General features: G+C 47.1%; 1 protein-coding gene across 1 annotated transcript; it reads right to left on the minus strand.

The window, feature by feature from the left end:
- Nucleotides 1-8471: 8471 nt before the first annotated feature.
- Nucleotides 8472-60134, minus strand: LOC147916917 (serine protease HTRA1-like). The gene is given in 10 exon segments (XM_087432922.1): nucleotides 8472-9191; nucleotides 10527-10622; nucleotides 12327-12427; nucleotides 13937-13969; nucleotides 14908-15102; nucleotides 29261-29465; nucleotides 29893-30001; nucleotides 31590-31779; nucleotides 56988-57148; nucleotides 60059-60134. Coding segments are annotated over 10 exon segments (1335 nt in total). The 3' UTR covers nucleotides 8472-9022.
- Nucleotides 60135-72089: the final 11955 nt, after the last annotated feature.

Below are 72089 nucleotides of genomic sequence, written 5' to 3' on the forward strand. Positions count from 1 at the left end.
TTTTATTTCAGTGTTGACTCTGCAGGCTTGAACCTGCTGGGAGAGTCCCATCCTTTGGCAAGTTCTTCTCAAAAGAACTCTCTCCTCTCGCCTTTGCCTAAAACATCTGTCTTAGATCTGCATCCTGGACCAGGGGAAGCAGAATGGGGCTGCTGCTGGAAGCATTAGGAGTGAGTGGAACCTGATGTATTTTTCTGGGTCAGACAGATGCTTCCTTTGGCCCTAGGCTTGATTGTGAGCCTCCTATTGTTCAGAAGTTTGTTTTTTAATTTTAGTTAATAGACTTTATGTTTTAGAGCAGTTTTAGGTTCACAGCCAAACTGAGCAGAAAGTACAGAGTTCCCATATGCCTCTGCCCCCTACCCATACCCTCCTCCGGTTATCAACATCGCCACCAGAGTGGTACGTTTGTTACAACTGATGAACCGACATCGACACATCATTGTCACCAGAATCCATCGTTTACACTAGAATTCACTCCTGGTGTTGTACATTCTGTGGGTTTGGACAAATGTATGTATCCATCATGTAGTACCACATAGAATAGTTTCATTGCCCTAAAAATCCTCTGTGCTCCACCTCTTCATCCCTCTCTCCCCCTAACTCCAGGCAGCCACTGATTTTTTTTTACTGTCTCCATAGTTTTGCTTTTTCCAGAATGTCATGTAGTTGGAATCACACATCATGTAGCCTTTACAAATTCCCTTCTTTCACTTAGTAACATGCATTGAAAGTTCCTCCATGTCTTTCTGTGGCTTGGTCGCTCATTTCTTATTAGCACTAGATAATATTTCATTGTCTGGGTATACCACAGTTTATTTATCCATTGAACTACTGCAGGACATCTCAGTTGCTTCCAAGTTTTAGCAGTTATGAAGAAAGCTGCTATAAACATCTGTAGGTTTTATGTGTGGACATAAGTTTTCTTTCCAGATAATTTTAAGTGTTTTCACTCTTTGTGGATTTTCAGCTAAACACACTTCAAGTAATTTTTACTGATGAGAAAACTGTGGCTGACAATTGTTTACCCCTTTCGCCACCCAAATCTAAGATAGGGACTAGGCTTGGGGCTCCAGACCACCTAGCCAGCCAGGACAAGCCTTTGCTGATGCCACTGGAAGGATGCACTGTGGCCGCTGCAGTGGGAACCAGCACAAGGGCTTCAGGAGGCGGGCAGCCCAGTTTCGACCATCTGTTCTGACTTTAGTCACCGTGTGTCACTGAACAAGGAAAGCTGCCCCTCTGAGCTTCAGTTTCTTCCTCTAAAAGGAGGGGTGGCAACAGTGACTAAGGCACCGTCCGAATTCCCTGGGATGGTGCTGTGAAGCTTTAGCCCAGCGCCGGGCACAGAACCAGTGCTGGCTGCACAGGGACAGGTATGTGACCAAGACTAAAAGTAGAAACTAATGTGACAAGCCTTGAATTCAGCAGCCGTATGTTGAGAGGATTTTCTTCAAACCTCCGTCCACTTTGATCTTAGTATAAGAGAGTGTTACTGCACCAGGTCCGTTTTTGCCCCCCAGCACTGAAAGCCAAACACCGAGACAACTAGATTGCAGCAGAGAGAGAGGGTTTATTAATCACAAGCAGCCAAGTGAGGAAACGGGAGAATGAATCTCAAATGGACTTCCCCGAAAATAGGGACTCAGGGATATTTATGGGGTAGGGGGCAAGGTGGTCTGAAATGATTGGAGGTGAGGGGAGATGAGGTAACTGATGATCTGCACAAGTGTAGTCAGGCTTCATGCCTCTTCGTAGGAGGCATGTTCACAGAATGACAGCATTAGCATGCCCTGAGGGTGCAGTTTTCACTTCTTAATGTCAAAAGGTCGCTTATGGGACATATGTCTGCATGGGCCCAGTTGATAGGTTGGTGGTCTCAACTGGCCTGAAGTGGACAAGTGGTTCTGTTGGGAGAGAGGGAGAATCTCCCTCTGCCCTTTTCCTTAAGGTTCTTCTGGCTGGCCAAATAATCAACAAGACAGATTAGCAGGAGAAAATAATACCAAGTTTAATAACATGTATACATGGGAGAAACTCAGAAATGAGCAACTCGTCCCTCTGTCTAAGCTGCTTGCTTAAGTATTGCAGCTAAAGGTGAGGAGCGTGTTGGGGGTGGGTAGTGGTCTGGGACTTCAGAGGGCAGGAAGACAATTCTTTTCAGGGTCATCTATAGATAATGTGGTCAGGGAGAGACAGAGTTTTTGATAAAAGGGGCTTGGTGCCTTTCCTATTGTAACCTCTATTCTACGTTATCTTTATAGCCATCATGATAGAAGATCTGTTCCAGGAAGGAGCCACCATGTCAAATTCTTTAGGCAGTTAGTGGGGGAGGTCAAATGTCCCTCAGAGAAAACAACCAAGGTAAAGAGATATATTTTAGGACGGCCAAATCTTGATATCCCACAGTTCCAATTCCTGAAAAAAATAGCTCAAACACCCATTACCATTGTGACCCAGGCTCCAGGGAGATGTTATTTATAGGAACCTCGTGGGAGTCAGCTAGCTATTGCCTAAACGGAGTAGTTAACAATGGGTAAGTTTATCATGCAGAGTAAGTCCTTGCCTTCCATTCTGATATGTTTCTAGATAAGGCCTCCCCCCATCTTCTTCCTGACAGGGAAGAAGATACCTTTACAAATGGAGATTTCCTTTACAAATGTAAATGTCTTGTACAAAGGGTACCCAGAACCAAGAATGGGCTTAGCAAGGACCCTCCCAGATGCCCGGAGATGTCTGTGGTAATGGCCTGTTCTGCGGGCAGGTGGCGCATCCCAAACACTTTTGGTTAGTTAGGGGGGTGGGGGTCAAAGTGTCTTTGGCAGAGACATATTTTGCAGTGGCCAATTCTGATCCCTCATAGTTACTAGCTGCTTAATCATCAATGGCTAATTGTTTTCCGGTTTCATGAGCAGCTCATAGTCTTTCATATCGACCCCACCTTTCTCAATTTCCGTCATTAAATGTCAGTGCAATTAATTTATGAGGGAAAGGACAAGGATAATAAGCCTGAAAGTAGCTTAAAAAGTTGAAGATTCTTGATTGTCGGGATTTCTGAGGAAATTTGTGTCCTACGTATATGATTTATTAACCTCCTCTTCCTTGGAGTTTCTAGAACTCATTCTTTATGCTCAGTGTCAGTGCAAGGGCCTCGATGATGCAGCACATTTTTAACCCTGGGTGTCGTTTCAGACTTTGTGTCCCAGATCTAACGACTCGTCAGAAGACAGCGTGATAGAAAAGGCACAAGACAGACAGGCCAGCCGGTTGTTCACAGAGCCGGGGCAGCCTGTGAACGGGTGGGTGACAGGCATCCCACAGGCTCTCTCGTACTTCCCACGGCACCTATGACCTCTCCTGGTGGGGATGCTCATATAACAGAGTGTGAGCTTTCCAGCCTTGCAAAGTCACTCTCACAACCAGCCACGGAGCCTGTGTCAAGCCAACTTTTCTTTACTGCTTCAGAGATGGGCCAATGGAAAGTTATACCACGGTGGAAACGTGGGTCTTCAGTTACAAATGTCACTGGGCATCATCAGTGAAGGGGGATAATGGCCCAGCAGATAAGAGGGAGAGCTCTGAAGCCAGACACCTGAGTTCCAATGCATCAGCTCTACCTTCTTCCTTGCTGTGTGACTTCAGGCTGGTTACTCAACTGCTCTGTGCCTTGATGGCCTCATCTGTAAAATGGGGATTCTACAATGCTGGTGGATGAGTGAGGTGAAAGGGGATCAGGCAGTTCACGTGCAAAAGCTTACCTGACCCAGTGAGACACATTTAACAGAAAACTACTTCCATAAAGAATCTGAACCACTTTTTATTTTACTATTTTTTTAACTAAAAAGCATTTGTTAGTGTTTATTTCATTTGGTCTTTGCTGATTCTTGGCAGGCACCACACTGAGGCAATTGCTTTTAAAAGTTCTAAACAGGGCTGGCCCCGTGGCTTAGCAGTTAAGTGCGTGCGCTCCGCTGCTGGCGGCCCGGGTTCCGATCCTGGGTGCGCACCGACGCCCCGTTTCTCCGGCCATGCTGAGGCCGCGTCCCACATACAGCAACTAGAAGGATGTGCAACTATGACATACAACTATCTACTGGGGCTTTGAGGAATAAAAGGAGAAGGATTGGCAATAGTTGTTAGCTCAGAGCCAGTCTTCCTCGGCAAAAAGATGAGGATTAGCATGGATGTCAGCTCAGGGCTGATCTTCCTCACAATAAGTAAATAAATAAATAAATAAATAAATAAATAAATAAATAAATAAATAAATAAAAGTTCTAAACAAAACTGCCTAATGGCAGGAAGGCCTCTGCTCTGTGTGTGCTCCACCCACATTTTGATGGACGCCCCCGAGGGCCTGGGGCCCCGGGTGGGAGCGGGCATGGACAGCAGTGAGTGAGCCCCAGACACAGGACCCAGATGGGGTTGGTGGCCCAGGTGGCTCCATAGGACCAGGCCCCGTGCCCTGCAGAGGCTGGGGCCCTTCTGATATGTGCTTCCAATATGTGGGCATTATTTGTTTCCAAGAACTGGCCTCGTGCTTGGCAGTCAGATTCCTTTCTGTGAGCTGTGGCTGAGTGCATCCTGGTGGGTGGGGGGGCAGGGAGGTACTCTGAAATGTAACCAACAGCACGTGTTTCAAAACAGGGATGGCTCTCCAAGCGAGCATCCTGATGCTCCTCTCAGAGCCAGGTGGCAAACAGTCACATCTCATGAGTCAATTCTAGTGACAGTTCTTCAGAACTGCATGGGGTCCCTGCGAGAGAGCTGGGGAGTGACATATGGTGAGAAGAGATAGCTGCAGGAGCATTGTGCAGTGGGTGAGAGCCGGCACACGGGCCCGGCAGTCCGTGGGGAAAGGAGGAGCTGACCCGGAGGGGAGGGCCAGTACAGCTGAGAGGGCAGCAGTGAGAGCAGGCCCACCTGTTCCGGCCTGCCTGTCCACTACATCATCAGAAGGGCTGAGAGTCAGGCCGGACATCAGTTCTCTTTTAAACGCCTTTGCACTGAGTCTTACAACCTGCTCAGCCCAGTGCTCCAGGCGGCCCCTACCAACTGATCGGCATCGGCAGGACACAGAAGAGACCTACTTGCCATCCTGGCACAAAGCCACTCTGACCCCACCTATAACCACCTTCAGAGGAGAAGGCAGCTGCATAGTAACCTGGAACCTGGACTGGCCCAGTCCCCCAGACATACACCCCGCTCCGCACAACCTCAGCGAGGCTGGCCCTGACTCCAGCTGCACTTGCCGAAATGGGCCTAGCACCCTTGCCGGCCAATCAAAACGCCACCGCCCCAGGCCCGGGCCTGTCTAAAGTGCTAACCGGGCGGAGTCAAGCACCACGCAAGTTCTAATAACAACATGCCGCTCTTCACCACACCCACACGCACAGACACGCACGTTCTTCCAAATGTTCAGATGGAGAAATGGAGCCAGAACAGAGTAGGACCCTGTACAGAGCTGCCCGGCACGGCACCCACTCAGCTGGGCCCGGAAGGTGGTGACGAGGCCTCTGCACGTGGGGCCTCTCTCTGGCCAGTGCCTCTAGAGAAGCATCTGGCAGGCTGGATGAGGACGGGGGAGCGATGCAAACATGCTGGCGAAACCCAGCCCCGCGACTGGCGTCACTTGAAGCTGTGCAAACGCGGGAAGCAGAGGCCGGGAGCCAGGGAGCCGAGACTGTAGCGGCCTGGGGAGCAGGAGGCAGCACTGCAGGAGGCAGCAGACAGGGGCGGCCGCTGACCCACCGGCCAGCGGGGCTGTTAAGGGACCTGAAAGGGCCAGGAAGAGCCATGCACCAAGCAGGGGGCTGAGTCAGCAAGACCCATGACCACCTTCTAGAAGTGGAGATGGACCCAGGCTGGCGCAGAGATGGAGGGACAGGAGTCTTGGTCCTGAGAAGGTAGAGATGGGCTGGTGGCCCCGTGCAGAGGCCGTGGGCTCGGAGCTCCCGGGCTGAAGCCGAATCTCCCCACTTACTAGCTCTGTGACTTGAACAAGAGGCTTATTTTCTGAACACCCATTTCTTCACCTGTCAAAGGGGATAAATATAGTGTCCTCCTCGGGGCTGATCTGAGAACTGAACTAGTAATAAATGTAAAATGCTCACACACAGCAAGCACCCACAGATGTTAGCCACTGTGATTGTCCTTACAGACCAGACAATGGCAGGCCAATGACAGAAATTACAGCGGCTGTATTCTTCTAGCGGCGCCATCACGGTTAACCCGCACAACTCCAGAGCAAGGCGACATTGTTAGTGGTCCCCATTTCACACAGGGGGAAACTGAGGCTCAAGGACATCCGTTAACATATATGTTGCTAGTATTTACTGAGTGCCTACCACGTGTCGTGTATTAATTCATTCAATCCCCACAACAGCCAGAGGAATACCATGATTATCCCCATTTTGAGGGATGGGAAACAGGCACAAAGAGGTTAAGTAACTTGCTCAAAGGTCACAGCCAGTAAGATGCAGACAGTAGAGCTGAACCCAAGTCCACCCAGCTCCAAGAGCCATGCTTCTTCAACTCAGCTCTGCCTTCCAGGTTTTAAGGCTAATTTATGTCGCAAAAACCTCCCTCACAGCCCAAAGTAAGAAGAAATTCTGTCCTGTGAGGTCCTGTGGAAGCCTGCAAGGATGGGTCTGGGGTGCTGGGATGAGCAGCCCCCACAGGGTCCCACAGCTCAATGCAGCCATGTAACCAAACACAAAATGTGCCAACAGTGAGCCAAACTGCCATTTCCGTGGCCTTGTATGTCACCGCATATGCAGGCAAAACTCCAACCCCACCCAGAGTCTTGTGGACCTTCAGGGGGTGTGGCTGAGTGTTTACAAAGGACTCAAGCCTGTCGGTCGCCAGGCTGATTCCTTCCAGCAGAACCATCTGTGATCTCCGGAAAGTGGATGACAGGCTGAAGACAGATGGGCTTGGGCCGGGGCTGGCTCTGACCTCAACACCACCAGGCACTTCCTCTCCACCTGTGGTAGCACCTCAGCCCCGGGGACCACCCAGGGGAGCAGACACACAGGCAAAAGCTCTGAGGATGAACCCCTGAAGCCACAGATCATTCTCTGAGTCATCACCTTTTTTTTTCTTTTTTCCTTTCTTTTTTCTTCTTTTTTTTTTTTGCTGAGGAAGATCGGCTCTGAGCTAACATCTATTGCCAATCCTCCTCCTTTTTTTTCTTTTTCCCCAAAACCCCAGTAGATAGTTGTATGTCATAGTTGCACATGCTTTTAGTTGCTCTTTGTGGGACACGGCCTCAGCATGGCCGGAGAAGCGGTGCGTCGGTGCGCGCCCGGGATCCGAACCCAGGCCGTCAGTAGCGGAGCGCGCACACTTAACGGCTAAGCCACGGGGCCGGCCCTGAGTCATCACCTTTGACGGAGAGGGAGGGAAGGCAAAACCCACGCCAGGAGTGAAAGGATTTACTGGCTCCTTGCTGACACGAGGTCATCTCAGCAGAGAGCCAGGGACGCACCAGAGTTGCAAGGGCCACAGGCCGCTCAGCTGCCTAGTGTCACTCTTGATGAGGTCTCTGCTTACCTGGGCTGCTCCTACACTTCACTCGGGCCTGTGGCCCCCACGGCCTCTCCAGTGAGGAACTGATCTTAGAGACCCTAGAGAGCTCGGTCGAGGGAGGATTAAGCGCTCAGTCTAGAGAACTGAGCCTCCATGCTGTCCAGGGCCCCCTTCTGACTGCTGACACTTAGAAAGCCTTTCACCCTTTGCTCTTGGCGTAAACAGGCTCCTCTCTGGTGTGCCCCACAGGGACTCGGCCTGTGCTAATTCCAAGCTAGTTTTCAACAGTCTTCCTGGGTCCAGCTTCCCAGACTCCTGGAAGCTTTCACGGAGATAGAGGGGCCTAGAGCTGCTAAAGGCTGCCCCTGTTCGAGGACCCATCCCATCGAGGGGAGCCCTGCTCTAGACCCCGCAAGACTTGAGGTCTAGTTCTCACCAGGACTGTTGGAATCAGCTTCAGCCTGTGCTTTCTGGGCACTTAGGACAGGACAGTTCTTGAGTCACGTCCTGCTCTCCTAAACTGGCTCCCTTTCACAAAGACACCTGGCTTCTCGACTGAAGCTCTGGAGAGGGAGGGGCTGGGTCTGCCCTGCCCTGCATCCCCCCTCCTACACTTAGCACCGTGCCCGGCCCAGAACAAGGCCCAGAAAATCTTTGCTGACTGATTGCATGATGCATGGGGTCGACGGACCCTCTGCAGTGTGAAAAGCTCCAGATGCGTGTGCAACTCTCCCGCAAGCCTATGTTATGCAGCCGGGGTGGCCAAGCACAGTTGTTAACAACACCAGTAAGTCCCACAAGACGGTTCTGAAGTAACCGTCAAGATGTCAGGCTCAACCCTGAGTGGACGACGTGGTTTAAGGAGGAGCCCATTGACGTGATACTCATGTCAGAGAGACTGCAACCAGCTGTTCCTGGGAAAGGAGAAGCAGCACGCCAGAAAGCAGAGTAGGAAGAAGTATTTTAATAGCTCAAACTCAAAGTCACTGTGCTCCCAGTTCTGAAGAGATTCCTAAAAGAGGGAACGTGGGCCGTTTTGGAACCCAACGTTCCCCCTCCCGTGGTCTCTGGCATCTACCTCCTCTGGGTGCTGACTCGAAGGAAACCATAAACACACCCAGTACCCTTCTGGCTCCCATGGGACCTTCCTTTTATCTATGTGTTGTATCAACTGCCTTAGTTGGACTAAGAGGATGACTCGGTTAAAGGAAGAGACAAATGTTGACTGTCTAAGCAGGAACAGACCAAGCTGGCAAGAAAAAGCACGCTGCATACATAGGATACAGAAGGATGAGCTTCTGCCTGCGGATCTATAACATTACATTTGCTTTGCCTGCAAACTATCAAGAAGGATTCTGTTGGCCAGGGCGTTTCTGCTGAACAAGCAACATGGCAGTCAAAAGTCTTGGGTGTCCTGTGCCACCGGCCCAGAGTCATCACGCATCGTCCATGGAGAGTCTTTGAGGGAAACATGAAGTCCAGCTCATGCCTCTGCCTAGGGGTCAATTTCTTCGGGAATCACCGTAATCATAATGTCTTCATTGCCCCTGCGGACAACCATGTTGAGGGTGCTTTCCTTTTTAATGACGTCACTGACGTCATTGGCGGAGACCACCGACTGTCCATTGATGCTGATTATGACATCATTTTCCTTGAGTCCACCACTGCAACACAAAAGGAAACAGAATTGTCATGTTTCCATTCTTTCTGGCCTAACTGCCATGAAAGGTGATCCACTTTACATTGACAGAGGCACAATTTAGAACCTAAAAGCCCAGAGCAAACAGGGTGGGGTGGTGATGAACTTGTGAGAGAATGGCTTGAGTCACCAATGGGTTGCATTATTTTCTTTTGAAATTTTTAGGCCAAATGATCAATTATGTCCATTGCAGAAATGCCTACCAGCACCTGGACGATCTTGGGACAGACTGAGCCCAATGGAGGCAAGGATGTACCATACACCACCTACCATATACCATGACCATGGCCAACTTGCTTGTAATGGGTGTCTCAACTCAGAGAGCAGTTCCTACAGGTGGGCAGAATGGTTCTATCACGAGACGCTTTCTTTGTGTTATTGTTTCTGTAACTTAGCTCTGATGTATGACAGCATCAAACAAGATGGCCTATTGTCCAAGCAAAGAGATCAGCCAACTTTTCCCCTAAAGGGCCCAATAGGAAACATTTTAGGCTTTGCAGGCCACACTGTCTCTGTCACAATTACTCAACTCTGCCATTGTAGCCCAAAAGCCACCGTAGACAGACAATATGTCATCTAATATTTACTGGCTGTGCTCCAGTAAAACTTCATTTATGGACACTGAAGTTTGAATTTCATATAATTTTCATGTGTCATAATATACTATTCTTATTTTAAATTTTTTCAAACATTTACAAGTGCAAAATCTATTCTTAGCCCACAGGTTGTACAAAAGCAGGCAGCAAGCCAGAGCTGGCCACCGGGGAACAGTGTGCTGGCTCCTGGTCTCACACTTTCCCTGGGTATCATGTCAATACAGGTAACAAACCCTGATTGTTGGTTGAGCTGCTTCTTTTCATGTTCCTTTGATGTTACCTGGGTTATTTTTCCAGAGGTGTGGATGGGTGTGGCCTGACTGATAGATATAATTAGAGAAGGCTTCGGGAGGAGATACGTCCTGACACCTAGGATGGGACCGCTGCCTGAGGGCTCAGAGACGCTGCCCTCCTTACACCCTCTTTCCCCAGCCAGGCCTGTCCCAGAGACTCATAATAAGTCCAATATTGTTCCTTCCATCCGGATGACCCCTCATGACTTTTGAAGATGGGAAGCACCCTTTGGTTGATGCGTCCTGGGCTATACCAGGTTGGAAAGCCTGACCAGCGGGAGTGACCAAGAATGTCTGACCAGTTTACAAGGATTGTCACAAATACCTGAGCCAATGTAAAAACACCGCCCCTCCCTGCCGCCCTCAGGAACCACAAGAATATTAGGAGAAGGGAAAATGATTCCAACTCATGCTTCTGCTGGGCTATCAGGAATTACTTCAATGATATACGCCCCTGACAGCACGTCTGGGAAGTCTTGGTGGCGATCCTTCAGCTCTTTGGCTTTGCTGAGTGAGAGGAAAAGCACCCGAGTTAGCATGAGGTCTCAACGGGCCTCCTCTGCTGAGACTCGGCTCTCACCCAGCTTCTCCTCCTGTCCCTGATGCTAATGTCACTTCCTCCAGGAGTTTTGATTCTGCTTTAAATTGCCTGTCTGCTAGGGTCAAAGATTTACTGAGTAGCAGCAAGGGAAGTGCTTTATCATTATTATTATTAATTTTATTAATTAACTGATAGTAGCTACTACTTAAGGGGTCAATACAGTACAGTCATATGTCGCTTAATGACGGGGATACGTTCTAAGAAAGGCGTCGTTAGGCTATTTGGTCACTGTGTGAACATCATAGAGCGTCCTTACACACACCTAGATGGTACAGCCTAGTACACACCTGGGCTAAATGGTACTAATCTCATGGGACCACCATCATGTACACGGTTCCTCATTGACCAAAACATCGTTACGCGGTGCATGACTGTATAGTGGATGGCCTGTTTGGAGCACAAGCTCTGCCATTGTCTAATTGTATGATCTTTGGCAGTTGCTCAACTTCTCTGTGCCTTAGTTTTCTCACCCGCAAAATAGGGATAATGACAGGACTCTATGACGGGGGTTGATGTGAGGATTACATGAGATCCTCCAGGTACGGCACCTGGGCCAGTGCCTGGCACAGAGGAAGCAGGTGAGAAATAGCAGCTAGCGTCACTGTGGCTGGTGACCATTGCCACCACCCACTGAGCCAAGCCTTGACACATGTTAACTCATTCGGTCCTCACCACACACCAATATGCCTGCACTCTTATCCTCATCCTAGGGAGGAGGAAACTGAGGCACCAGAGGTAAAGTCACTCCCAAGGTCACAAGCCAGGAAGTAGCGGAGCTGGGACGAGAACCCAGGAAGCCAGACCCCAGGGCCCGTATTCCCTCCCTGCACCTCCATCTCCCGTAGTTCCCAGACAAGGAGCCGACGCACATTTTAGTCTTGGCAAATCAGTCCACATTCTGGAGTGCTAAGAAAGGAACCACCATTCTTTATATGTATCTAAACTATGGTAATGTGTTCACAATTAATTAGTAGTTAATTAAGTATGATAATTAATATATGAATATCTATATTAATAGGTTCTGCCCTTTGCCGACCTTACCTACAACAGTTTCAACCATGCCCGTGGTTACCAGGACTCATGCGATTACACCACATTTTTTCATCAAGGTTAAAACACAAGTGTGTTAGGAGCCTGGCAGGCACAACTTCCATCAGCTCGGGGAAAACAAGCCCATCAGTCATGCTGGGCCTGAGCCGATTCCTGGAGCCACAGCCCACACGCGGCAGAGCTAATGAAGGGCAGGGCGCTCTGGGGCCGAGGGAGGTGCTTGGGGCACTCCTGGACTGTGGGTTTCAACAGAACAAGTGGTGAAAGGAAGGCATGAGGGAGAGTGACCAACACCCCCTGTTGCTCAGGCCTGCCTTAAAGAGGAGGGCAGAAACTTCTAGAAGGAAGGACTTGCTCAGAACACAAAAACAAAAGTGAAAGATAAAACAAGAGGCCAAGGCTAATGGCCCCTCCTCTCTTTCCTAATGTTACTTAATTTTAACCAGAAACTGAGATATCTTAAGGCAACGTAAGTTTTCTCTTTCAGGGGAGCCAGTGAGAGCCTCCTGAAGTTCAGGTGTATTTAAATCTAAGACAGACACAGACATCCTGGTACCCACCTGGATGTGAGCGACATCATTCGGATGACAATATACTTCTTCCTGGTGATGGCTTTGCCTGGTGGGACAACAAAATGACAACAGATCAGCCCAATTGGCAGCTGTGCCAGGGACACAAGGATCCACGAGGTCCAGTCCCCAGTTTGCAGTGTACAGTCAGGGCCATGGGGGACGCACTAAGGTGGTCCAAATCCTGGCTTGGGCCTCTACCTGCCGTGGGACCTTGGGAGACTCCTGTTATTTCAGTCAGTGGCCAGAAACCTGGGAGTGGGCCTGGATTCCTCTTTGCCTCACCTTGAACTCTGATGAGGGTTCCATCCCTTACACAAATCTGGAATGTCACCCCTTTGCTCCAACCTGGTCTGGATTACCAAGAGAGACTCTTAACTGGCTCCCAACTTCCACCCACCCTCCTCCCAGCCACGAGAATGATGTTTCGAAGTCATCAACCAGGTCATGGGCTTCCTGTTCTCAATGTCGTTAAAATGCGACCCAAGTCCCTCACCACAGCCTCCTGTGATCCTGGCTGACTTCTCTCCACATCTGTCTGCAACTCCACACGTTCACAGCAATCCAGCTGCATGATACCAGGGAGAAACCAGCTTAGTGCCTAGGGCCCCCATGCTTCATTACCAGGAAAATGCAGTCTTGTCTCAGACAGCAGCGTGGGGGCGCTGCGGGGGGCTGGGAGAGGCGGAGGGCGCACCACCATGCCTCATTTCCTCTGCTTGTTGCAGACTAGCTTTCAATCATGGAGGAAGCCAGTCCACAGGGTGTGCATCGATGCAAGATAAACTCACAGTTTAGGGAATGCTGCACCATAGGAAACAATCCCTGAACAACAGGCTCCCCTCACGCCCTCCCACCATCATTCTGGAGGCTATTGTTATATGGTGTGTTCCACTTGGGCTTAGAAGGGAAAACTGCCAGGTGAGTAGACATCACTCCTCACACACTCCCGCAGCACTGAGAATTCAGTCCTGATTCCCAGGGACCATCCTGGAGGCGCTGCCATCCTGGGCCTTGCTAGAGATGGCCTGATTTCATCTGTAAATAAGAGTCGAGCTGGGTGACCCCCGAGCTGCGCCCTCGCTCTGACAGTCTGACTCTAAGGCTTCCCTTTTCATGCTTATGTATTTAAACAGACTGAAGTGACATCTTTGTGAGAGGGATAACGCCTCATTCCAGGCAGGTCTTAAGGGAGGGCTCCTGGCAGAGAAAAAGACTGTAGACGAGCCAAGCCAGCTCCTTCAGCAGCCTGGAGACGTCATTTGAAGGAGGTGCCGCTCTGTGACAGGCCAGAACTGCTGACACCTTCAGAATAAAGGCCTGCTCCTTTAACTCCTCCTGGGTTGGACCTGAATTCCACTGTGTTTACTAGTAACTTTGAAACACAAGCGTCTCTGCTGGCATTACACTTCCAGTGCTCAACTCCAGATGCCTCGCTCTTTCCAGAAAAGACAAGAAGGGTAATTTGCAAGGATGCAGTACATTCACGGATTTCACTTTAAAGGAATTAAATAATGTGCTTTGGAAAGTTCATGTGTGAAAAGAAAGCAAAAAAAAAAAAAAAAAAAAGCATGTACATAGATTTTTTAAAAAGACCTTACCAGGTTTACTAATGGGCCTCCGGAGTTTCCATACTGAAACGAAGCAAAAATTACAAAGTTAGGAGTTTGTCGTTACGTGGTCGGATCTACTTCCCTGCCTGGCAGGTTCCCGAGTGTAGGTTCTCTCCTGAGATTTGTTCCTGTCAACCTAATATTTTGCTAGAAAAAAAGGACCTTAACAATTTTGAGAAAGTTTTAGATGTGCCATAAATGGGAATGTTTTTCTGCTCCAGAGGCCACCTTTGAATCCCTAAAACACCCAGCACAACCTCCTTCTCTTGGCAACAGGCTGGCTGCCCGCTTGCTCCAGCATCACGGTATTTCAAATCTGCACAGCCCCCCATCCGTGTGACCCCGACTTTGCTGCCAGGGCTGGAAACCCACAGTTTGTTCTATTTCCATTACTTCTTGCAGATCACAAGAAAGTTTGGGAATAAAACCTGTTAGGGCAGTGAGTGAACAAAACATGTTGTGCTTGTTATTTACTAGACAGATGTAGGGAGAAAAAAACATTGCTTTTTAGAAACGTCAATCCTATAGGGAGACAGCTGCAGTGGAAAAATGTGATTTAAAAAAGATCCCATGTATGAGATTGCGTGGCACAATCCCTGGCCTCGTTAGACCTTGAACAGCGTAGGGGTGACGCTCAGACTGCGGCCCAAGGCGGAGCAGACCCCTCCTGGGGCCACAGAGCCTGTACCAGGGTGAGCGTCCCTCCTGCAGGAAGCAGCTCCACTGAGGGGCCGCTGACCCTCGGGGGCGGGGGCTCCTCCCTGCGGCAGACCTGGGCGAAGCTACAGGCCCTTCACAGGAGCCCCTGTAGACGGCTACGGGCGAGGACCAGCCCTCCGCCTCAGCTGCTCTAGGGGTGCAAAGGGAACCCCTTGGACAGCACCTTGAGGAGCCTGCCTCACCCCTGGTTCCTAAGCCCGGCTTTCCTAAACCCGCCCGGCCCAGCAGGCGGGGCTCACGTTGATGATGGCGTCTGTCTGGATGTAGTCCATGTCCAAGTTCCGGAGCCCCAGCTCTTTGCCGCCGCGCTGGGTGGTGCTGACGATCCCGGTAGTGACCGTGTTCTGAAGGGAAAACGGGCTTCCAATGGCGACCACGAACTCTCCCGGCCGCAGCTCCGAGGAGCGGCCAAGCAGCAGGACGGGCAGGTTTCCCTGGAAACACAAGGTTGGCATGGCTGCGTTTGGTTGAGTTCACAGGATGGATAAACGCACAGGTGTCACCGAACGCCCAGCAGTGCTCACCGGGCCTTGGGGGAAACTGAGGTCAGGCCTGTCATCCCTTCCCGGGCCGAGGGCCACACTTCCCTCCCACCCACAACAATCAACACGTCCTGAGCTGTCACAGGGCAAGGCCAAGACAACGTGGGGAAGTTACTGGAGTCTCAGCACACCTTGAAGCTGTCGGCACAGACTCGCTCTGAAACCTTGAGGCCAGGAGACAGAGGGAGACGAATTTAGGATTTGGGGCAAGACTACCTGGGGGTTCTTAGGGAGTGAAGCCCCAAAGAAGGATCCTGAGCCCACACACCCCTGTGGTGGAAGGGAAAGAGGGGATCTGCCCCCCTTATCATAGACACATTCACCTGAGTCCCAGAGAACCGGGAGCACTGAACACCAGGAACAGCACTGACTCAGTTCGGTGCGTCTCTGTGCTAAGGCCCCAGCAATTCTGGGGAGGGGCCGGGATGGGCTTGGTGCTCAAGGCATCCAGGCCCCCAGATGCCAAGGCCCAAGAGGTGTGCTCTCTCCTCGTCTGAAAAGGTCTTCCGTCAACCAACACCTCTGCTCCCTGACCGGGTGGGCAGGTTAACCCAACAAGCCCTATTCCTATGCCTGTGAAGGTTGGGCGGAGCCAGGAGCCCCAAACCACTCCCCAAGCTCCTAAGCCTCCAGCGGAACTCCAGGAAGCTCAGCATGGCCTGTTTACCCTGGGCCCACGCCAGCTGGCCCTGTGGGGAATGATGTCTTTCAACAGTAGCGAGGTGGGGCGTGGGCGGGCAGCTTTCAGGGCCCGTGGTGTGCACTCTGCCACTCTGGGGGAGGCACTCTGGGAAGGTACCTTTCCTTCAGGGCCTAGGAATGGCCCTCAGGGCTGGGTTTAGGGCTGGGCAAGGGAACACAGCGGCAAAGGCTCCTGGGGCTGAGGCTGCCTGGCTGCCCAAGATAACAGTTGTTTTTCACCAACTTCAAGGCAAGAAATCAACTTCAAACAGAGAAAGGCGGGCCCAGCCCCATCAGCTCAGCCACCAACTGGGAACCACATCAGGAAGTGACGTGGCAGGACTCACTGGGAGGTCTTCATCTGCATCTGCACACCACATCCCTGCCACTCCACCTTCCCCCCCCCGGGAAGGGGCCTGACCCAGACGCCCTGGTCTCAGGGGGCTTAGAAGGCAGAGGGGCCTGAAGACAGTGCTCCCTCAAACTCTCCTCTTCCAGGTCTGAGCTCAGGCAAAGAGGATGAGGGAAGGAGGCAAATGCTTTTGGGGGAGCAGACGCTGTGAGGACAGAGAGGAGAGACCCTCCTGAGGGGAAGAGAAACCAAGGGCTTGCGAGCTGCTCAGCCTGCCCACTGGGTAGCGCCAGGCCCCCAGGGGACACTGCCCGCTGCCGACAACGGGCCCGGAGAGCCCAGGTCAGCCTGGCTCCAGCGCAGTGAAGTTGTCCACTCTCAGCTGACCACATGGGCTCAGACAAGTGGACAGCAGCCATACGAGCCTGGAATCTCTCTGAGAACCAGTCCTCACTTGAGCACAAGAGGAGGAAACGCAGGTCACAAGAGCCATGTAGTCAAACCTGCACCAATGGGCGACACCAATTACCACATTAAGTTTTTATTCCCTCAAACATTTCATAGATTACGAAGGATAATCATACGACAGAAAAAAGCAAGTAGATTACATATTGGGGGGGCTATAATATGAAGCCTGAATTGATGTGATGACAATCAATCCAGATGACAAAGCACTTTCACGACCACCGTCAGAGTTAGGGCATATTTCACTCCATTTTACAGAAGTGGAAACTGAGGCTCAGAGATGGAGTGACTTCTCACAGTTGATGAGCAGCCTAACAGGAAAACAGGCATCCCAACTCTCAGACCTTCCCCTGTTAACCCAGAATTCTAACTGCAGGCAGAAATCTTTGCCTGCAGGAGTGACATGGGACAGAGATGTGGGCCAGGCCAGATTTACGGTTCTCGTGTAGTCAAAATGCCTTTTGGGAGCCATTTTGGAGGCCGGCTGGCCCCAGGAACATCAGGCTCTCCGGTCAGTTCCAGATCCAAATAAAGCTCATTCTCAGCCTTGTTCCTTACCTCGGGGCTGTCTGCTTGGCCCAGCTGTACCTCCGCTGGCCAAATTCCTGCTCAGTAATTGAGCATCTCATTCCAAAGCTGTCTAGACACACGCTCCATGGGGGGTCTGGGGGAGATGAAATGCAGATATGGCTGGAAGCAAAAAGCCATGCCTCAGCCTTGACCTGCAGATGTGGAACATGGGGGGAGCCCATTCCTGGTGTAACCCTGTGATGCTGTCCGCAGGCTGGTTCCCGCGCCACCCACATCAAAGCCATCTCGGGGCTCCTGGCTGCAGACACTCTGTCCGGTCTCCCTCTGAAGTGGCCCCGGTCACAGGGGCCACTTAGAGATGCCAGCCCCTCTCCTAACAGCCACTTCCCACATCTCACCATCTCGCTGGACCTCGAGGCACGCCTACGATGTCAAAGCAGAGGCATCCCCCCCACTTGGCAGAGCAGGAGGAGAGGAGGAAGGACGGGGAATGCAGCTCCCGTCCTCACGTCAGGTTCTCCAGCCACGGGGGGATGAAAATGCAAGTGGGGCGTGCGCACAAAAGCAGCGAGGTGGCAGAGCTCGCAAGTGGCAAAAGCAAAACTCCGAGGCTCCGAGGCTCCGTATCAGAGCCGAGAAGGAGCCCTGGGCCCCACCTGGAGAGCCTGTAGCTCACGTGTGGCCCAAGTCTCTCAAGGACGAGGGACATTCCAAAGTGAGTCCATCGCACTGCCGGTTCTCAAGGTCACGCTTCTGCTCATAAGAGGGAGGAGCCTGGGAGGTGTCTAGATTGAAAAGAGGGGGAGTCCAGGTTGACATGCACCGCCGCCGGCAGTCCACAAGTGACTCACTGATGCTGAAGGATGTCCTCACAGCAGAACCAACAAGAGGGAACTTAAGAAAATCCCCCTAACACCCGACTTGTCAGCCCACGCCACCCAGGTTGATGGAGAGACAGCCCAGATGAGGCTGTGAGGAGTCCCGGGTGTGGACTCCAGACTTATCTTGTCTGTGTGAAATCACTGAACCCTAGCCGCAGGCGGGATACTAAGTGTGTGGCGGATTTAATCCTGAAACTTGGAAGATGCTGGTGCATCACACGATTAAAGAAGGCTCTACCGTTCATTTAGATTACAGCAAGCAAACAACCACCAGCAGGCCTGGCAGCACTGGGTCCAGGAAACAGCCGACACAAAAGAGAACTTTCTCAACAAGATTCACAGAGCGTCTCCTATGTGCCCAGCACAGTGAACACAGAAGATCAATGAAATCCACCATGCCCCACAATGACATCCACCACCTGACGGGTGGACATACACACCAGGACACACAGCCATAGAAAGAGAAAGTCCATCTCCTTCCCCATAGTCAGCTCAGCCTAGAATCTTCCATAAGGGCTAAATATAGATAACACTAAAAATGATTTGGGTGCGTCAGTTAGGGTTTTTTCAGCTACAAGTAATAGAAAATCCAACCTGAAATGGAATAAATATCCACCTGTTCATGGGCAGGGTGGTGCCAGGGCCGATCACCTCAAATTCTCAAAGGACAACATCGAGAAGGGCTCCTTCCTTCTTTCTGTCTGATCAACTTCAGCCTGTTCTCACGGTCACCAAATGGCCACGGCCCTTCCAGACATGACATAAAGTTGTGATGTGCCCAGGGGAAGTAAGAGGGTCTTTTCTCCCTGGTGTCTCTTCAGAATAGCTGAGAATCCAGAAGGGCCCAGCGCATGGGTCATCGGCGAGCATCCGGTCGTCAGGTGACCCTCAACCACCCTTTGGGGAGGGGAGCGTGGCCCCATGACTGCCTTAGCCCCTCAGGATTTGCCTGAATTAGGAATGGGGTGGGTTGGGGGGACCTAAGACAAGACCATGGTTCCGCCAGCAGGGAGAGGAGGCTGAGGGGCGGGCGGCCATCAGAGTCCATGAAGCTCAGAGGAAAATGGTTCATTTTAGAGTAGTGATCCTAACACCCACAGTGTTTGCAAAGCGCTCTAATAACTATACGCTCCTTCATGCCGGGTTTTTGGGGGGTGGGCGTAGGGGCAAGAGGAGAAGTCGGCTTCAAAGGAAAGTGATGGTCAGTGCAAGATTAGTGGTCCAAACAGAGCCTGGCCAGTGCCTTGTGATCTGTCATTCCCTCGGCCTTTACAGCCAGCCGTCCCTGGGACAGAGGGGACAGGCCTTGTGTCCTTTCTGCTCACAAGGGGACTGACGGTCCCACAGCAAGGGTGGTGGTACAGGACTGGAATCCCCACCTCCTTCATTCCAGGTCTTCTCACCAGCCCACTCGTGGGGCGTGGAGGCAGGCCTGTGCGGCACTGCCTGCTTCGCCGGCTCTGCGTGTGGCCTGGGCTCCTGCTGAAGGTGCGTCACAACGGCCGGCCTCCCCAGGAAGAAAAGCTGGGTCTGTGCTGAGAAATGCCCCGGCTGAGGGCTGCTTCAGGCTTACTCTCCAGCACCAACCAACGGTGGTGCAGAAGCGAAGACTCAGACAAAATGCACACATGCACACACATGCATACGCGCGCACACATGCACACACGCACACACATGCACACATGCACACACACATATGCAGACGCACGCACAATGCCACACCCTGGGAGCACCCTGTCCCAGGCAGCAGGACATCCGAGTTTAGTCTTGGTCCTGAACTAACTCCACCACCTTGGGTCTCTGGGTCTCCGTTTTACCGCTTCTAAAATAAAGGGATTGAGCTGGTGACATCCAAGGCCATCCCAGCTCTGATAATTAGGGTTCTTTCCAGAAGACCTGGTTGACTTCCAAAAAAGCTATTGGCAGATAATGGCTAAATTGGTAGGATCAAAACAGGTATCAAGGTCCTTAATAAATCTCTTTTCACACACCTCCCCTAAGGGGTCATAATCCCTGCGAACTCCTACAGCTGCAAGGGGAGGGGTATTCACGGAATTCTCCGGATGCTGGCTCAGCCAGTGACCTTCTAGAGAGGTCCTAAAAGAAATAACCCATCAGCACTTCAGCTTCCGGCTGCACTGGGCTTTGCCGAATGGCCCCTTTGTGCTCATTTCATTGCAACCTCATTCCCTGAAGCTTGGAGAAAAGAGCAAGAAAATGAATCAATTAAACTAAAGGAAAATTGACAGCTTCTTTTTAAGCTAATGAGGCAAGTCAACTACTTCTTTCTCTTCCTGGAAAAGTATAAAGTGCTCCTGTTACAAAAATGTTTGTTTTGCAGAATCTGCAGAAGCCACTGCATCCACCAGCTGCCCAGCTCCCCCGCTTTCCAGGGGCCAGGCTTCCAGGCTGGTCCTGTGTGTTGGCTGAAGGTTCCTTAAAGGCTAGTGTTGCAGCAACTGGCTGCTACTCAACTGAGTGATTCAACGTGGCTTCTGGAAACAGTTATGCTAGCCTCTCATTTTCTTTAAAAAATATGCAACGGGGAGAATAGCACACCCCCCATACCCAGCAAGAGCCAGTGCTAGAGAGCTCGCAGGCCCCCTAAGAAAAAAACCAGGCCCCAGAGGAGTTCAGGGGGTGTTAGCATCTAAGACGTGCCTGAGAGACGGTGACCCAGCCTGAGTCAGGAGGGAAGTGAGCCCACGAGGGGGTGAGGGACAGTGGAAGGTGAGCGGATCAGTGGACTGTAGACCCAGATGAACCAAGGATTTGCTGGAGCTGAGGTACTAGGGGGAGGACCAACTACATAATTTGTGGGGCCCAGGGAGAATTAAAAATGCAAACCTCTCGTTCAGAAAGTGCACAAAACGTGTCATTCAAGATACTAAAATATAACCCTTTTTCTTTTCTTCCACATTCTCTCTCTTGACCTGTCATGATGTTTCCTATTTGCTCCCTGGGACACAAAGATACTCACCAGGTGAGTGTGGACACGCAGGGCCTCAGGTCTCAGCGCTCTGCCCACCAGCTACCAAATGGACCCACACACTGTGCCTGGCTGGGGGCAGGGAACTCGAGCCAGGCATCTCCCCTCCCCAAGGGCCCATCGCCCAATCCACAGAAGATGAACAACCCCCAAGGGCATTGCAACATCCTTCCAAGCAGGATGTACTAGGTACCTGGATGGGATGGAAGGGGCCTGGCTCTGCCTAGTCACTGGAGGAATGCCCCAGGGGGTCATCTGCCCAAGCCCTGCCACCACTCGCTGCCCCAAGATGCCACAGGGGATGCTCACCTAAACCCAACTCTCCCCACGCCCATACCCCCTGGGGGACAGAGGGTGGTAGTGATCGCTGCATGGGGCCAGGAGTCCCAGGTGACAGGGGAGCAGGGAGGCTGAGAACCCATCCTTGGAAGGTAGGAAGGTGACAGGAGGAGGAACAGTGGTGAGTCAAGGCTCCAAGCCCCCAGCACACACCCCGCTGACTCATTGGACTTCACTTACAAAACACCAATTGCAAGGCAAAATGAAGACAGTGACCTCAGAGCATTAACCCCCAAGCAGGGGCCCTTCTGAGCACAGGGCCTGTGAGTGCACACGTCACACACCCATAAAGCGGCCGTGCCAGGGCAGGAAGCGGTGGACGAGAGTGAGGTGCTTGGGATTCAGATTAGAGAGGGTGGAGGTTATCGGTGATGACAAGGTCAAGGGTACAGCCAAGGGAGGGTGCTGCAGGGGTGAGACCATGGGGTTGAGAGGCCAGGGCAGACAGGATCTGCTACATGGCACTGAGGTCACCCACACACACAGAACTCAGAAGAACAGGGTTCTTCCATCCGTTTCCCCACTTGACATGTCGTTGTTGCTGAATAGGGATGGCAGAAGTGGGAGAGGTGGGATGAATGGGAGGGTGGCAGGGTGGGAGAAGGTCAGATGGGAGAGATAAGAGGAGTGGAGAGATGGAGGGAGAGAGAAAAAGGAGAGAAGATGGCTGTGCAGAAACAAAAAGAGAGCAAACGAAAAACGAAACAGCCTTGCTCCTCGCTGTTTATGAACACCACCGTAGTATTAGTCTCCTGTAAGTATATCAAGAAACGTTGGCATTTCAAATATTCCCTTACGCTTCTCGTTTAAACCACAAAATGTCAACAGTTGTATATGGGAGTCCAGCAGCCAGTGATTGTAAATGTCCTGCAGCATCCAGACGACGAAAAACATCGTCTCCATCAAGCGTAACTCTTGCGTTGTCCGTACATCAGTCCCTCTGATCCCTCCACTTTCATCCACTGACTTCAGCTTGGCCAATGTCGCTATCCCAGTGTGGCCAACAGTGTTCGGCCAATAAGTATTTACGAAAATCAATGAATGTGGAAGTGAATAAATGAAAGAATCAACAAACCAGATCTTAAACGATCCATCAGGATCTTAAAATTGGGGTTAGCTCAATAATTGGGGTTAGCCAAGGCCTGGCATTGCAGTCCAGGTAACTGACTCTGGATGCAGCCTGGTTTTCAGCCGTCTATCAGCCTACACTGTGTACAGAGGTCTCCCCAGCCCCCAGTGCCTCTACCTCTCCTCCTATTTGTTCCTTCTTTGTACTTATCACCAGATTCATTCCAGTTTAGCTGTTTCCCACACTAGACCACAAGCTCCATGGCTTTCACCCATTACTGATACATCCTCAGTGCTGAACATGCGTCTGGCCAAGACAGATGCTCAATAAATATTTACAATCAATGAATAAGGAAGAATTGAAAGAGTGAACAAACCAGACCTTAAAAGATGATTAAGATTTAAAACTGGATAATAATTTAAAACACCTTGGATTTCATATAAATTCCTCTCTACTGATATTACAAGAAATGGGCAAAAATAAGGCCTCTCTCTGCTTAATCCAGCAAGACCGAAGCATCGTTGTCAGCAAAGAAGCACAATTCCCTCCAAGAGAAAGAGCAAATGAAATCAGCATCTCTGTCCTTTCCCTTTTGGTGACCTAGTGTGTCACTTCACTTGGCTTTTATGCGCATAGTTAGCTCCCAGCACATTCAACTCCTCTAAGACGAGGTGTTAATCATCTCACACTGGGGTTGGCAAACTTTTCTGTGAAAGGCCAAAAGGTAAATGCTTTTGGCTTCACAGGCCATACAGTCTCCATCCCAATTACTCAACTCTGCTGTTGCATGGCAAAAGCAGCCATAGACTCTACATAAAGGAATGGGCATGGCTGTGTTTCAATAAAACTGTATTTACAAAAACAGATGGAGGGCTGGATTTGGACTGCAGGCCGCAGTTGGTCAACATGGACTCTAACACACTGTTACACACTCACTAAACTGTCAAATGGAATCAGTGAAGGGCACAGGAGACATTCCCGATGGGGCACCTACAAATTCAGCCCCAACAACCTGGGAACTACTTTGTCAGAACCATAAATAATAGTCTTAATCCAGTTCCCTGAAGAGAGAGCGCCAAAATGAAAAAAGGCATTACCATATTCAGAGAAAAACATAGCCAAAGAATTTCCTTAACAATCAACTAAAGTTCTTGAAACTGGGCCAGAGAACACACAAGGGCTCCGATTTTGATGGTCTGGGGAACTGAAACGTTTTCACATTCCAGAAGGAGCTGCAACCAGAACAATAAAGAGCCACGTCCCCATCAGCCTCTGGACAAAGGCTGGCACAGGGGAATAACAGCCGGCTTCCACTCTGCTGTCTGGATGTACATGACCTAATGATAAATATTGATTCCCACCCCCTAAAAATGGTAAAAATCGATACGCTAATAGAAGCCTTGCAACATCAGCAGGGTCTGTGGCATCTTTAGCAAATGCGATGGCAGCCCTCAAGTTCAGGGAGAGAAAGAAGAGAGACCACAAGAAGGCCAGTACAGAGGGAGTGGGGAGAAAGAATCCAGAATGGAAAAACACAGAGACAAATGAAGAGGGTAACTATGGTGGCACAGTCCACATTCCAGGCTCCCCGAGCTTTATGAGCTTGAGTGACAGACTCCAGAAGACGGGAAGCTGCTCCAGAACGGGCTCCGTGTTATCTGATTCACTTTTGGACAAGCTTAGTCAGCCCTTCTGACAATCGGGTTGCCTGAGGAGAACCGGCTGCCGGCGGTGGGCATGAGTCACACTCAGCGCCTGGCCACTCCCCGCCCCCGCCACCGTCCCAGGGGGCCGCCTGGAGCCTCCTCACCCAGGGATCTCGGGGCAGATTCACCACACACTGGGCAGATTCAGGCTGGAGAAGACAGGCCTCCTGGGACGGTGCGTGGAGGGCCCCAGGCTCCTAACCCCCCTTCCTGGAGTGACCCCAGTTCTGAACGTCACTGAGATCAGTGGTGTCAGCTCTTCTGGCCTCGGCAGCCAGCTCAGCAGTAAAGGGACCCTCTGAAAACAAAGCAGCCCCGAGCCCAGAGGTCTCCCTCTCCAGCCACTTCAAACAGGCCTGAAGGTGGCATCTGGCGCAAAGGTGGCCAGGGACGGGTGCAGGCCCGGCGGGGCAAGGAAAGAAAACCACCTCACAAGCCTCCACAAGGCGGCTTCCAGATATTTCCCTGGCTGCTGGCGTCACAGCAAAGCGCCCACAGGAATCGCCACCAGCGCTTTGATGTCCCCAAGACCACAGAGCTACTGCAGCCCCTGCAGAGCCACAGGCCCATCCAACTCCAGGCAGCCCTTGGGATCAGATGAGCACTGGCCGCGGAGCCTGCAGGGGAAGAGGAGGGTTCTGCAACCAGCCTGCTGCAGGATCATCTCCTCATCTGAAATGAGAGAGAAGCTCACAGCGTGAGCCCCTGTTGCCACCCCGCTCCAGCATTCCACAGAGCAGAGGGCCCTGAAATTCATCCTCAGGCGTGTTGTCAAGCATCTACTACCTGAGAAGTGACCAAGACAAGTGTGTCCCTCACACTCCAGCAGCAAAGATAAACTTAAATCTACAAATAAATAAGACAACAGTCAATTATGTAAAGAGAGGGGGAGGGAAAAACGATCAGCACAACGTGATCATCTCTCGGTTATGTGTCCCCTGAGTGATGGGGGGAGGGGGCATTGGGACATGGGGAGCTACCTTTGGTAGGGGGTCAGGGAAAGGCTGTCTAAGGCAGAATTTAATCCGAGACCTGAAGGATGGGAAGGTCAGCTGTGGAGAAGCTGGAGGGAGACACCCGAGGGGAGGGGATGGCCAAGACCCTCAGGACAACAGCCCTGGTTTGTGGCAGGCAATAGAGGAGGCAGATGGCTAAGCAGAGTGAGTGAGGGGTAGAGGGAGGGAGGGGGAAACCCCATCAGGCTGGACTTCAAGGCCCTGGCAAGCAGTTAAGATCTCTTTGTAAGAACAGTGGGAAATGGGTAAACGGTTTTTATACAGGGTAGACAGGACATGATCTGAAAGTTGCAGTCATCGAGGGGGGCATATGCTTTTCTCCAGCATGTTTCCTAATCAACACAGCTGGAAAAACAGCTGGAGCAAAAGGGATTTTCCCCTCTTACCTTCTTCATACATCCCCAGTATTTCTGCCCTGTACTCTGGCCTAAAGAAACCAAATCTCTCTCTTTTTACACCGCCCCCCCCCCCAACCCCCGCGCTGTCTCTCTCTCTCTCTCTGTCTTTCTACACTACTCAGGGAAAAACTATACGGATAAAATGCTTCCTTTGGATAAAAAAATTTAAATGCTCTGCAAACACGGCCAGTGTCATGTTACACGCGTTTGGAAAGAGTTTGTCTCTGAAGCTGCACTAGTTTGCCCTCAAAGCTGCTTTCTATTAAAATGTTCACATGCACACTGTCTGTCCTTGCTTCCTGCAGCTGGCATTCCCTCTCCAGGCGAGTGCGGGCCCCAGTAGCAGCCAAGGAAAGGGGAGTTGCAAATCCTGGGAGAGAAGCACAGAAAGGGATGCCTGGCCACCGTTGAAGGGGATGGGCCTGCAGGGGGAGACCCTCCACCTCCAGCTTGGTGGGGGGCAGCAGACCAGGCAGAGACAGCTGCTCTGCTGTGTACTTTCTTCCAAAAGTTCTCCCTGTCTCAAAACTCAGCAGGGAAAGTGAGTGCATTTGTCTACTCAGCAGTGAGAAGCAAAAAAGACAAAAAAAAGAGTTTTGGTTGCAAGACCAGAAACGTCTCTGGCAACTTCAAGCCAAGGAGGGTTTACTGGAGATGTGAGGGGAGCTCCAAGAAGGGAAGGAAAAGTAGACAAATTAGGCTCAGAAAGGGCAGGAACTCAGACAGGGGGGTCTCAGCAGCAGCGGCTACACCAGCTTCAGCCACGTAGCTTTTCTGGGGGTGACATCCAGCTACAGCTCCAGAGGGAGGATCTGCTTGGTCTAACGGGTCGTGTCCACCCCTTGGCCCCAGGGAGTGGGGCGCCGTGACTGGTGGTCCCACCAAGACTGTCCAGTGGGGGAGAGGTAGACCTGAAGGAAATGCTGGCTGCTGCTCCCAGAAGAAGGGTGGCTGCATGACAAGTGCACAGCGACGACCGATGTCCTCATTAAAGTTGTGGTAATTTTCATTCATTAGAAGTGGCTCGAATACCACGCTCAGGAAGGACAGCAGCTGCTGAAGTCACGGAGAACCCTTCAAGCCAAATCATGACGCTGGGGGGAGGAAATGGGCCCAGATTATGAGCCACCAACTTAGCCATTGGGCCCGTGTGGGTGGCAGACAGTCACACCAGTTTCACTGGGTTATGTGACAATGGCCCTGGGGAGACTGGGCCATGGCCTCACATGGCAAGCACCGTTTGGAAGAGTTTTCGATCCTCAAGCTCAATTTTGTTGGTCTTGTTCTGCCTCCTCTGAGTTTTCCTGCTATTGCTTTTCTGTTGTTTCTGAGAGCGACACAATGTGAGGCCAGCTCACACCCCACCACTGCCCGCACGTGTATTAAATCGTGTGCTGGGCTGAACTGCACTCGCCGGGGTCAGACGCTCCTTCCAAACCAAGCCTCATTACAAGCCAGTCTCGGCCCTGCTCCAAATCATCATCAAACTGCAGGAATGAGAGGGAATGAGCGGGAAGCGACACATTTACTCTCCCCACTTCCAACTACTATCAGCAAAAAAAGCAGTTTAGTCAGTGGAAACCAGTCTTTGTGTGGGTGTCTGCAATTTAATATCCCTTCATTTCCGATTCCATTTTCAAAAGCCACATGAGTTCAACTTTAAATTTTGAAGCCCCTTTTTCTTGGGCTAGAAACACATCTCAAATAGCGTGCTGGGGGCAGAAGGCTGGGCTCCCGGGCGCAGGTCAGAAACACTCTGCAAAGCTGGTCTGCTGAGATCTTTCACATCCTGCCTGGACATGCCAGGGGTGCCACCAGGACATACCCTCCACCTTGACTCCAAATCTGAAAAGAATACCCCCGGGGCCAGGAGCAGTTGCACGGTATGCGCCCACGCGTTCCAAACACAGAATTATTCAGCAGGGGCAGCTCACGCAGTGTCCGGATCAGCACCCTGATCAGCGCCCCGCCTGCAGAGCCCCCACTGCTGGCCGCCTTCCAAGGGCTCGGTGGAGCTGAGCAGTCTGCATGTGGCCACAGGATGTGCTATTCTGGCCGGCCTCCTTCCAGTGAGACTACCACATCCTGGACACTTTTCTAGCAGCATGTTCCTAAATGGGGATGCACTAGCCTTCCCGTGGGCTATTTCAAGTTGAGCCCTCCCTTCACACCAAAAGGTCAGGCTCCACCCTTGGGCACTTGGGGAGCAGCAGCCTGGTTGTCTTAGGAGCCTATAATTTCACCGCAGCGTAGCTGTGTGGCTTGGGCAGGTTCATTAAGCTCTCTTAGCCCTTGTTTCCTCCTCTATAGAATGGGGATAACATAGCTATCTTACAGATTATGTGAAAGTTACAAATGAAGGCGGAACCTGGCCCAACATTGGAGCTTATCAAATAGAAGTTATTATGATTATACTGTGACCAATAAACACATTTGGAAATATTAGTTGTTGCTCAGAAATTCCACAGTAACCTAATAGAAAGAATATGCAATTTCGACCTCGCCAAACGGCAGTTACCTACACCGGGCACAGAGCCTGTTTCTGCCCCGCTGAGCAGCACAGACAAAAATAGCCTGCACAACACCACACTGTCTGACCTCAGAGCCCACATCCAGGTAAAGTCAGGCAGGGAGCTGGAAGAGAAGATCCCTCCTGGCTCTCAGTCTACGATCTTTTCCCAGGCCAGCAACGAGATTCCAACCTACCCTGATTCTTCCTTCCATATGAAGCCTGGAAAATTACAAGGGTGTGAAGAAACCAGAAAATGCAATCTCAGTGCACTTGCCACACAGCCAACCAAACCTCCGAAATCAACACACCAATGAGTGGGAATTTTTGATGGTCTAGTAAGAACTGGATTTATTTCAGGTATGAAGACTTTGCTAAAGAAATCAACAGAGCAAAAATGGCTGCAAGGAGAATATTTAAATAGAAAGCAAACCATTTTCAAACACAGTATTTCCCAAATTGAGCTCACTATGTCTCAGTTTTGAAAAATCAAGAAAAAAGTTCTATACTCAGATCATTATAATTTGGTGTATACACCTGTTTGCAGGAAAGTCATGTGCACATTAGCATATTAAAAGCTCTGAGAAGTTTTGTAAGGAAGAAATCCATTAGCTTTGTCTTAAGTCAAGGTTTCCAAAACTTTTTGAGTATGGAGTACTGTTTTAAAGCACATTTAGTAACCCTGCAATAAAACAATAACAATTTGGGAGACCAGGCTTGGTTTCAAACCTGGTTAATGCACAAATGAATAAAATTCTCTAACAACAGTTGACTCAGGGTCGGGAATGGAAAGGAGACTGAATTTTCACTGCTTACCTACTAATTTCTTTATAAACCTGTTGTTTTCCTTTATAAAAAAGTAAAATACTGTTTTTACAACTCTCTGATCTTATAGCCTGCTTATTAAAGAAGCTTCCATGAGCCCACTCCCCACCCCAGGCCACACTCAGCATCTCCTAAATGCTCAGACTTGACAGGTTCAGTCTAGCTTCAGCTCTCTCCCTGAGAATCTCTTGGAATCAAGGAGCTCTGGTGCCTTGTGACCTCTCCAGGTTTTGCCACATTTAGCCAGGGCCTCTGAGAACTCGGTTCTGCTGGTGGGGAACACACTTACCTCATGGTCAATTTTGATAAGCGCAATGTCCACCTTCTCATCCACATCCTTGATTTTGGCTTCGTAGGTGGCGCCACTCTTCAGCTCCACTTTGACCTGGTGCTTGTTGGTCACCACGTGGGCGTTTGTCACAATGAGTCCATCTTCGGACACCATAAAGCCAGACCCACTGGCCACGGGCACCTCCCTCTTAGAAAAACGAAGCCTACAACAGAACCCAAAGGAGCACCTCGTTCAGCCTGAAACACCTTAAAATCACCTCCTCAACACATCAATGGTTGGTTTTGCAAGAGCAACACACATCTTGCAATTATTTCTTTACACACTGGGTTTATTTAACATTAAAAAATGGAACATCAGGCTGACTTTTACATGTACTAAAAAATTCCACTTTGAAAATGTTCTTAGGGAATCTCTTCAGAGCCAGAGGCTCTTAAAACATCTAGAGGGGTCAAGAATGTAAATTTAAATAGTCAAAAGGGAAAACATCGTTAGGGAGAAATGATATCTTCCTGTAAGAATATATTCAGTGACACTTTGACACTTTCAAGTGTCTCAAAAATAGCTCGGATGTCATGCTAACGGCAGCATTTATTGATGGAAGCTTCAGAGTTTCTAAAAAAACAGAAGGCCCTCTTTATTTGCGAAACAATTCAATGTGAACCACGGCAGGCGCGATCTTCTCTATCATGTCGGCAATAAAGTTGTATTTATGGCCCAAACTGTTGGGATCTTCCTGCCCTGAGAACAAAACCAAAGACAAGACATGTAATGATACTGTGCTTTGTGCTGTGGCCACCTAGAGAGGGACAAAGGTGAGAAGGAGCCAAGGTACGCACTCAGAGGTCTTTGGAAACCGGGAGAGGGGCGAGGACAAGACCACAGACCTGCAAAGACCCTTCCCACTCTCAAGGAAATACTCACTCAGATAAGAGAGCAAAAACTATCAAACATGACCCCTTTACTCAGCGTCTTTCCTCTCAATAGTTTCTCCGTGAAAATGTTGAGCCAGAGACACTCACAAATACCTGGACGACCTACCAGCTATTCTAAAAAGTTGGTCGCCCAAGGGTCACCTTGACATGGCATCATCCTCCACCAGTGTCCCTTCCCCGAATCCCACGCACCACAAAGAAGCAACCCTTCTCAGCAAACCACCATCAAGGGGGGCTGAGGTTGTTTTTGACGAGATGCTCATCAGACATTATATATTTAAAAGACTATTATGAAAAAGCATTAAGGCAAAGATGCAGATCCTCTTTCCCGCTGATACCACAGAGCTGGCAGAGGCCACTGTCTGTCCCCAGAGCAGTTTTCCACCACACCTTAACCATTCATTCCAGCCCCCGGGACGTCGCAGGCCAAAAGCACAGGAGGTACCTTGATACATTGGAAAAAAGAGAGAAGAAAGTCCAAGGTGACTGCTTGCCCAGGGAACTGAGCCATGACGATGGCCCCTGAGTCTGGAACACGCCTCGGGCCTGGGACCTCAGGAGAGACACGGAGGAGGTGTTCTTGTGCTCCCCCTAGGGACCGAACCGAGTTTGGCCCTGCGGCTGGTGAACGGAGGTGACCGGTGTCAGGGCCGGGTGGAGGTCCTTACCGAGGCTCGTGGGGCACCGTGTGTGACGACGCCTGGGGCACCAACGATGCCGACGTGGTGTGCAGGCAGCTGGGCTGTGGCCGGGCCACGTCGGCCCCAGGAAGTGCCCGCTTCGGTCAGGGCTCAGGGCCGATTCTCCTGGACAACGTGGGCTGCTCAGGACACGAGTCCGACCTGTGGAGCTGCAGCCACAACGGCTGGAACAGCCACAACTGTGGTCACCACGAGGATGCCGGTGTCGTCTGCTCAGGTGGGCCTCCGAGATCCCCGGACCCCCTCCCGGGCGGGGGGGATCTTTGCTGAGAACAGACACACTCTTCCGGCGCGCTCGGGGCCCCCACCTGAGCCCCTCCCAGAGATCCTGTGCCTCCCAAGGTGGCCCGGGGGCAGCTGGTCACAAAAGCGAAAGCGCTAGGTTAGGGTGTGGGGGGTGGGGGGCGGCAGGGTTAGCTCCCCTCTCCTCTTAGGCCAACAGCAAGGAAGCAGAACTGCTTTGGAGCCGTGAGGGCACAGTGGGCCGCAGAGAGCGCCCACCGTTCTGCGGCCAGACAGAAGGGGCCTCCTCCTTCTCAGCAGGGTCGAGGGCTCAGTCCACACCCGCGTTTTCTCTGGGGCTTCCTTCTCGGCGCACCGCTTTTGGGGGTGCCGTTGGAAAATGGGCCACTCTCACCCCTCGACGGGTGTCTTCATTTGGGTCTTCCCAGCAGCCGACTCAGAGAACAGGACTCCAGGCTCCGGCGTGAACTGGGGAGGGCGAGAAGAGCAGTGGGGAAGGGGGCCGCCGGGCTGTGGGCAGTGGCGGGTCACTGAAGCCAGGCATGCTGATGAGCCAGCGAGGCCGCTGGGGCTGGAGCTGGATCCCCAGCAGGGTCTCGGGGGTGGCCCGATTAGTCTCGGACTCCCTGCCCCTGGGCCGCTGGAATTGTTTGGAGGGTAAATTTCACACCTCCCTGAGATAGGAAAAACAGCGTTTGTTCCCAGGTACAGTTCGAATATGTTTCAATTCCATAAATTGGTGTTGAGGCTTGTCTTTTTCACATTCTATGCTTTTGGTTCAATCCACAGCAGCCCCTTGGCAGCAAAGATGGGGGAGAAGCTTACTCTGATCCTCTTTTTGCAAACAGTAACAAGCAGATATCTAAATTTATGTCAAATATTTGAAATTAATACAAATGAGTAAATGTTTTAGTTCTTCTTTGCTAAAGAATTATTTTTGTCAATTCTGGCATATATATGTACATGAGATAATGCAATTTTCTGGGAAGGGGGGATGTGCACGTGGGGATGGATGTGTCCCCACTGCTCCTGGAGCACAGGGACTGGTTAGCTACACCTGGGCCTCAACCACTAGATGCCCATTAGAGTAACCTGGAGCTGCAAGCACAGCCATGCCCCGGCCCACCTGCATGTTCTCTCTATCTGGCCTGCGGTGGGCCTGGGATATCTGTAGGGTAAAAATTTCCTGTGCTGACTTGGGAGTGCTGCCAGAGTTACGGAGCTCTGGCTACAGAGACTGCCCTGACTGATGCAGTTTTATGGGAGATGCAGTTACTGCCCGGCGGCCCCTGAGTTCCCCTGGCCTCACTTACAACTGTCCCACCTCCTAGTGGGTATTTTCCCATTAGGGAAAGGACCCCTGGGTCCTTTCTCTCCCATCTTTGCTGTTAAAGTGACTGCTGGGGAACAAAGGCTTTGTATTTGATTGTGAGTTGAGTGTGGAAGAAGGAAGCTCTTGAAGGCAGAAGGAAGACAACGAGGGACCCTGGGTCACGTTTCCGGGCAGAGCCAGGCTGCCCTGGTGACAGCTCCCGTTAACCACAAAAATTTTCTGCCCCAAACCCCGTGGGCCAGTTTCCTTGCTCTTCTCGTTGCTGCATCACCTGAAATCCTCCTGCTAGAGACGCACATAGTCCAGCGCAAGCTGCTCTCTCCACTGGTAGTAGCTGGGAGATGCACCCTCAGCATAGCTTAGTGAAATCTCTTTCAGTGGATTCCTAGGTTGTTTTCCTTTTAACATCAGTGGAGATGAGGTGCCCGAGGGGACGAGGAGGTGGTTGATATTAGGGTAGGGGTCCTGGAGGGTACTCCGGCCCATGGGGAAGGTACGGCTGCCCAGGGCGCAGGGCAAGTGGAGGTGGGTCAGGAGACACAGCCCTGGAGAGGGAGGACACCAAAGACACCAGCAGGTTTGATGGCATCAGGGAGGGTTGCAGCTAATCAGGGACAGCCTCTGCTCATGGTCATCATCTCCAGGGGCCCGTGGGTTCGACCTCTGAGTCTCCTCTGATTGACCATGTTTGGCTAGGACACATGGTGTCGACCTGTTTGCACCTGGAGAGGCGGCCTAGTCTGTGTGTGTGCAGGCTGAGGGAGGCTGTGCGCAGCCTGGGTGCAGAGTGTGGTGAGCGAGGCTGGAGGGATGCTGTGTGAGTGTCGAGTCCTCTGCATAGACAGCTAAGCCTGGGAATAAGGAACCCATGTCCTATGGTTCAGATGGAAAAACCTAATAAATCTTGGGGGGGGGAGATCGAAGAATATATTCCAGGCAGAGGAAATAGAGTGAGCAAAAGCGTGGAGCTGCTAAAGGGTCTGATGTCTCCATAAAACTCAGTGTGTGATGGCTCATCACGGAGAGAGGGGCAGAGGGGAGAAGTGATTAGAGGGGAGGAGAGATCCAGTGGCCGGATGATGAAGGATTTTGTAAACTATGGAAAGGTGGGTAAACTCTATCCAGGAGGCAGGGAGCCATTGCAGGGTTCTCACCGAGGGTGGAAGTGGAGTCGGATTGTGTTTAGATGCCTGTGCTGGATGGAGGAGGGTGAACTGGAAGAGGCCAAGGTGGACTCCTGCCTAAAATCCACATAGACGTCAGCACAGAAACCCACATCCTGAGCACTCGTTGAGGAAGGAATCCCAGCGTGTCTTGGTTTCATGAGGATGGTCCAGACACAGGGAGTGTTGTTCCCGAGGGAGCTGAACCTGCTGGAAGGGCTGTGAAGAGGCCCCCATGTGCCCCAGACTCTACAGACAGAGAGACAGGACCCGGAGCAGCCGAGGACGGCCGCAGGCCAGTGAGGGTCTGTGCCTTTCAGGGGGCCGTGTCCTTTTTGATCCTCCTCACTCCCTGGTCGTCCAGATAAGATGCAACATCAAAACCCGAGTTTAGTGACCCCAAGAACATCGTGGGCCTTTTGTTTCACTCTCTCAGAGCTTTTGTAGAGGCCCACTCCCTTGTGTAACACAATTTGTTGTTGACTGGTGGGAAACAAGAAATTTAACACATCCACCCCAAAATATTCTTGATCGTCAACCGCATTGCTGGAAAGGTCAGCAGAAAGCCAGCCCAACTAGGCCATCTCCTGCCCCAAGACAGGCCTCGGACACATGAGAATCCATCTTATTTTAAAGCCCCGTCGGGAGGGACTTCAATCCCTCTCAGTCATGCCTGAGGCTCCAACACGGAGAAATGAGGATTTTCAAATGAAGAACCAAACGCAGACTTAGGAAAAGAGAGACTTTATTCAACACGATTTCGGCAATAAGTAGAATGCCCCGACCACAAGATGGGCAAGTATCTCAAAGGTCAGGAGAAAGGACGTTCCTCTATAGGGAGGAGGACAGGAGGCTGGGGAGGGGGAAGGAACGGAGGAGCAGGTGTGATCAGACAGATGACCAGGAAATGTCTCTCCTCATGGTGCCGGTTCCAGAAGGGTCTTCACGGAAGACTGTTCTATTTGCAATGCCTGTGCACCTTCAGGGGTAAGTCAGAGATGGGGTGCTGTGGGGGGGAGAGAGCTTAACTAGAGTTTGGTTAAGTCAACTTAACAACCATTTTATTCCAGTTGAGAAGTGGGGAAAAACAGTTTACCTAATCATTGATGAGACAGAGCGAGAATCTGTGGGACCATGTCTGGATTGTCCTAGGAAAACGAGGGGGCGTCTGTGAGTCTTCTCTGAGTCAGATGGGGAAGGACGGTCTTCACAGGAAGGAATCCCCACAACACGAGGGAAGGAGGTCTCTAACTTCCCTGTGTTTCTGGGTCACAGGGCTCAGGTGACGTTCAGCATTGTCAGGATAAGGATTGTCCTGGGCCGGCCCCGTGGCTTAGTGGTTAAGTGAGCGCGCTCCACTGCTGGCGACCGGGGTTCAGATCCCGGGCTCGCACCAACGCGCTGCTTCTCCGGCCATGCTGAGGCCGCGTCCCACATACAGCAACTAGAAGGATGTGCAGCTATGACACACAACTATCTACTGGGGCTTTGGGGGGAAAAAATAAATAAATAAAATCTTTAAAAAAAAAAAAAAAAAAAAAAAAAAAGGATTGTCCTACCGCAGGGCTGTTCTAGGGTCAAATGTGCTCAGGCAGGTAAAGGGCTTACCTCACATCGCCCCTCACAAGCACTATGTAACTAAAAACATTTGAAGTCTCCTGCATCATGAGGAAACCCTCTTCCCTCTAACCCACGTCCCTCATGCTGTGGTCATTCCCTCTCTCCTCAATGCCCTCATTAAGATGGACACACCCCTCAGCTCTCCAGAATCCAGTGGTTTGGAGGAGCCTCTACCATCCCGTGACCCCGGGCTCTGTGGAGAGGCGGCTCCTCTCCCTGCCCAGTGAGGCTGTGCAGACTGGACCTTTGGGGAGGCTCCCTGGACTGTGGAGGATTTGAAGGGGGAGGTTTGAGGAGGAACAGGGAGGAAGTCTCGAGAAGTTCTCCCAAAAAGGAGGATTTAGGGATTGTGAGGGCTGAAGCTGATGGAAAGTGCAGATGACACTTTCTGATCAAGAATGTGTCGCAGGTGCATGCGATTCCCAGCGAGCCATTTGGACTTCACCTAAATGCAGAATATCTGAGTGAAGAGAGGGAATGGTGAAATAATACTGCCCACATTTATCTTTTCTCCTTCCAGGGACACGGATTGCTGCTGAAAAGTTGCCTAGACAGAAAAACAATGTGAAAAGCTTGAAGGTACTGCTGGTTCAAGGCATGAAGATGGAAAATTCACACACTGTCAAGAGAAGCCTGAGTGCCAGGGGACAGTGCTGAGTGCGAAGACGAGAGAGCATCACTTTTCTCTTCCCAGGGACAATCCTGGTCACACAGTGGGAAGGGCGGAAAGAGGATCTGGCGCTCAACGTTCAACAACTGGCTCATTCAGCTGCTTTCTCCTTCTTCTCCAATTCCATTGAGTTAAAGTACGATCTTCCCACTCTGGAGCCCAGTCAGAGAGGTCACTTCTGACCCGGGGACCAACGTTCCTGGTTTTAGCCCTGAGAGTCCCACGTCCCAGCAAACTCTCTGTCCTAGGCAAACCAGGACAAGTGATCATCTCAGCCTGACCTGACATTTGTTGCTGTACATTCTGTAATGAGATTAGTGATCAATCTAATGTTGGAGTAAACTGACTGAATAAAATTTTAGGTGAAAATCAACCATCTTAACTTATGGACGTTATGTCCCTAATAGGACTGAAGAAAAGTACTTGAGATCCAAAGAGCTCGATGCAAACGCATGACACTCATGGTTGAGATGTGGCTGTGGCTTATCCTCACGATCTAAGGGAATATGTGTGAGCACAGATTAAGATCCAGAAGGCCCTGGGTTGAGTGCTGGTCGGCACTTAGTAATTGTGTGGCCTTGGAGAAGTTACTTGTTCCCTTTAAACCTCAGTTTTCTCGTCTGTAAATTGAAGTGAATAATACCAACCACATAGATTTCATTTCAAAATGAAATTGCTGCTTAATTTCTTAATGGATTACCAGAGTACTATGCATACCATACACTATCTATGCCAACAATATATATAAATACAGTCATGTGCCTCATAATGACGTTTTGGTCAACAACGGACTGCATATACGATAGTAGTCCCATAAAATTAGTACCATGTAGCCTAGGTGTTAGTAGCCTATACCATCCAGTTTTGTGTAAGTATACTCTATGATGTTTGCACAATGATGAAATTGCTTAATGACACATTTATCAGAACGTATCCCCATTGTTAAGTGACATGTGGCTATACACAAACAAATCAGAAATGGTTGTAATAAGTGAATATGAAATTTTCAATAATATGAAAAATATATTTGGAGGATTTTATGCCCATCATCTGGATGAAAGATACAATTCAAAAAATACTTTTAATAAGCATGTACTCAAACCCAAAGGTCTATTATGTTAAAATGCTGGGAAGAAACTTTCCAGTAAAAATAGGACCTCCGAATGTTTCTGGAACTGGTCACTGGTTCACACTGACTCCCTCGCCTTGTGGTAGTGCACCAGGACATTTGCTGTAACATATTTCAAAAGTCACAAAAACTACCCTATGCACATGATGCCGCATAGCCGTGACTGGGTGGAGGGGGAAGCATCAGAAGGTACCCCACCCACATCTACCTTTTTAAGAATGAGAGAAATAGGCATCAATGAGAAAATCAATGGATTTTCGGGAATATGAAGTAGTTAAGATGATTGGCATTTGGCCAGTAGACAAAAGAGATGCCTTGGCAAAATTTCCCAAGGGAATAGAACCTGAGCGATCCATCCAGGGCTTCCACCTTCTCACTGGTACAGGTGAGGGTGTTGGGGCAGAGAAATAGTCAAGAATTAGCATTTGGTGTCACTCTACCTCCAGCAGACAGCCTTCTGCCAGCAATGAATAGAAACCAGATCACATTGGATTCACTCATGAGAAGTGAAAGGCCAAATGTGGACAAGGGAAGGAAAGTCTGTTCTTCTGAAAGAGGACAGTCATCCCTGGAACCTTATCAGCTCCTCCCCAGAAGGGTTTCCCTCCTCCTGGGCTTCCAAGTCTTATGGTTTCCAAGTCTCCCAAGAAGCTCTGCTCATGGTTCTGGGATTCTGAAACGGGCATTTTAGTCTTAGGGACCAGGCTGTGTTTGGGGCCCCCATAAACATCAAAATCATTCCAACCCAGTGATGTGTTTCCTTGGCTGGCCACTGTCTCAGTGTGAGAAGACCCTGACATGAGTCTCTCAGTCTTCGGTTTCTGCCTCCTCTTACCCTGGAAAATTGGGCATGAAGTGACCAGCCTGGCCCAGATGCCCAAGCTTGTCCTTCTTGACTCAGGGCGGAGGGCAGAGGGCTGCCATCTCTACCTAATGTGAGACAAAGTACATGTGGAATGCTCTCAACCTACTTCTCTTTCCTTCCTGCATGGCCCCTCTATTCTTCATCACCTGATCTCCCACCCCTCATCCTCACGTAGCCTCTAGCCTTTCTCATGGTCACAGGAACAAGGCCTGGGGCTCTCTGGGTTATAACAAGAAAAGGAAGGAAACATCCTACCAAGTGACAGACATAAGGCCCCCTTTATATGAGTTTGCTCTTAGCCTCAAGGTCTCCGTAGTGCCAGGGACATTCAGACACAAAAGCTATCTTTAAACCATACAAATGGCCAATCTAGAGACATTTTCAGAATAGTCCATCCCTCTGATATTTGGAAAGATGGTGATACAGGAGATGCCTGTTTGTTTCATCTCTGACCTCTCATAACACTTTTCCTTCATTGTGTACCCAAACCCAGTCTTCTCCTCTGTACTCCCTTTTTCACAAGCATTGGGACAAGATCTTGGAAAATGAAACAAGCCTTGTTTTTGATTCAGCACTTTCTAGGTTGTTCATCCAGCAGAGAAACTATTGGCAGTTCCAGTTATGTAGCAGTTCTGGCGTGGCAGGGGCCCTTAGTCACACAGATTACATCGTCTGCCCAATCCACCATTGTGGGCTGTGTTTGACTTTGATCTTGAGTTGATGAAAAAGTGGCTTCCATGTTATAATCTGAAGACTCTCCTGCGATACAAAAGCTGTAAGGTATTCCTACATACAAACGCCTTTTGTGGCCTCATTTCTGCAGACATTCCTTCATTCATTCATGTAAGAGATACTCTTTGAATCCTAAAGATAGATCTACCATTCTGTTAGAGACAAATACATAAGCAAGGGCAATGTATGCTTTAAAATCTACCTAGAGAATTCCATAGAGTATGGAAAGAGGCACAAAGGGCACAAAGACCTGAACACCTGGGGAAGGAATCAGGAAACCTTCATGGAAGAGTTACCCCTTGAATAACATCATGAAATACAAATAGAGGCCCCTAAATATAAGGCAGATGAAACTAGTAGGGGTACAAGGATTCATTTCAGGCAGAGAGCATAATATGAGCAAAGTTTGAACCTGCTAAATAATGTTGTGTCTACTATGGCTCAAGCACAGAGAGGGAAGTCTGAGGGATAGAATTGATTAGAAGGGAGGTGAAATTCATGAGCTAGATCATGAAGGATAATGCAAAATCATTCTAAGTAGAGTAAACTTTACCTGAAGGCATAGCATCATTGAAGGGTTTTCAGCAGGAGTGAAGAAGTGAGTCAGGAGAGCGACATCATAAAGATGATGGAGTAAGAAACTATTGGAATTGGTCCTTCCAGCTAAAAAACTATTGAATTTGTAAGAACTAATAGAATCAACTATGTCAGAATTCTGGAGTCTGTTAAAAACTTGCAACATCCATGGAGTGCTTGATGAGGAAAGAGGCTGGCATTAATGAAACTCTCTGTCAGGTCACTGGCTGACTGTGGAGAAAATGGAACAGAGGCTTCAGTGACCACACATGGCAAGGCATATAGTCTTTGCAAAAATAGTTCAGAAATGTCACTAAGCCAATGGATGACCATAGACCTCAACAAGAAACAATTGTAATCCTGGGTGAGGAGAGTATCTAATATCCATAGTTTCCACCTTACAATATTCCAAATGTCTAATACTCAACAAAAAATTGTGAAGCATAAGGAAAGAGGAAATTATGGCCACACTCACAGGCAAAAAAAGAAATTTACAGAAACCATCCACATTGAAGCCCAATCAATGGGGTTACTTAGCAAACACTTAAAAATAATACTCTTAAAAATGTTGAAAGAGCTAAAGGAAACCATGTACAGAGAATTAAAGGAAATCATAAGAACAATGTAATAAACATGTGGGAAATATCAATAAAGACCTATATAGAAATTATAAAAGAAATGAAAGAGAAATTTTGGGCATGAAAAAACAATAGCAGATGAAAATGTCACTAGAGGCAATCAAAAACAAATATGAACAGGTAGTAAAAAGAATGAGAGAACTTGAAGATGACACAATTGAAAGTACACAGTATAAGGAACAGAAGAAAAAAGAATGAAGAAAAGTGTACAGAGTTCAAGGGACCTGTGAATCTCCTTTGAGGAAAACAACATATGCACTATGAGTCTCTGAAGAAGAAAAGAGAGAGCAAATATTCAAAGACCTCATGGGAAAACATGTCAATTTGATGAAAGACATGTATCTACATATCCAAGAAGCTCAATGGACTCCAAACAGATTAACCTAAAGAGATTCCCACCAAAACACATTATAATCAATCTGTTATAAACCCAAAACGCAGAAAGGATTTTGAAAGCAGCATGAGAGAAGCAATGTGTCCTGACAAAATATCTTCAAGATTAAAAGAGGATTTCTCATCATAAACCATGGAGACCAGAAGGCAGTGGGATGATATATTTATTGTGTCAAAAGTATAACTGTAAACCAAGAATTCTATCTCTCACAAAACTTTCCAAGAAAAATGAAGGAGAAATTATGATATTCCCAGTTAAACAAAAGGCCAAGGAGTTTTCTGCTAACGGACTTGCCTTACAAAAATTCCTAAAGGGAATCCTTTATTACATATACACATAATGGAATATCACTCAGACATGAAAGGAATGAAGTACTGGCACATGATATAACATGGATGAACCTTGCAAACATTGTTAAGAGAGAGAAATAAGAAACGAAAGGCCATATATGCTTTGATTCCATTTTTATGAAATACCCAGAATAGAAAATTCATAGAGAGAAAAAGCAGAATTGATGTTGCCAGGGAATGAGGAGAAGAGAGGATGAAGAGTGATTACTTAGTGGTTACAAGGTATTCTTTTGGGGTGATGAAAAAATTTTGAAACTAGAGAGAGGACGTGGTTGCAGAGCAGTGTCAGCGTCATAAATGCCAGTGAATTGCACACTTCAAAATTGTTAATTGTGTGTTATGTATATTTCAATGCAATTAAAAAAAAGAGTCAGATTTTGTTTTAGATGCCTCTGGAAGTTGGGTGGAGGGTGACCTGGAAGAGGCAAACATGGATTCTTTCCTGGAAAATGACAACATCAGCAAAACAAACTTCAATCCTGCACACTCACTTGTGAACAGGATGTGTCTGAAGGACTTTCTCTGACGGCTTCAGATGGACACTGCAGACACAGACAACTTTGGGCCCGAAAGAGTTGAGAAGCCTGTCTGAAGTACTGTGAGGTGGTCCCCACAGTCGCCAGGCCCTGCAAACAGAAGAGGATGCTGAGGGGTCCTGGCTAGCACACGGCTTTGAGGGGCTGTGCCATCCCAGGGGTCTGCAGCCTTGTCAATAGTCCTAACTTCTTGGTTCTTAAGGACACAACCCAGTACAGATGACCGAGTTTGATGACCTCACAAACAATGTGGATTTTTTTTGTTTTACTCTTTTCAGAGCTTTTTAAAGGGCACAGTCTATTTGTACAATTTGTTTTTGACAAGTGTAAAATAGAAGAAATTTCACACCTCTTCACCAAAACATTCTTTATTGTCAACAGTGTTGCCACATTGAAGATCAGAAAGTTGACAACACCTCATTTCTGCCTCCCTGAAGATCTTTTCCAGGTGCAGGCCTGAGAAATAGATAATATGCAATTCTCTGGCACCAGAGAGGCCTAACCCTGCAGACAAATAAGGATCCATCTCTTTGTAAAGGCCTGTGGCAAGAGACTCCAGGGGCCTGCTCTGTGATGCCTCAGGCTCTGAATCTGTAAATGAGGACAAAAATAGCACCTTCCTCAGGGTGTTCTAGGATCCAATGAGTTCTGTTTAAACTGCTCAGTCTGCACCTAGCATTTCGTATTCGCTAGGTAAATAAATCAATCAACAGGCAGCCTGCATAGTGAGGAAACCTTTCTTCCCTCTATACCACATCCCTCATGCTGCAGTCTGCCCCTCTCCCTTCAAAGCTCTCATTTCTAACTCTGAAGACAGTGCCGGCCTCAGCTCTCCAGATTCCAGCTACTTGGAGGAGGCTCCAGTCCTTCCTGTGACCTGGGCTCTGTGGAGAGGTGGCTCCTTTTCCTGCCCAATGAATCTGTGAAGACAGGAGGGCCAAGCAGGCTCCCTGGGCTGTGGAGGAGTTGTAGTGGGGTGGGGAGGAAGAAGAGGAATGGAGTTGGAGAGGTCAGGAGAGAGAGGAGCTTAGGGATGGTTAAGTTTGAAGCAGACTGTCAGGTTCAGTAATTCCAAATTCTTTTGGCCAAGAACATGTCCCTGAAACTTAAGATTCCAGGCGAGTCATTTGGACTCCATCCACAAGACCCATAGGCTCTATGGGAGAAAAAGGAGAAGGTGAACATATTTACCTCTTACCTTTGTTGGTGCTTCAATTATATCTGAAAAGACAACAGAACAGAAAAACAAATGAAAAGCTGGAATTTACTGATGGGTGGAGGCATGAAGATGGAAAATGCACACACTGTGAAGAGGAGCCTGAGTGCTGAGGGACAGTGCAGAGCAGAAAGTGGAGAGAGCATCGCTGTCCTCATTCCTGGGGACAATCCTGGTCACACACAGGGAAGGGCAGAAAGAAGGTCTGGCACTCATGTTCAGTAACTAGCTCATTCAACTGCTTTTCTTTTTCTTGATTCCACTTAACTAAATTACAGTCTTCCCATTGAAGCCACTGAGAAAGGTCAGCTCTCACTATGGTTACCAGCTTGTCCCCACTTGCCCAGGAATTTACTGGTTTTTGCACTGAAAGACTTGTGTCCCAGGGCACTCCTCAGCGCGTGGTAAGCCAAGAGAGTTGGTCATCATACTCTGACCTGATCATTTCTTGCTGTAAATTCTGTAATGAGGACCATGATCAATTTGTTGTTGGTTTTAACCAATTGAAAGAAATTTCCTAGTGAGGACATATAAGGCATCTTAATTTACAGCTGTTTCACCATTTTAAGTACCCAGGTTAGGTGCTTGGATCCAAGAGACCTGATTGCAATCACATGGCCTCCCAGGGTTGCTGTGGTGCTGTGGTTTATCCTCGGGATATAATATAGTGGGTACAGCACAGCTTCGGAATCAGGTGAGCATGGGTCACAGTCCTTAGCGCATTACTGGATGGCTTTGGACAAGTTATCCACTTTCTCTAAACCTCAGGTTTCTCATCTGTAGAATCTGTATCATAATACCAACCAAGAGTTCTTTTCAAGATGAAATTTGATAACCTGTCTAAAGTACCCAGTGTAGTACCTTGAGTCCCATAATTGCTGAACAGTGTTACCTGACTGTTATCATTATTATATAGTTAATGTTATGTTGTTCTATCCTCATTTTCTAAGTGAGGAACAAAATTCAACAATGAGGAAAGTACTTACCTAACGGCAGCCGACAACTATGTACCAGAACTGAGACTAGAAGTCTTGTTATATTTACCTCCAGCTCCATTTTGCTTGAGTTTGACTGGCCCCTTTGTAATTAAAGACTATAAGGACACTGAATAGAAGCCAGGACTTAGCTGACAATATTGTGTTACTCAGTCTCGGGTGTCCTTTGGGACTTGATGGTCTGGAACTGCACCCACTGAGTCCACGCTTACAGTGTGCTGTGACCCAAAGCAAGAGGACAGGACACGTGGGAGATCAGGCACGGCAGCAGGATCTGAAAAGTTCACTAGGATTTGTTTTTCTTCTCAAAAATGTCAATGAGCTTTAGGTGATCTTTCAATCTCCAAGCAAACATTCTGGCAGAATTCAAATGAAAGGAAAAGGGATTCGGAAGGAACACCCGCCACACGTACCTTGGGAATCACTATAGTAATACGCATTGAGGAGTGTGGGCTGGTGGGTGGCATTTCTGGAGTATAACATGGCTATGTGGTTGGGAGAGGGTTGGTAGAAGAGAGACAAGGCTGGACAAATGATTCCAAGGGAATTAGACCCAAAAGGTCCATCGAGGATTTCCACCCGATTTTTCTCACAGGTGAGGCTGTGGGCTGAGGGAAAGGCAGGCATCAGCATTTGGAATTGCCCTCCATCCACCAGACCGCTGCCCAACACCAAGGTGTGGACACCCAACACCCAACACCAATAAGTGGACACCAGAACGGAGCAGCCACACTTGTGAGAGGGAAAAAGCCAGATGAAGACAAAGAGTGAAAGTCATTTGGTTCTTCTGAACGATGACAGTCACCTCAGCCTTTCCAACACCTGGAGTCTTCCCTCCACGTGAGCTGCAGGTGACCTCCAGATCTTCCAGGGGATCCTGCCTATGGCTCTGAGATTCTGAAGCCGAAATGGTAGTCTCAGAGGTCAGCTGTGTTTCAGTCCCTCAGAAGCATCAAAATGAAGCCAACACAGCACTGAGTTTCGTTGGACCACAGCCTCAGTGTCAGAGTGAGCAGCCCCACACCTGAGTGGGTGGATGTACTCCCTGGTTTCTGCCTCCTCTCCCCTGCCAGGTGAGGTCCAACAGCCCAACTTTGCCTTCCCTGACTCAGGGAAATGCTGGGGTGTCCAAGCCCTCCTACTGTGAGTTCACATGAACACGGGGTTGTCATACACCTGCTGAGATCTGCTCTTCTTTTCCTCCTGTGCAAGGCCCATCTACCCTTCTGCACATGAATTCTACTCCTCTTCCTCACTTCGCTGCCAGCATATCTCATGCTCACAGGAGAGAGCCCGGAGTCTGTCGTGGTATAACAAGACAAGGAGGGGACATCTCACCAGGACGCACACACAGCAGCCTTTATACTAGTTTGCTCTTGCCCAGCCTGAGTCCTTCCTTGGTGCCAAGAACAGTCAGATCCAGCAGCAATCTTTGATAAGAACAAAGGGACAATATGGGGAAATTCAGGACAGGCTCTCCCTCTGACCCCTGGTGAAATGTGATGCAGAGTGCTGCTCTCATCCCTGGTTCTCTCCTTAAATTCTCTGTCTCCTTGTTGTTCCAAACCTGATCGTGTCAGCACATGTCCTTTTCCAGAAGCATGGAGCAAGCTGGAGTAGATGACCTAAACCCTATTTTTGTCTCTAAGCAGTGTCTAAGGTATCCTTCATCCTAGAGATAACCTACATAACCTGCTGGACTTCCCTAACACTTGGCAGGTCTGGAGAGACAAGGCAATTAGTGACACAGAGTACATCATCTGTCTCAGCCACCTCTGTGTGCTGTGTGTGGCTTGATCTGCAGTTGATGGAATTGTGTCTCCCATATTAAAATCTGTGAAGAATGTTCGGGGATAGAAATGCTATAAGTTAATGCTGCATTAGAAATGCCATCTGTGGCTTATCATTACATTCCCTCATTTATTCATTCATTCACTGAGTCATTCATTAAAAAATAATTCTTAACCCCCAAGTTGAGTCCCATCTAACAGACAAAAACAAAAACATCAGCAAGGGTAATTTTATGCTTTAAGGACCACCTAGATTTTGCAAAGAGTATCTGACAGAGGATAAAGGAGAGAGAGAGATCCATTCACTTGGGAAGGAATCAGGAAGACATGTAGAGGAGTTAGCAGTCAAACCATGCTGTAGTAACTGAGGAGTCTGGAAGGGCTGGAAGGATGCATTCCAGGCAGAGGGAGGGGACAGTGTGAAGAAGGCATGGAGCCTCTAGACAGTCTGATCTGTCCAAAAACTCAGTGTGTGATGGCTCAGCACAGAGAGGGAGCAGAGGGGAGAAGTGGTTAGAAGGGAGGAAAGGCCAGATCATGACGGATTTTGTAAACTATGCTAAGGTGGGTAAACTCTCTCCAGGAGGCAAGGAGCCAGTGAAGGGTGTTCATGAGAGAGAGGAAATGGAGTTGGACGGTGTTTAGATGCCTGTGCAGGATGGTGGAGGGTGAACTGGACGAGGCCACGATGGACTCCTTCCCAGAAAACTACAACATTAGCCAAGAAACCCACATCCTGAGCACTCACTTGAGGAATGGAAATCCCGGCAAGACTCTCTGAGTTGGCTTCATGAGGGTGGTCCAGACACAGGTAGTGTTGTTCCCGAGGGAGTTGATGAACCTGCCAGGAAGGTCTGTGAAGACCCCTCACATTCCCCTGACCCTACAAACAGAAGGAGAGGATCGGGGCAGTCCGGGGCAGCTCCGGGCCCGGGAGAGGCTGTGCTGTTCTTGGGGCCCCAATGGTTCCTCACGCTCCTGAATTCCCAGAGTTCCAGGGAAGTGCAGCACAGCCCACCCGAGTCTGATGACCCCACAAAGGATGTGGCTTTGGTTTTCTCTTCTCAGAGCCGTTACAGGGACCCACACTCAGATGTAAAGTACAACTGGTTGTTGACCAGCGGGAAAGAGAGGACATTTAATACCTCCTCACTGAAAGACTCTTTATCACCAACCACACTCCCAGATGGTGAGCAGAAAGCCAGCATGAACAGCTCATCTGTGTTCCCTGGAGATCTGTCCCTAGTGTGGGCTAGAAATCCAGCAAATAGTCTCTTCTGTCTTAAGGGAGGCGTATCCTCTCAGAGAAATGAGCACCGTCTACTTTAGAGACTTATCAGAGTGCTTCCTCGTTACTCTCAGTGAAGCCTCAGTCTCCAAAACTGTATAATGAGGATAAAAACAGCACTTTCCTCAGGGAATGTTCTAGGATCCCAAGTGTTCACATTTATGAAATACTTTACCCTACCCTGCAAGCCCCAGGCATTTGATAAATGGTGGAGTTAGGACACATTACCCCAAAATATGGCACCTTGGAGTGTTGCATAACTTAATAAGCTGGAAGACTTTGAGAACAAGGCAGATGCAGGAAGTTCACCCTAACCTCCCCCAACTTGCCATTCTTTCCTGAAACAGGTCATAAACCTCCCCTGTGAAAGGTGCCTTCTGGACCAGGAGGAGGGATGGCATCCTTAGCACCAGAGACGAGGAACCCGGTGTCGACAAATCTATCCAAACAAACCTTGTAATTTTAAGTCCTATCCTCCTAGTTGCTTCTTCACCAGTTACCGCCCCTAGCCCAAAGCCCTTTGTCTTGTCAAATCTTCACATATTTATTGTTTCTTTGTCTAAAAGGTCTGGTCCCTTCGGATCTTCATTGTCTTATGAAGGTTCTCATGTCCATATAAAAAATCAAAATTTGTATGCTTTTCTCCTGTTCATCTGTTTTTGTCAGTTTAACTTTCAGACTCCCAGGGACCCTAACAGGGTTGAGGAAAACTTGTTCCTCCCCTGGAATAAATAAATCCATCAACAGTGGCCTACACAGCAAGGAAACCTTTCTTTCCTCTGACCTGCATCCCTCACGCTGCAGCCCGTCCCTTCCCTTCACTGCTCTCATTTCTGTTAGTGAAGATGCTGAAGCCCTCAGCTCTCCAGACTCTGCCATTTGGAGGAGGCTCCATCCTCCTGTGACCCGGGCTCTGTGGAGAGGCGGCTCCTCTCCCTGCCCGGTGAGGCTGTGCAGACGGGAGGGAGGAGGCTCCCAGGGCTGTGGAGGAACTGCAGTGGGGTGGGGAGGAGGAACAGGGAGGAGCCTTGAGGGGTCAGGAGGGAGCGGTTTAGGGATTGTTAAGCATGAAATCTACTGTCAGGTTCAGAAATGCCAAGTTCTCTTGGTCAAGAGTGTGTCCCTCATGCATAAAATTCCAGGTGAGTCATTTGGATTCCTCCATAAAACATTTATTATCCTTGTGATGAAAAGGAAAGGTAAAGTAATTTTAGCCAAATTTACCTTTTCTCCTTGTTGTAAAATAAATTAGCCCTGAAAAGACACAAAAACTTAAAGCAATTGGAAAGCTGGAAGGTGCTGATGGGTAAAAGTAAGAGAAATGAACATGCATTCCCCTTTGAAGAGGAGCTGAGCCCCAAAGATGATGCTGAGCACAAAGAGGAGAGCTGTTGTCCTCGTCCCTGGGGACAATCGTGGTCACACAGAGGGAAGGGCAGAAAGAAGGTCTGGCACCCAGCATTCAAAGACTAGCTCATTCAGCTGCGTGCCCCTATTTTTTATTCCAACAGATTGAAGTGCAACGTTCCCACTGTGGAGCCACAGTCAGAAAAGTCAGCTCTGACCTGGCTGACTAACTTGTCCAGTTTGCCTGCTTATCTCTCACTTTATCACTGAAAGTCCACTGCGTCACAAACCCTCAGTCCTTGGGAAACAGGAGAGCTGGTCACTCTAACTCTGACCTGCATGTTTCTGTTGTGTATTCTGTGAGGAGACCAATGACCAGTCTGATGTTGGAGGAAATCGACTGAATAAATTTTTGAAAAAGAAAGATCAGCCATCTTTATAAGGAAGTTTTACAATTTCAGGGACCTGAGTAAATTCTTGATACCAAGACACCTGACTGCAATCACAGGGCCTCCCACGGGTGACAGGCACTGGGTTATCCTCACAATGTGACGTAGCAGGCACAGCTCAGCTATGGAACCAGGCAGCCCTGGGTCACTGTCCTGGGGACATCAGTGGCTTTGGACAAGTGATTGACTCTGTCCAAGCCTCAGGTTTCTCATCTGTAAAATGGGGAACCAAATACCCAACCACAGAGAGCTTTTTCCAGATGAAACTTGCTAACCTCCCCGAAGTTGTCAAAGGAGTTCCCAGAGTGTGGTAAGTACTGAATAAACGTTATCTGGCTGTTACCATTATTATGTACTGATTGTTACACTATTTCCACCCCCAATTTATAAATGAGCAAACCAAAGTCAAAATGGGTGAAATGACTTATTTGAAGCCACGTGGTAAGCAGCTATCAGAATAGAAACTAGAAGTTTATTGTTACCTCTCTGTCTCCTTCTAGCCAGAGATTGACTAGACTCTTTTTAATCAAAGACCATAAATGCGCAGACCAGAAGCCAGGACTTAGCTGACAGTATCTTATTATTCTATCTCAAGAGTTCTCTGGGAACATCCAAGGTTCTGGAACTGCAACATGCTTACTGTGTGCTGTTAACATATACGCATATACTTATATATTGCAATTATATACACACATAAATACATACAATTACATACAGAAGCAGATACACATATTTTTACATATATATAGTGTATGTGTATTATACACACATATAATACAGTAAGTTTACTATGCACTATGAATAAATATATTTCAAAATGCTAAATGACATATAATAACATCAATAAAGAGAAAAGATTCTTTTTCTGAGGGATACGTGTTCTGACATCTGGATGGAAGTTACAACTTGGAAAGATTTTGGGTCTGGGTATGTAGAAATGCTGAGACAGAACATATCTGTAAAGTGAGAGCACCTATGTAGGTTTTGGGAGAGGGCCACAGGGTCACACTGACTCTCTCTCACTCAACAAGGCTCCAACTGAATGTTGACTCCACTTTATTTCAATGGTCACGTAAACAGTCACATGCATGTCTTGTCACAAAGCCAGGAGAGAAGAACAGCAAAGGATCTTCTCCCATCACCATAGTAATATGCATCAAAGAAGGTGGGTGGCTTGCTGGAATTTGTGGAATACTTTATGGTCATGATGTTGGAAGATGATTGGTAGACTAGAGAGAAGCCTTGGCAAACTCTCACAAGGGAGTCAGACCCTGGAGGTCCATCCAGGATTTCCACCTGCTCAGTCTCACAGGGGAGGCTGTTGGGCCAGAGGGAAAGTCAGGATTTAGCATTTGGAATCGCCCTGCTTCCATCAGGCATCATATCTTCACCAAAGACTGGAAAACTATCACTCCAGCTTCACTGGAGACAAATGCAAGGCCAGGTGTGGACAACAAGGGAAGGAAAGTCTATTAGCTCTTCTGAACAGACTGCAGTCACCCCAGGACCCTCCTAGCTCTCCAGGAGGCCCTTCCCTCAACCTGGGTTGCAGCGGGCTTCCAGAGCCACCAGGAAGCCCTACCTATGGCTCAAAGATGCTGACATAGGAATTTAGGTCAGGAGCCACATGTGTTTCCAAATCCACAAGTGTGACAATACAGCCCACACAGTGGTGTGATCCCTTGGCTACAACTGTTGTGTCAGGCTGAGAGGTCACAGACTTGAGTGTGTGGATTCCATTCCTTGGATTCTGCTTTCCCCTCCACTGTCATATGAGGCAGCACGGCCCCAGCCTCCCAACCTTGGCCTGCATGACCAGAACAGAAATGAGAGTAGTGTCCATTTCCAACTAGTGAGAGACAAATTGCGCATATGGGGTGCTCTCAGTCCTGGGAGGTCCCCCCACTTCTCTCTCCACCCTCTACTCCTCAGACCTGACCCCCATCTCTCATCCTTACTTAGCCATGAGCACGACTCATAGTCACAGGAGAGAGACCAGGGTCTCTGTGGGATTTAACAAGAGAACAAGGAGAACATTCTCCCAGGGCACATACAAATGGTACATTTTAAAATAGTTTTCCTCTTGGCCCAGCTTGAGCCCTTCGTAGTGTCAAAAATACTCAGATCCAAAAAGCCTGTAAAGGACAAAATACCAGTATAGGAAAATTTTACAGAATCCTGTCTCCTTTGACCATTGAAAAATGATAATGCATTTAATGCCTGTAGATTGCATCCCTGGTCCTCTCCCCAAACTCCCTCTTTCCTTGTTTCCAAACATGACGCTTTTAGCGCCTTTCTTTTTCAGAATTCCTGGGGTACAGATTCAGGAGATGGTCTAAGATCTGTTTGTGGGGCAGCTGTCTCTAAGGTGTCCTTGATCCCACAGAGCCCCTTGTAACCTAGCAGAGTCTCCATCCCCAGCAGGTCTGGACGGGTACAGTCCCTTAGTCACACAGATTTCCTCTTCCTCCTTAGCTGCTATTGTGGTCCATGTTTGGCTTTAGTCTAGAATTGATGTAAATGTGATTCCCATGTTAACGTCTGTCAACTGCCCTGGGAGGAAGTGCTGTAAATTGTTGATGCATTGTAATGCCTTCTGTGGCTTTATCAGTTCATTCACTAATTCATTCACTCACTCAAGAATATAACTTGGACCCTGACATTAGATCTCCCGTTGTGGTAGACCAAGCAAATAAATGAGCAAATGATATTGTATGCTTCATATTCTGCACAGCTTTGCATGGGGTAACTGAGCGGCGAACAGGAAAGAGATCCATCCACTTGGGGGGAGGTCAGGGAGATGTTATGGAGGACTTAGTTCTCAAGCTCAATCATAAAATATGCGTGGAAGCCCCTAGGCAGAGGGCAGGTGCGCCTGGGAGGGTGGAGGGCTGCTCTCCAGTCAGAGGGGACAGTGTGAGCAAAGGCATGGAGTTGGCAAACAGTCTGGTGTGTCCAAAGCTCAGGCTGTGATGGCTCAACACAGAGCGGGGGTCCAGAAGAGAGAGGTGGTTAGGAGAGGGAGAGATCCAGGTCCAGATCAAAAACAAGCCAAACCAATGAAGGAATTTGAAACCCATGCTAAGGAGAGGAAACTTGACCCAGAAAGCAGGGAGCCAGTGAATGGGTTTCAGTCAGGAGTGAAAAATGAGTTACATTGTGCTTTAGATGCCTGTGCTGGATGTGTGGAGGGTGAAGGAAACCAGAACAAGTCACAACAAAATATGCCTCTCTGACATAAAAATTATTTTGAACTGAGGACAATTAACAATCAGCAAATGAAGGAAAAGCTCTCTCTGCCCTCCCCCGCTACTGCCTAAAGGCAGGATGGAAATTCTCCTTTAGTGGAGAGATTGTGGACTATTATCAGCCCAGATACTGCACCAGAAGAATCTGCAGACAAACTGTACTCTATTAGTTTCCTCCATATGTTTACCTTCCCACCATTTGCCTCACTGGAGACCTAAAACCACTTTCTTATCTCCTGTCTTTTCTCTGCAAATTTATTGGCCTTTGCTGAAGAGGTGATATAAGCTAGAGTTCTTAGCCACCACTTTGAGTTACACATTCCCTTTCCCTGAGGTTTCTCCCACGTATGTGTGAGGTAAACATGTTCATATTCTTCTGTTTGTCCCTTGATAATCTGTGTTTTGTACAGCAGCCCCAGGTGAAAACTTAAAAGCGTAGAAGGTAAAGAATTTCTGCCCCTCATGAGGGAGAGCTGGAAGAGGCCGAGATGGACTCCTTCCTGGAATCTACAACAACATCAGCGAAGAAGACACATCCTGACACTCACTTGAGGAAAGGAAATGCCAGAATTACTTGCTGAGGTGGCTTCACCTGTATGGTCCAGACACAGGCACTTTTGTTCCCTGGAGAGCTGGTAAACTGGCCCGAGGCATTTGTGAGGAGGCCCCCATATTCACCAGGCTCTACAAACAGAAGACAAGGACACAGAGGCAGTCCAGGGCAGCTCCAGGCCTGGGAAGGGCTGTGCCACTCACGGGCCCCACATCCTGGTTGATTCTCCTAACTTCTTGGGTGGTGAACAAAACGTAACACGGATGACTCAAGCGCTGATAACACAATCAAGCTGCATTTTTTGTTTTATTTCTCTCTGAGATTTTTAAGGACCCATATCCGCTTGTAGTACAATTTACTTTTGAAAACTTGGCAACCGAAGAAACATAATGTCCCTCATCAAAACATTCTTTATCATCAATCCCTTTGACAGATTGGTGAGTATAAAGTCAGCATGAACAACTCATTTCTGCCACCTTGAAGGTATTTTCCATGTTTGGGCCCGAGAAATAGCAAATAGGCAGTTCTCCGGCCCCAAGAGAGGCCTCACCCCTCAGAGATACAGAAGCCATCTCACTGTAAACACCTGGGGAAGAGGATCCAGCTGTAAATGAGGATAAAAATACTACCTTCCTCAAGGGTATTATAGGATGAAATGTGTTCATGTTTGTAAGGTGCTCAGCCCATATCCAGCACCTCCGTAAGTACTAGGTGAATAACTAAATTAATAAGCAGCCAGCATCATGAGGAAACCTCTCTTCCCTCTAACCCACGCCTCACGCTGCTGTCACGTCCTCTTCGCTCACTGCTCTGGTTTCTGTTACTGAAGAAGGTGACGCCCCCCAGCTCTCCAGAACCCAAGTGTTAGAGGACTTGATCCTCCTCTGGCTCATGCTCTGTGGAGAGGTGGCCTCTCTCTCTGCCTAGTGAGGCTGTGCAGATGGAGGTGGAGGAGTCCCCACTGTGCCAGAGAAGGGTTGGGGGCTGAGGGTGGGTGCACCTGGAACAGAGCCTTCAGCGGTCACACCTAGTGTCTGAATACATCAAACGCTCAGTCCAGCGGTCCTGCTCACCCGACCCAGTGCAGGCTTCTCTCAGCCAGATGCCCAGAGGGAGTATGAAGGAAGAACCTTTCTCTCTTTGTCCTTCAAATCACCCCACTTCGTTGACTCCCCACCTTGCTCATATGGCACCTCCTGCTCAGAACATTCTACTCTGGTCTCTCCAAATTCCCGATGCTGGATGGCCTGGCTTGAGCACCACTCACCATCACTGTGAAACCCACATGCCCCCTCCATCTGGGGAGTCACCCCTCCAGCAGTGCCTGCAACTCCACCCACTGCCTTATGGTGGCATCCTGGAGCCCGTGCTTTCTATGTCGCTATTTGACATGGATCTTTGGTTTCAGGCTCCAGCAGAATTATACCCTCTTGGGGATAAAGACTGCATTGTACCACTGAGTGTGTTACAAAGTGGTGAATAAAAATATCCTTGACAATCACCAGACTATAATCACATGCCACGACACTCTTTTTTGCACTATACATAAATACAAATATATATAAACATATACGTGTATATATATATATATATTATATATATTGAATATGTACACTATAAACCAAGTATACTATACATTAAGTATACTATACATACACTAGAAAATGCCAAAGACTTACCATAAATCAATAAAGAGAAAATGTTCTGTCTTTTGAGGGATACTTGCCTCATCTTCTGGATGGAATTTACAATTCATCAAAAGTTTTCCTTTTGGGTGCACCCACCTGTAGGTCTGGAAATGTAGAAATGCTGGGGTAGACCTTCCACAAAATGATAGGACCTATGTATGTTTCTGGAGAAGGTCACTGGGTCAGGCTGACTCTCTCTCACCCAAGGGTGGTCCAACAGGAGGTTGGCACCACCTTCTTCCAACAGTCACACAAACAGCCACATCCCCATCCTGCCGCAAAGCAAGGTTTGCATAGAGGAGGGGGCATGAGCAGGGACCCTTCCCCCACCTACCTTCTCCACCACTATGGTAATATGCATCAAAGAAGGTTGGTGGGTGGGTGGAAGTTCTGGAATACCAGATACTCATGATGTTGGAAGAGGATTGGTGGAAGAAAGACATGCCTTTACAAATTTCGCTCAGGGCATTGGACCCTACAGGTCCATCCAAGACTTCCACCTTTTCACTCTCACAGGTGAGGCTGTTGGGGCAGAGTGAAAGGCAGGCATCAGCTCTTGGAACTGCCCTCACTCTAGCAGGCAGTCTGGGACTCCCAAGACTGGACACCAGCTTCACTCTTGAGAAGTGCAAGACCAGACATGGACTAGAGAAGGAAAGTTTATCACTTTTTTGAAAGAATGACAGTCATCCCAGAACCATCTGATCTCCCCAGAGGTTGTCCTCTACACCTGGGCTACATGTGGGGCCCAGGTCTCCCAGGGAGCCCTGCCTATGGCTCTGAGATTTGCACACAGCAACTTTAATCTCAGGCCCAAAGCGTTAAATACAGCTACCTCAGTCATGTGTTGTTTTCAGCTATGACCTCACAACAGGGTGAGAGTCTCCCGACATGAGTGCGTGAATGCCACTCCATGGTTTCTGCACCCTCTACTGTGTCAGATGGGGTAGGAGGTGAGGCAGCATGGCCCCAGCAGCCAAGCTTGCCCTCCCTGATTCAGGGCACATGGGAGAAGGATGTCCACCTCCATCTAGTAAGACATAAAATGAACATGGGTGCTCTCAGTCCTGGGAGGTCGCCCCACCTCTCTCTCCAGGCTCTGCCTTCAAACTAGATCCCCACGCCCCATACCCACATGGACACTAGCACTACTCAGGCTCACAGGAGACAGTTGGAGCCTCTCTGGTTTAGAACAAGACAAGGAGGGGACATCTCACCCAGACACACGTGGCACCCTTTACACCGGTTGGCTCTTGGCCAGCCTGAGTCCTTCCTTGGTGCCGAGGAGAGTGAGATCCAAAATCAATCTTTGAAAAGGACAAAGGAATGTTTTAGGGAAATTTTCAGAAGAATCTATCTTCCTCACCCAGGAGAAATGGTGACATAAGAAAATCCTGAATCCTTCATCCCTGATCCTCTCCTCAACCTCCTCTCTCTTTATTTCCCCAACACGGTATCCTATACAACAGCTCTTTTTTCAAATTCATTGGGGCAAAGGTTGAGATAATTGACTAAGCCCTACGTTTAGACGGCCATCACTAAGGTGTTCCTCATCCCAAGAGAATCTGTGTACCCTAGTTGGGGTCCCAAAGCATCAGCAGGTCTGGAGGGGCAGGGTCCTTAGGCACAGATTACATGGTCTGGGTCAGCCTCCCTGCAGGCTGTGTTTGACTTGGTCTGGAACTGATGGAAATGTGGCTCACATGTTAAGATCTGTGAAGACTACTCTGGAATCGAAATCTGTAAGTTGTTCTTTCATCAGAAATGCTGTCTGAGGCCTTATCACTCTAGTCATTCATTCATTCATCTATTCATTCATTATAGAAATTTATCTTGAACTTGAAATTAAAGCTTTCATTCCAGTAAAGACAAGGAAAGAAACAAGAGCAACTGTATGCTTCAAATTTACCTGGGAAGCTGCATGAAGCATCTAACAGAGCACGAAAGAGAAAGAGATCTGTCCACCTGAGAGGGAGTCAGGAAGACATTACGGAAGTGTTAGCTCTCCAGCTGAACCATGAAGTACTAATGGAGGACACTAAGCAGGAGGCAGGTGAGTCTGGCAGGGGTGGAAAGAGGCAGAGGTGACAGGGTGAGCAAAGCCATGGAGCTGCTAAAGGATCTGGTGTGTCCAAAACTCCATGTGTGATGGCTCAGCACAGAGAGGGGCAGAGGGGAGAGAATGTGAAGGGAGGGGAGATCCAGGGGGCAGATCAAGAAGGCTTCCAAAGCCATGCTGAAGAGATCAACTTTACCCAAAGGCAGGAAGCCACTAATGGAGTTTTCAGCAGGAAATGAAAGAGTCCAATTTTGTTTTACACGCCTGGGGGTTAACCAGTAGGGTGAACTGGTAGAGGCCAAGATGGTCTCCATCCCATAAAACTACAATGTCAGCAAGGAAAATACATTGTGAGCACCCCCTTGAGGTGATGAAAGGACAGATGGACTCTCCGTGTTGGCTTCACCCAGATGGTCCAGACACACACTGTGTTGTTCCCAAGAGGGTTGACCAACCTGCCTGAAGGATGTGTGAGGAAGCCCCCACATTTCGCAGATTCTATAATCAGGAGAATAGGAAGTTTTGGGGATCCAGGGCGGCTCCTGGGCTGAAAGGGCTTTTCCATTCCTGGGGCCTGATATCTGTTTATTCCCCCTCAGGTCCTAGTGAAAAATTGATGATCTGAGAACAATCCCCAGCTCCAAAGGGGCATTTCTTGTTTCATACTTTTCAAGGATTTCACAGACCTCATATCCATTTGTAGTATAATCTCTTTTAGCCCCCTGAGAAATAGAATATATTTAACACTTCTTCACCAAAACATTCTTCATCACCAACCGCGTCACCCTATTGTAGAGCAGAAATCCACCCAAATACCTCATTTCTGTCTCTCTGAAGATCTCTTCCTAGTGCGGGCCTGAGAAATAGCAAATAGGCAGTTCTCCTGCCCCAGAGAGGCCCAGCCCTTCAGAGAAATGAGAATCCATCTCCTGATAAAGACCTGCAGGAAGGAGTTCCACATTCTGCTCAGTGATGGCTTAGGCTCCAAATCTGTAATGAGGATAAAGACAGCACCTTTCTCAGGGCTGTTCTAGGATCCAATGGGTTCTTTTTGTAAACTAAACCAATATCCAACATGCGGAAATCACTAGGTATCAATCAATCACCATGCTACCTGCATTTCGAGGAAACTCATCTCCCCTCTACCCCTCATCCCTCATGCTGCAGTCACTGCCTCTTCCTTCTCTCCCTTCAAGGCTCATTTCTTACACTGATGATGGTGATGCCGCTCAGCTCTCCAGACTCCTGCCCTTTAGAAGAGTCTCCATCCTCCTGTGACATGTGCTCATTGCGTATGGGGGATTCTTCTCCAGCCTTGTGAGGCTGTGCAGATGGGAGGCCGAAGAGGCTCACTGGGCTGTGGCGGAGTTCTAGTCGGGTGGGGAGAGGGCCTTGAGAGGGCCCGGTGGAGATGCAGATTTAGGAATTGTGAAGTGCTATGGAATACTGTCAGGTATAAATGCAACTCTTTTCTTTTTCTCCAAGAATGTGTCCCAAGGTACATGAGCACCCAGAGAGCCATTTGGACCCCAACCCAAAAGCACATTGTCTCGAGGAGACAATGTGAGAAGAGGAGAAGGGTACAATAATATTGCCCTGTTTACCTCTTGGCCTTGTTGGTGATTCGATTAAATCTGAAACACCAAACAAAATCAAAAGCTGGAAATTACTGATGGGTCAATGGGTGGCGTAAAATGGACACCCTGTAAAGAGGGGCCTGAGTGCCAAGGGACGGTGCTGAGCATGAGGAGGAGAGAGCATCGCTGTCCTCGTCCCAGGGGACAACCCTGGTCACACAGAGGGAAGGGCAGAAAGAAGGTCTGGCACTCAGCAGTCAGCACCTGGTTCATTCAGTGCTTTCTCTTCTTCCCCAGTTCCGTGAGTGCAATGTTCACGCTCGGGAGCCCCAGTCAAAAAAGTCAGCTCTGACCAGGGTGACCAACCTGACCCGGTTTACCCACGAATTTTCCAGTTTTAGCACTAAAAGTCTCCATGAAACCACTCAGTCCTGGGTGAACCAGGACAGTTGGTCTTCCTAATTCCGACCTGAACATTTCTTGTAATTTCTGTAATGAGACCAATGATCAATTTGATGTTGGAGTAAAAACATTGAATGTAATTTTCAAGCTAGGAGAAATAAACTGCCTTAGTTTATGGAAGTGTCACCACTACAGGGACCCAAGTAAGATACTTGGATCCAAGAGTCCTGAATGTTATACATGGAGTCCCATGGTTGACATGGGGCTGTGGCTTATCCTCATGATGTCACGTAGTGGGGCAGCACAGCTTCTGAATCAGACAGGCCTGTGTTACAGTCCTCGTGGATTGTGGCATGAAAGCTGAATGGCTTTGGGCAAGTTATTTACCCTCCCGAAGGCTCATGTTCCTCGTCTGTCAAAGGGGCGATATAATTCCAACCACACAGAGGTCTTGTCATGATGTAATTAGATAAACTGTCTGAAATTATTAATGTAGTACCTGGAGTATCATAAGAGCTGAATCAATGTTAAATGGTTGTTACCATTTTATTTATTCGATTGTAATCTGTTTCTATCCCTAATTATAAAGATGGAAACCATACTTGAAATAGGTGAAAAGACCTACCTAAACACACATGACATGTTAGCAGCATATGGAAATCAGGTATCTTGTTACTGTTCCTTCCCTGGCTCCTTTTGCCCAGGGTTTAATAGGACTCGCCCATCAAAGACCATAGTGTGCTAACCAGCAGCCAGGATTTAGCTGGTAACATCATATTATTCGATCTCAAGGGTTTTCTGGGAACATCTAAGGACCTGCGCTGCACACTGGTCCCAGGCTACTGCGTGCCATTAACCACAGCAAGGGGCCAAGGCCAACCAGGTGGGGGCGGGGTCTGCTAAGTTAGAAAAGCCAGCAAGGTCAGCACTAGGATTTGCTTCTCTTCTCCAGACATGTCAGTGAGTTTCAGGTGATCCTTCAAACTCCAAGACCAAGGTTCTGGCACAACTTAAATGACAGAGAAGACATGCTCACTTCCTGTGTGGTTTGCAGGAACCAGATGCCCTTTCCTCTTGATGCATGGAGGCAGATCCTGTAAGGTCCCATCAGGAAGGTTCCCAGACCTCTGTGTCCTACTCATCTCCTGACTACATCCAGGGAGAACAGGGGACCTTACTGGGGCCTGACAAGTTTCCTGGAACAGATGAGAGGCCCACCGGGATCAAGAAATGAGCCAAGACCTCCTCTGGCCCAGACAGACCTCACCAATGGTGAAAACAGAGTGAGCAGACCCAGCAGTGTGCCGGAAATGCTTTCAAACTTCACTCCGTCAGCTCTGCCCCACCCTGGCCCCAGTGTGTGCTCTCTTGTCTGGAAACACTCAGAGGGACTGTGGAGGGAGCACCTTTCTCAGTGGCTAAATTCATCATGCTTTTTTGACTCTCCATATTTGCTCACATGGCACCTCCTGTTGTGACCATTCTACCTGGGCCATCCAGGGCCACTACTACCTGAAGGCCTGGCTTGACCACACCTTCCTACCAAATCTTCCATGATCCCTCCAGCTGGGCAGTACCCCCCACCCCCGAATCTACAGTGTCTGCACCTGCCATTCACTGCCTGAGGGTGGTGGCCTAGAGCCATTGCTTGTTATGTTGCTTTTTTACTTTTATACCTGTTGGTTTGGGCCTAACTGAACTATAAGACTTGTAGGGGAAAAGCTTGTGCATTGTACCATTGAGTATTTCACAAAGAGTTGAAAGAACATGTACTCATAGCCCATCAGCCTATAAACACATGCCATATCTTTCTATAATACATACGTATAATTCATACACATATCTTTTCTATAATATACACACACACATATTTACGTAAACGGCATACGTGTACTTTATACCATGTATATTATATACCAAATATACCTTTCAATATTTATCAATATATCATTAAATGCTAAAGGCTCATAAAAGATCAAGAGAAAATATTCTATATTCTGAGGGATACATATCCTGTCACCTGGTTAGAAGGTAAAATTCAAAAAAGCATATTCATATGAGATCTACTTGGCACCAAAGATCTGGGTGTGTAGAAACAGAGATGAGACTTTCCATAAGATGATGGGACCTATGTATGTTTCTGGAGAGGGTCGCTGGTTCACTCTGACTCTTCTTCACCCAATGGAGATCCAAAGAACTTCATGTCAACCCCATTTCAACGGTCACACAAACATTCCTGGCCCTTCATGCCATGAGGCCAGGCTTGGGATGGGAGGGAGAGCAGCCCCTGCCCTCACCTACCTTGTGACTGACCATAGTAATACATAACAAAGTATGTCGGCAGGTGGCTAGCAATTCCGGAGTACTTGATGGTCATGATGTTGGAAGTAGATAGATAGACAAGAGAGGTGCCTCGACAAATCATCCCAAGAGAATTACAGGTGAGCGCTCCATCCAGGATTTCCACCTGCTCATTTGCACAGGTGAGGCTGTTGGGGAAGAGGGAAAGTCAGGCATCAGTGTTTGGAATCGCCTCCCTCCAGCAGGCAGTCTCCATCCACCAATGACTGGATATCAGATCACACCAGCCTTGCTCATAAGAAGTGCAAGACCAGATGAGGATAGAGGAAGGAAAGTCCATCAGTTCTACTGAAAAGACAACAGCCACTCAGAACCTTCCCACCTTCCTGGGAGGCCTGACCCTCTAGCTGGGCTGCTGGTTTCTGCCAGGTCACCCAGGGAGCATTGCCTATGGCTGTGAAAGTCCAATGAAGGAATTTTAATCTCAAATAGCAGCTCTGTTTCAGGCCCCCAGAACAGTCAAAATACAGCCAAAGCATGGTGTGTTCTGTGGGCCACAACAGTTGTGTCAGGGTGATAGGGCCAGACACGAGTGTGTGATGCCACTCCTCCATTTCTGCCTCCCCCTCCCCTGTCAGATGGGACAGGAAGTAGGGCAGCAGGGCCCCTGCAGCCAATGCTTGCCCTCCTGAGTCAGAGCAGAGGAGAGAGGGGTGTCCAATTCCAACTAGTGTAAGACAAACTGCACATGGGTGCTCTCAGGCCTGGGAAGTCTCCCCACTTCCTTCTCCTCCTTGTACTTTTCAAGACATCGTCTCCCAGCCCTCTTCCTCCCTTAGCCACCAGGATGTCTCACACTCACAGGACAGGGGAGGAGCCTCTCTGAGTGTGAGAAGACAATGAGTGGGACATCCCAGCAGGACACATGGCACCATTTATATTATTGTTCTCTTGGCCTAGCCTGAGTCCTTTCTTGGTGTCAACGACAGTCAAATCCAAAACAAACTTTTAAAACGACGAAGGAAACATTGGGGGCAAATTTCTCACACTCTATCCCCAAACCCTGGAGAAATGGCAACGTAGGAAACCTCTGACTCTGTCATCCTTGGTCCTCAACTCAACCTCCTTATCTCCTTGTTCATCCAAATGTGAACTTGTCGGCCATACTTTCTTTTCCTGAAATCCCAGGGTATATTTGGGGGTGGATGGACTAAATCTTATTTTTTAGGCAATAATCTCTAAAGTGTTCTTCCCACAGAGGACCTGTGAACTTAGTGGGAGTCCCGACCCTGTAGCAAGTCTGGAGTGGCAGGGGCCCGTAGTCACACATGCCACATCATCTATCTGATCCACCATTGTGGGCTGTGTTTGGATTGGTGTGGAATTGATGGAAATGTGGCTCCCATGTTAAAATCTGTGAAAATTACCTGGAATGAAGTACTGTAAATTGTTTCTTCATTGGAAATGTCTTCTGTGGCCTTATCACTGCATTTGTTCATTCATTCATTCACTCATTCAAGAATCAGACCTTGAATCTCACTTAAATTTGGAGCTCCTATCCTCATCAAGACAAATGGGGGAATAAGTAAATGCAATCGTGTGCTTCAAATTCCACCCTGAGATTTGTATGGCGTAACAGATGGTGCACAATTGAGAGAGAGATCGTCCACATGGGAAGGAGTTAGGGAGGGTTTATAGAAGAGTTAGCCCTCATGCTGCACCATGATATACTAATGGAGGACACGAAGGAGAGGGCAGGTGAGTATGGAAGGAGTCAAAGGATGCAGTCCAGGCAAAGGGGACAGTGTGAGCAAAGGCATATAGGTGCTAAGTGGTTTGGTGTGTCCAAAAACTGAGAGTACTGTGGCTCAGTCCTGAGAGGGGACCTGATGGGAGAAGTGACTAAAAATAAGGAAAGATGCAGGAGGTAATCATGAAGGATTATGCAAAGCCATGCTGAGGAGATTAAACTTTGTCTAGAAGGCAGGGAGCCATTGAAGTGGTTTCAGTGGGGAGTGTAAGAGTCGGATTTTGTTTTAGATGCCTGTGGGGGTTGGGTGGAGGGTGAACCAGTCAAGGCCAAAATTGAGTCTTCCCATAAAACTACAATATCAGCAAAAAAAAAAGTCAGATCTTGAGAACTCACATGAGGGCAGCAAATGTCAAGTAGATTCTCTCTGTTGGCTTCATCATAATGGTTCAGACACAGGAAATTTTGTGCCTGAGAGCACTAAAGACCCTCCCTGACTTGTCTGTGATGAGGCCTCCACATTCACCAGGCCCTACAACCACAAGAAAGAGATCATATAGGCTCAAGGGCAGCTCCAGGTCATTAGGGGCTTAGCCATTCATGAGACCCTTATCATTGCTGATGTTCCCAACTGCCTGGTCCTCCTGAAGAAAATGCACATAATGACCCAAGTCTGATGACCCACAACCATGTAGGCTTTTTGTTGTACTCTTTTCAGAGTTGTTAAAGGACTGATACCCATTTTTGTAGTTTAATTTGTTTTCAATCAATAGAAATAGACGAAATTAAATGCCCCGTTAACTGAAACATTCTTTGTGATCAATTGCATTGCCAGCTTGGTGAGGTGAAAGTCAATACAGAAATCTCATTGTATGTCCCTGAAGATCTTGTTCTAGTCAGGTCAGAGAAATAGCAAATAGCTAGTTCTCCTGTCCCAAGAGAGGCCTAATCCCTCAGACTAATGAGAATCCATCTTATTTAAAAATCTTCCAAGAGGGTTTTGAGAGACTGAATACATGAATGGCAATAGCCACACAACATATAAAAGTAGAACTTTATCAAAAATCAACAGCTTTCCTAATTTTCACCCATGTTTGAAGGATAGAATCAACCAGAGAAAGACTAATATTTCCCCCTAACCAACCACGTGGGATGTCCCACTTCTAGTTGTCCTGTCTACAGCTTCTTCAGGCCAACAGCCTCCAATCAGAGCACACCTGAAGCCTTCCTTTTTTCCATTATTAAAGCCTCCCCATCCTCTGCCTGCCTTTGATTCTCTGCAAAAATGGAAGAGCTGATGGCTGAATCACTGCAAAAGCACCCTCTGAATAAATAGCCTTTGCTTTTCTCATTTGCTTGCTCTTTCTTATTTCCACAGTGTCCCTGATCACTCTCAGTGATTCCTCAGATTTTGTAATTGTAAAATGAGGACAAAACAGCTCTTTACTCAGGGAATGTCCAGAGACTTAAATGTGCTCATGTTTGTAAAGTGCTCAGCTCATACCCAGCTCGATGTAATCACTTGATAAATCAAGCAATCAACAAGCCACCTGCATCATGAGGAAATCTTTCTTCCCTCTAACCTGCATCCTTCATGCTGTAGTTATTCCCTCTTCTTTCAATGTTCTCATTTTTGTTACTGAAGGTGGTGATTCAGTATCAGAGTCAGCTCTCCAGACTCAGTTCAGATTTAAGGACACAATAAGGGTAATAATGAAGGGATGCAAAAAGATATCCCATGCATATGGAGACCAGAAGAGAGCTGGGACAGCTATACTTGCATCAGACCAAGTAGACTTTAAGTCAAAAACTGTGACAAAGGACAAAGGTCATTATATAATGATAAAGAGTTCATTCAATTCATCATGAAGATATAACAATTATAAAGACATATTTAACCAACATTGAAGTAGCTAAATATATTAAGCAGATATTAAAAGATCGGAAGAAAGAAATAGACAGTAATCCAAAAATATTCGTGGACTTCAATACCCCACTTTCAACAATGAATAGATCCTCTAGTCAGAAAATCAATAAGAATATATTGGACTTTAACTACACTTTAGACCAAATGGGCCTCACACACATATACAGAACATTCCATCTGACAGCAGCAGAAAACACATTTTTCTCAAGTACACATGCAACATTCTCCAACATAAATCATATGTTAAGTCGCAAAACAAGTCTTAAACAAATTAAGAAGGTTGGATCATATCAAGTGTCTTTTCTGACTATAATGGTATTAAACTAGAAATCAAACAGGAGCAAAGCTGGAAAATTCACAAACACATGCAACACCACCATCAAACAAAACCAGGCTGAACAACCAATTGGTCAAAGAAGAAATCAAAATGGAAATAAAAAACTATCTTGGGACAATAAAAATGGAAACACAACATATGAAAGCTTATGGAATTCAGTAAAATCAGTTCTAAGAGGGACGTTTATTGCAATAAATGCACACATCAAGAACAAAGAAAGATCTCAAATAAAAAAAATCTAGCTTTACACCTTAAGGAACTACAAGAAGAAGAACAAACAAGCCCAAAGTTAAAAGAAATAATGATTAGAGCAGAAATAAATGAAATAGGAAAACAATAGAAAAGATTAACAACACTAAGAGTTGGCTTTTAGAGAAGATAAAAAAAAATTGACAAACTTTTAGCTAGACTAAGAAAAAAAGAGAGCGGACCCAAATCCATGACATTATAAATGAAAGAGGAGACATTACAACGGATACCCCAGAAATACAAAGGATCATAAGAAAGTACTGTAACAACTATATGTCAACAAATAGGACAATCTAGAAGAAATGGATAAATTCCTAGAAAGATGCAACCCTCCAAGACTGAATCATGAAGCAATAGAGAATCTGAAAAGACCAATAACAAGTAAAGAGATTGATCAGTAATCAAAAATCTCCCAATAAAAAAAAAGCCCAGAACCAGATGATTTCACTGGTGAATTCTACCAAACATTTAAAGAAGGAGTAATGTCAATCCTTCTCAAACTCTTCCAAAAAGTTGAAGAGGAGAGTGATGTCAGCAACACGTGGAGTGAACTGTTCTCTTTGTCCTCTGAAATACGATTAAATGGACATTCACTGACAATGGAGGAAGCCCACACAGCACAACACGATGCCTGAGAGACCCCAGCAGCTATACACCTGAGTGTGAATTGACTGGCCCTCCGGGAAGTGGTGGAGATAGGTGAGCACTTCCTGACCTTCCCTGGCAGTCTTGTGCACATGCACAAATACTTGCCAGCCTGTCACCAGCACCCACAGCACCGCCGAGCACAGAAAGTGGGAACACGCCCTGGGGTGACTGTAAGAAGAGGCGGCGGCAGCCCTTAGCCCACTCCTGATTGCTTTCCCGGTGGTGTGGGAGCCCACTGTATCCCTGCAGCCCCAAGGAGTGGCCCTGGCTTGGTCCCTGTGAGGAAGCCCCGCCCACCAAGCACAGTCTACACACGTGCCCGACACTCTCCAGGGCAGTACAAGTGCCCATAGTTCCCCCACATCTTCCAGCAGAGGGGGTGGGATCCAAAACTCAGCTCCTGCTTCCCCCTAGCGGTAGCAGGTGGAATCTGCAACCTAATACTACTAAAAATGCGCTTGCAAAAGATTAGTTCATCAAACACCATGAAAAACTACAGCAAAAATTCAGACAGGAAAGAAAATGACAATTCTCCAGAAACCAGCCCTGAAGGCATGGAAATTTACAATCTAAATGACAGAACATTCAAAATAGTAGTCATAAAGAAACTCAAAAAGTTACAAGAAAACACAGAAAGACAGTTGAATGATCTCAGGAAAAAAATTAATGAGAAAAAGGGATACTTCACCAAAGAGATCGAAACTATTAAAAAAAAAACAAGCAGAAAATCTGGATATGAGAAATATAATTAATGAAATAAAAAATAATCTAGAATCCTTAAAAAATAGAACTGATGTTATAGAGGAAAGAATTAGTGAGTTAGAGGCTAGAAATATACAAATGCTACAGGTGGAGGAGGAGAGAGCACTAAGATTATTTTAAAAATGAAGGAATTCTTCAAGAAATATCTGACTCAATTAGGAAAAGCAACATAAGGACTATAGATATTCCAGATGGAGAAAGGAGCAGAGAGCTTCTTCAAAGAAATAATAGCTGAGAACTTCCAAAACATGGAGAAGGACCCAGATTTACAAATACAAGAAGCTAATTGAATGCCTATTTTACATCAATGATAAAAGACCTTCTCCATGGCATATAATAGTAAAACTGGTAAAAGTCAATGACAAAGAAAAAATATTAAGGGTGTAAGGCAGAAGAATATAACCTACAAAGGAACTCCTACGAGGCTTTCAGCAAATTTCTTGGCAGAAACCTCACAGGCTAGAAGAGAATGGAATGATATATTCAAAATACTGAAAGACAAAAACTTCAGCCAAAAATACTCTATCCAGCAAAATTTTCCTTCAGATACAATGGAGAAATAAAAGCTTTCCCAGAAAACAAAAGCTGAGGGAGTACATCGCCTCTAGACCTCCTGTACAGAAATGATTAATGATGCCCTCACATCAGAAATGAAAAAGCAAAGGTCTACAAAGCTTTGAGCAAGGAGATAAATAGACTGACAAAATCAGAAAACTGTGGCTCTCTTTCACAACAGGGTAGCAAATACTTAATCATAACTTAAAAGCTAAAGGGAAGGAAAGCATCAAAAGTAATTCATAACACTTCAACTTAGTAACAAACTCACAACACAAAACAGAATAATTTGTAACAACAATAACTCAGAAGGGGAAGAGGTAAGGGATGGAACCTGCTTAGGCTAATGGAAATAAGAGGCTATGAGAAAATGGACTATTTCTTCTACGAGATTTTTTGTACAAACTTCATGGTAACCACCAAACAAAAAATCAGAGCAGAGTCACAAATCATAACTAAAGAGAAAACCTCCTCAGAAAACCATCAAAATGAAATGGCAGTCAGAAACACAAAGGAAGAGAAAAAATGGAAACATAAAACAACCAGAAAACAAGAGATAAAATGGCAGTATTAAGCCGTCATATATCAATAATTGCTCTAAATGCAAATGGATTGAATTCTCCAATCAAAAGACACAGAGTAGCTGGATGGATTAAAAAACAAGACCCAACAACATGCTGCCTCCAGGAAACTTATCTCAGCTCTAAAGACAAACATAGGTTCAGAGTAAGGGGATGGAAGACGATATTCCAAGCTAATGGCAAAAAAAAAGAAAGCACATGTTGCCACACTTATATCAGGCAAAGCAGACTTCAAGTTAAAAAAGACAATGAGAGACAAAAAGGGTAGTATATAATGATAAAAGGGACATTCCATCAAGAGGACATAACACTTATGAATACATATGCACCTAAGACAGGAGCAACAAAGTATATAAATCAACTATTAACAGACCCAAAAGGAGAAATGAACAGCAACACAATAATAATAGGGGACCTCAGCACCCCACTTACATCAATGGACAGATCATCCAGACAAAAAGTCAACGAGGAAATAGTGGTTTTAAATTAAACACTTGATCAGTTGGCCTTAATAGATATATAGAGAGCATTCCATCCAAAAACACAGAATACACATTCTTCTCAACTGCACATGGAACATTTTCAAAGATAGATCATACCCTGGGAAATAAAGCAAGCCTCAATAAATTTAAGAATATTGAAATCATCTCAAGCATCTTTTCTGACCACAATGCTATGAAACTAGAAAACAACTACAAGAAAAAACTGAGAATGTCAGAAATATATGGAGACTAAACAGCATGCTACTGAACAACCATTGGATCAATGAAGAAACAAAAGGAAAAATTAAAAAATGTCTGGAGACAAATGAAAATGAAAATACAACATACCAAATGTTATGGGATGCAACAAAAGTGGTCATAAGAGGGAAACATATAGGAATACAGGCCCACTTCAACAAAAAAGAAAAATCTCAAATAAGTAATCTTAAACAGAACTAGAAAAAGAAGAACAAAGACCAAAGTCAGCAGAAGGAGGGAAATAATAAAAAATAGAACAGAAATAAATGAAATAGAGACTAAAAAAAAAAAGTAGTAGAAAAGATTAATGAAACTAAGAGCTGGTTCTTTGAGAAGATAAACACAATTGACAAACCCTTAGCCAGACTCACCAAGGAAAAAAGAGAGAAGGCTCAAATAAATAAAATTAGAAATGAAAGAGAAGAAATTACAATGGATACCACAGAAATACAAAGGATCACAAGAGAACACTATGAAAAACTATACGCCCACAAATTGGATAACCTAGAAGAAATGGATAAATTCTTAGACTCATGCAACCTCCCAAAACTGAGTCAAAAAGAAATACAGAATCTGAATAGACCAATAACAAGTAAAGAGGTTGAAACAGTAATCAAAAACAGAAGTCCAGGACGAGATGGCTTCTCTGGAGAATTCTACCAAACTTTCAAAGAAGATTTACCGCCTACCCTTTTCAAACCATTCCAAATAATTGGAGAAGACAGAACACTTCCTAACTCATTCTATGAGGCCAACCATACCCTGATACCAAAACCAGACAAGGACAACTCAAAGAAGGAAAAGTTCAAGCTAATATCGCTGATGAACATAGATGCAAAAATCCTCAACAAAATACTGGCAAATCGAATAAAGCAATACATTAAAAGGATCATACACCATAATCAAGTGGGATTTATTCCAGAGACACATGGATGGTTCAACATCAACAAATCAATCAATGTGATACACCACATTCACAAAATGAGGAATAAGAATCACATGATCATCCCAATAGATTCAGAGAAAGCATTTGACAAGATTCAATATCCATTTATAATAAAAACTCTCAATAAAATGGGTATAGAAGGAAAGTACCTCAACATAATAAAGGCCATATATGGCAAACCCACAGCCAACATCATACTCAAACAGTAAAATACTGAAAGCGATCCCTCTGAGAAGAGGAACCAGACAAAGGTTCCCACTCTCATCACTCCTATTCAACATAGTACTGGAGGTTTTCACCAGAGCAATTAGGCAAGAAAAAGAAATAAAAAGAATCCAAACTGGAAAGGAAGAAGTGATAATCAACAACTATAACAAAGTTGTAGGGTACAAAGTCAACTTACAAAAATCAGCTCCATTTTTATACACTAACAATGAACTAGCAGAAAGAGAAGTCAAGAATACAATCCCATTTACAATAACAACAAAAAGAATAAAATATCTAGGAATAAATTTAACCAAAGAGGTGAAAGACTTATACACTGAAAACTATAAGACATTATTGAAAGAAATTGAAGAAGACATAAAGAAATGGAAGATATTCCATGATCATGGGTCAGAAGAATAAACACAGTTAAAATGTCCATACCACCCAAAGCAATCTACAGATTCAATGCAATCCCAATCAGAAATCCAATGACATCCTTCATGGAAATAGAACAAAGAATCCTAAAATTTATATGGAACAAGAAAAGACCTTGAATAGCCAAAGCAATCCTGAGAAAAAGAAGAAAGCTGGAGACATCACAATACCTGATTTCAAAATATACTACAAAGCTGTAGTAATCAAAACAGCATGGTACTGGCACAGAAACAGACACACAGATCAATGGAATGGAACTGAAAGCCCAGAAATAAAACCACACATCTATGGGCAGTTAATCTTTGACAAAGGATCCAAGAACATACAATGGAGAAAGAAAAGTCTCTTCAATAAATGGCGCTGGGAAAACTGGACAGTCACATGAAAAGAATGAAAGTAGACCATTATCTTGCACCATACACAAAAATTAACTCAAAATAGATTAAAGACTTGAATGTAAGACCTGAAACCATAAAACTCCTGGAAGAAAATGTAGGCAATAGACTCTTTGACATGGGTCTTAGCAGCATCTTTTCGAATACCACCTCTACTCTGGCAGAGGAAGCAAAAGAAAAACTTAACAAATGGGACTACATCACACTAAAATGCTTCTGCCGGGCAAAGGACACCATGAACAAAATGAAAAGACAACTCACCAATAGGGAGAAAATATTTTCTAATAATATATACCACAAGGGGTTAATCTCTAAAATATATAAAGAACTCATACAACTCAACAACAAAAAAACAAACAACCTGATCAAAAACTGGGCAGAGAATATTAACAGACATTTTTCCAAAGATATATAGATGGCCAACAGACACATGAAATGCTGTTCAACATCACTAGTTATTAGGGAAATGCAAATCAAAACTACAATGAGATATCACCTTACCTGGTCAGAATGGCTATAATTACCAAGACAAAAAATAACAAATGTTGGAGAGGATGTGGAGAAAAGGGAACCCTCGTGCACTACTGATGAGAATGCAAACTGGTGCAGTCACTATGGAAAACAGTATGGAGATTTCTCAAAATATTAAAAATAGAAATACCCTATGATCCAGCTATCCCACTACTGGATATTTATCCAAAGAACTTGAAGTCAATGATCCAAAGAGATTTATTCAGCCCTATGTTCATTGCAGCATTATCCACAATAGCCAAGACATAGAAGCAACCCAAGAGCCTTACTATGGATGAACGGATAAAGAAGATGTGGTATGTATATACAATGGAATACTACTCAGTCATTAAAAAGACAAAATCATCCCATTTGCAACAACATGGATGGTCCTTGAGGGTATGATGTTAAGAGAAATAAGCCAGAAAGAGAAAGACAAATACTGCATGATTTCACTCATATGTGAAAGATAAAAAAATACACAGATAAAGAGAACAGATTAATGGTTACCAGAGTAGAAATAGGCTGGGGGTGGGCCAAAGGGGTAAAGGGACACATATGTATGGTGACAGACAGAAATTAGACTACTGGTGGTGAGCACGATGAAGTCTATTCAGGGATTGATAAATAATAATGTATACCCGAAACCCCACAATATTATAAACCATTATGGTCTCAATAAAATTATTGAGAAAAAAACTGAAGAGGAGGAAATACTCCCAAACTCACTTTACGAGACCAACATTGCTCTGACACCAAAGCCATATAAGGACACTGCAAGAAAAGAAAACTACAGGCCGATATCCCTGATGACTTAGTGACAAAAATTCTCAACAAAATACTAGTAAACCAAAGTCAATAGTACATTGAAAACATTATACACCATGATCAAGTGTGATATATTCCTGGGATACAAGGATGGTTAAAGGTACACAAATAAATAAATGTGATACATCACATTAATAGAACAAAAGATAAAAATCGCATGACCATCTCAATAGATTCAGAAAAAGAATTTGACAAAATTCAACATTCTTTCATGTTAAAAACCCTCAACAACTCAGGTATAAAAGGAATAAAGGCCATATATGGTAAGGCCACAATAACACTATATTCAGTGGTAAAAAGTTAAAAGCTTTTCTTCTAAATCAGGAACAACACAAAAACGCTGTCACCACTCCTATTCATCATAGTACTGGAAGCTCTAGCCAGAGTAATCAGGCAAGAAAAAGAAATAAGAAGCTTCCAAATTGGAAAGGAAGAAGTAAAATTGTCTGTTTGCAGACGACATGATCTCATATATAGAAAATCCTAGAGACTCCACCCAAAAACTGTGAGAATTAATAAATGAATTCTGTAAAGCTGCAGAATACAAAATCAATATACAAAAATCAATTGCATTAGATACACTAAAAACAAATTATCTGAAAAAGAAATAAAGAAAATAATTCCATTTACAATACCATCAAAAAATAATAAAATACTTAGGAATACATTTATCCAAGGAGGTGAAGGATCTGTACAATGAAAACTAGAAGACATTAATGAAAGAAATTTCAGAACACACAAATAAATGGAAAGATATCCCATGTTTGCAGATTGGGAGAATTAATACTGTGAAATGTCCATACTACCCAAAGGCATCTGTGGATTCAATGCAATCTCTATCAAGATTCCAATGGCATTTTTCACAGAAATAGAAATAATCCTAAAATTTGTATAGAACCACAGAAGACCCCAAATAGCTAAAGCAATCTTGAGAAAGAACAAAGCTGGAGAAATCACACTTCCTGATTTCACACTGCAGTCATGAGTCATTTAAAATGCATCATTACGTGATTTCATCCTTGCGCAAACATCTTAGAGTGTACTTACACAAACCTGAACGGTATAGCCTACTACACACCTAGGCTATATGGTACTAATCTTATGGGACCCGCATCATATATGTGGTCTGTCATTCACCAAAACATCATTATGTGGCACATG

Source organism: Ceratotherium simum, chromosome 6 (assembly GCF_057802395.1).
Source record: "Ceratotherium simum simum isolate JZ-2026a chromosome 6, ASM5780239v1, whole genome shotgun sequence".
Classification (NCBI taxonomy): Eukaryota; Metazoa; Chordata; class Mammalia; order Perissodactyla; family Rhinocerotidae; genus Ceratotherium; species Ceratotherium simum.